Genomic DNA, 72,089 nt, shown 5'->3' on the forward strand with positions numbered 1-72,089 from the left:
CATTTTAATAAGGTGATAATTTAAACCTATAACTAAAATACTTTATATGCATTTTTAATATTTTATATAATAACTTACATATAATTAAATTGCTTTGTGTATTTTAATATCTTATATAATAACTAACCATATTATCCATATTATAACTCAATTACTTTATATAATAACTAACCATATATCCATATTATAACTCAATTACTTTATATACATTTTGGTATTTTATATAATAGCAAACCATATTATTTCCTTTAACACTTATATAATATTTTTAAAAATTTTAATAAAAAAATTGCATTTAGTTTATTCTAAATATATTTTTATTGTATATTAATTTCATAATATGTAAGATATTATTATTTTCAAAATTATATTATATTATAAAATAATAAATATTTAACTTTTTAAAAATAAAAACAAAATAATCATTTTAATATTTTTTAAAATTTATTAAATTAAAATATTTGAATAAACAATTAACCAAAAATATATAATTTTCATTAAAATAATCTAATAAATCCTGTCAATTTTATCATGGCAAAAATCACTATTAAAACTCTAACTCTAATTTTAAAAGAATAAATTTGATCAATTTTAAGCATCATAAAAATTACTATAAAATTCTTCTATTACCCTAAATACATATAAAAATAAAATGGCATTTTTCTATAATTTGGTAAAATCTGTTGAGATATTCTATTAAAAAAAAATAACATTTCTCATAATTTACTAAAATTTATAGAGATATTTCTGAAAATATCTATCAAAATTTTATAAAATGGCATTTTTCCATGATTTAATTTCCACAGGCACATTGGTAGAACTTAGCGAAACTACGTCCACAAACACTTGCACAAATTCTCTTATTCTCAATCCCGCAACTTATTTAACCTAGGGTCCTATGGCCATACGCATTTGCGAAACCATAAAACATTCAAAACACACTTAATACACACAGCTAGTAACGGTAACCCAGTCGTAATTGTTCCTCAATAGGCACTCGGTCGACGATAATTTTCAATATCTGGTCCTTTACGTCCTTGTTCGATACGGATAAGCCATCTCCGTATCTAAAGAGAAATTGAAGTCCTCGTGCTGTATTGAAAGTATAATTACCCATATTTACGTTTGAATTCGAATTCCATATGATATGATAAAAAATTAAATGGAAATTTTTTAATTAGCTTAAAAAATTGATATTATACATCTTAAAAATTTGAAAATATAATTTTATTTTTTCTAACAATGAAATATTATATATATATTTTTCTACTTCATTTTAGGTTTTGAACACTTTCTAATAACTTATTTTCCAATATCCGGATAATATAACAATTTTAAAGAGGCAATTCACCTCTAAAAAAAATATACTTACTTTTTGCTTGAGAACTTAAATCTAAAATCTAAAGAATCTAAAAGCTTTCTATCTATTATCTAATAAATAAAAAGATAATTAAAAAATCACCATTCTAAACTTATTTATATAGTATTTGTCAAATTAGAAATAGATTTTAAAAATTAGTAATAATCTATTTTCAATTATTTCTTATTTTTCTTGTTTTCTTGACTTTACTATCTTCACTACTTTCCAAAGTAAGAGCTAATTTGAAAAATATAAATTTTCCAATTTCAAAATTGTTTCTATTTTTCTTCCTTTTCTATATGTATTTTTTCTAAATTCCCATCCTTATTATTATCATTCTATATATGTTAAGACTTTAACATTATATACCCACAAATCGTGATCAAAAGAGATAAGTATATGTATGTGTTTCATCTTCTAATAAAAAAATCGAAGCGATGTAAGTATATTGATAGTTTCATCTTCTCATCAGAAAACCCAAGCGAACAACCATCAATGGGTGGCGAGAGAAGTCACTTCAAGCCCAATTTCTGTCTGGGATGGCACAGTCCACCAGCACAAGATCTAGACTCATTGCAGCAATATAACCAGTAACAAAGTAAGCAATTTAACTAGTTAAATAGTCAAATTTTGATAGTAGGTAAAGAAAATAAATAGATATATCCCAGAAAAAGGTGAAAATCCTGTTGTTATATTTATAAAACATTCTCTCTCATAATTGGCTGATAACTTCAACAAAATATATAACTATAAATAATGTTCAACATTAAATTTATGTCTCAATTTTGTCCACTGGTAGCTAGGATTGAAAGTGAACTTCCACTAAAATCTTTAGTGGTATTTCTGAAAATATGTCAAAATTATTTTGAAAAAAAACAATTTTATAATAATTAATTAAACTACACTAAAAACAAATATAAATTATAAAATTGATACCATTGTTAAAAATAAAAAGGAAAAAAGAAAACGAAAAATGACCAATTGTAGACACATAATACGTTACATCGTACAAATCCAACCAACTCAACATCTTACAAATTCAACCAACTATAAGGAAAATATAATATTTCTTTCAGGATGATAAAACATATAAGAATACACTAGAAAAATGGAAAATGGTGCAGCGGTGATTGCGTGATGATTGTAATTACAGTACACAATACTTGGAATTTGTCAGGGAACAATTTCCACAGGCACTTTGGCGGAACTTGGCTAAACTACGTCCATAAAGATTTGCACTAAAACTCTTATTCTTAATCGCCCCACTTATTAAAAACATACTTAATACACACACCTAGTAACAGTAACCGGGTCGCCATTATTCCTTGATAGGCACTTGATCGACGAGAATTTTGAATATTTGGTCCTTCACTTCCTTGTTAGATACGGATAAGCCGTCTCCGTATCTGAACAAAAATTGAAGTCCTCGTGTTATATTGAAAGTGAACTTCTTGCAACATAATGGTACACTGTCCTCCTTAAGATACTCCCGATTCAATTCCTCAAGGGAGAGATGAAGGATGCCCTTGATATGGTTTATCGCATTTTCCACGGTAGAATCAGGATTGTCTTTAATATAACAAGCTATACTTGAAGCCATCTGCCCGTGTTCCTTCTCGTCCTTCATTGCAAATAGTGAAGACGAATCAGTATTTTGCATAGAATTGTATAATACCTCGAAATCTCGATTTAGATGCTAAATAACTCGAAATCTTTCAAGTCGTCGATGAGTCTGACCGTAAATTCTGAGAGCTCCTGCATCTTAGACGGAGAATATATTTGCTCCAGAACGTTGTTTGGGAGAAGTTGACCCATCAAGAGAAGGGGAAACAAATTTAAAATACACATCCCTGAGCTAGTGCGCGCATTCTTTATGTACTCATTAAACGTGGGCACATGAGCAGTCGCTATCCATTCTCCTTCCTGCAAATAAGACCCAAGATAGCGCTGCCACTGAAAATACAACCAGGGAAAGTACATTAATGGTTAATCGTTAATGTGTTAATCTTCTTCCCCTTTCAATTAAAAAATCTCAAAAGGTCTTTTCCACCGTCAATTGGCTTCTTTGTAGGTCGGTGGAAGTAAAATTAAAAACTAATAACATCCCATTAAGCTAATCCCACTACAGAATCACATATCTTCCTAAACACATACGCTACTGCACTTTAGTGTGGCTGCCATATCCCGCTTTTGCACTTTGACGACTTGATCAGCCAATTCATTCGCTGTTTTGAAGAAAAACCGGAATGCAATTTTTATGTGGTCTGGAAGGTCATCTATCAGTGAAAGATCCCATCTGAAAATGGCACAAAAAATTTTCAAGGTATATAACAGGCGCAGAAAATATATGATTGGAATATTCTGAGAAACTAGAAATAACTCAATTGGCAATTTGCACAAAGTCTGTATAATTTGAATTCACCGTCTGACTGCCTCTGTGGTGGTTTTCAGTTCGTCCAAGAGACCGTGAGTGTCATAGAAGTCATCTAGAACAGCTGCCAACACACAAACTTGTGCGAAGGCAATTCTGCTTTGAGAGAATTCGGGCTCGAAAATGCATGTAGCCGCCCAGAAAACAAATTCCACGTGACGGATCCTATAGAAATTCAGCTGTGCAATTTCTGACTCTCGCCACAACCTACGCAGCACAAAAAAGTATTGCACAGGGTGAACTCTTATCATGATATGCCAAAATTCACAATGAGTATATATTTATTCTGCGTAATATTAACGAGTTTTATTTAATTACAACCACATTTAGGTATGGAGACTAATTTTTCCAGTAATATTAGGAAAATGTTTACACTGTGATGAATTTATTTGCAGATTGTTATTATGAATGATATTTATTTTTTAATGTTAATAATAATATGAAAAAAAATACCTGTGGTTCAGTTTTTGACCGGTCACAGATTCAAATTTTATGGGACATGTTGAGGATGGAGGTTATTTTTGGAGTTAAACTTATTAAGAAATCTAAAAATTTAATTTAATTTAATACAACGTAAATTGTGATAATAAATATCCTATTATGGATGAATAAGTCTTCTTCCATACCCAGAATTAGATTAAAAAGAATTACTAAAAAAACATTATGAATTATCAATAATAATTTTGAAATTTACCGAAGTGATTGGTCGGCTTTAAACTTACACTAACGGACTATTACCGAGATGAGAAATTGCAATATACTTACACCAATGTTAACTGCCAAAGCTCAGCACATTCAATGATCGATTATATTTTTAAAATAAGCTTATAAATATCTTTATTTTTTAAAATTCAACCTGTATTGAACTGTTAAAAAAACGCTCTCGACGCTATAAACTATGAAAATGGCAAGTACCGATCACTACCTTGTAATAAACTGTAACTCTTTCTGATGTATGCATTGCAGGATATTGAAGTCCAATTTGGCTAACTCCAGAACTTTTTGGTTGAAATTCGACCTAAATAAAAATTTGGAAAGAAGATTTAGCATGGCATTACAATTTTCGTAATTCGAAGATAAGTCTAATATATATAATTAAGAGGGCAAGTACTTGAGCCACGAGCTGTTTTGTCCATATATTTCAACTACAGCTAGGCCATCCTCTTTTTTTTTTTTTTTTTTCTTTATGCAAATATGTATACCTGCTGTTCGTTATCGAGGAGATTCATTAAGTAGGTTATTTGAGTTTGGAACTTGTCTAAAGTTCAATGTTTATTAATAAACGTTTTCACTTTCACCATTCAACTTAGGCTAGCCCAATATAGTGCGCTCTTTCACTTATACTGCCTAACAATATTAGAAAATATCTTGAAGCTTTACATCAAATTAATTGCAGTTGATACCACCTGAAGACACGTTATATCGATGCAGTCGGAGAGCACGAAATCCTAACGCTGTCGCATTAAGATCTTTGCAGGAATCGCTCGATCCCACTCCGATGCCCTTTTCGTTCCAACATCTACTCAGCTTATCAGTCAGCGTGGGAATCGAAAATAGCCCCAAAATCGGAGTGCACATAAATGTAAACGCTAAATTAAATTTATTTATCTGTCCAGATTCACATACCTGTAAACGTAATCTAGGGCACCTGTTTTTATTTCATGTTGAAAATGTCGATCAATTCCAAGGCATTCCAATGTGTCAACTATGTGAAGACGTTTGATTAGATCATAATTGCTATCTTCCATTTCGCTCAAAAGTAATTGCTTTATCTCCTCAACAAGCATTCCAACGCGTTCATAATATGCCGGTGCCTAATTATAGTTCAGTGCAATTAAAAAAAAACATAGAGAATGAGATAGATGCCATGATAGGCTCACAGGTAACAACCAAAAAAAACACTAAAAAGCAGATGACAGAGCTAGAGATAGGTGCCATGTGAGAGAGAGAGATTGAAAGTATACCCCATAGGGCGAGTTGAGGGATTGTATGAACTCATCGTCCCACACGTTTCCGTGGCGATTGGCCGTGCGTCGAGGGATGGAAAATTCATTGCTCATTTTGGTGGAAGCAGATTCAGAAATCTCAGCCATAACAGCACGCTTTGCTATGCGATTTACTTAATGAGTGGACCATAGCGGCTCGCTTATATATATACACGCCTAACACTACAATTTCCTGGTTGACATAAAAAAATACGAAGCCTCAGATGACATCGATGCTAAAAGAAAAATCGCACAGAATATTTGAGAGAGTTCGGAGTATCAGACAAAAAATTTGAGATAATTTCTATGCCCTCCCACTGATAATATTATAGTGTGAAATCGTCGGAATATTGGTGCTTTCAAGGAAATATGGATTATGCGCACGAGAAAAGCTTGAACGTAGCTAATTAAACTATGTCATATATTTTTGCAACATTCAGTCAGAGTAAAGTTAAAATTAAACTATATTTTATATATATTTGCGAAAGGTCGGCCAGAGTTAAGTTAATATTAAACTATATTTGTTGTAGTTTAGTGGAACGTCGTTATTTTCACTTTACCAAACAGGAGTAAGTCATCTCACATGAGGTGTGCTATGCCCTTACTAAGATGGAGATTAGGACCATGTGTCAAGGAGAGTTATGCAAATACTATCATTCCCATCTACTCTAAAAACCATAACATTTGACATATATCATCGCAAAGCATAACGAGCAAAACATCCAAGAGATTGAAGACATACATTCATTCATATGAAAAAAATTGAAGAGGCACATCCAACTAACACATTTAGAACCATAATGAAATCCTGCAACACTTCCCATTAACATAAAGCATCATTACATTCTGGCTCTATCACCATTCAAATAGGAAAAGGAGAGCGAGCATATAAAGTATCTGAGAGTCAGATAAACACAGAACCATGCTAAGTCTCATAGACTTAGTGGTAGCATCTCAACATATGAGATTTTTCTTCTCATTTCCTTTTCCTTTAGTTTTTATAAACTTCACTAGCCTGAACTGCCACTCACTTCCTCAGATGCCACACCCTTTCCTTCATGGTTTCTTCTGTGGCTCAGAAATCTCTCATTGATGACTGTTGCGGCTCAGCTGCACTTCCATGTCCCCATATTTTCCACTTACCAATCTTCAGTGTTGAATGGATCCTGGCAAATTTTCTTTCTTTCCTCAGTTGTTTCCTCCACCACTACCCTTTCGTCACACTCGTCAAAATGTGTCAAAAACTTTGCCCCGCAAAACAAAGTACCCAACAGGCCCCGACCACAATCAATTGACTCATTGCCGATTCAATCCTTTGTTTATGTTAATGTTTCTTCTTGCTACTACAGGGTTCCGACTTTTCCTACATATTCTTGAATCGTTTCTTCATGTGTTGTAGGTTCTCCTTCAAATGAAGGACCCAACTATGGGACAGATTGCTTGGCTACAATCTTGAATTGTGTATAAACAACAAGGGTTGACCACCAGGGATCCCTGAGGGTGCTATCTTGCTCAATAAATTTTGCGGTAACTTCAGTCGTTGATTGGCTCGGTCTTGCATTCAGTAGAGCATTCCACTAAGTATATTCTTTTGTGCAAAGTTGTTGTAGTTTCTAGAAATGGATCCTTGTTGATTGCTTGAGGTCACGAAGTAGAGCATTGGTTGCGTGCAAGTCATCCTTAATCTGCTAGATCTGCTTCTCAAGAAATCCACTCTTTGCAAGAATATCTTGTCACTGGTTGAGGTCGGGTGTGGTCAAGGCTTCATTGAAGAACTAGTGAGCATGTTGTCACAGAGTATATACCGATTGATTTTTCTTGGCCAAGAACCCTGACCAATCATGAATCTGAGTGAAGATTTCTTTCTGATGAAGGGATGCCTTCAAATAAGCCACATCAGTGATCTTCTGCTCAATGTCTCTGGCATACTGGGTGGCAAGATCATGAAGTGCGCTTTGGCTTGCTGCGATAGTCTTCTAAAGCTTCTTGTTTTCCCTAGTGTCCACCTGAAGGTAATGATGAAGTGGTGTCCACCTGAAGGTAATCGATTGGAAATTTGCACAAAGTATCTATAATTGGAGTTCACCTTCTTAGTCTCTCTATGATGGTTCTGAGTATTTCCAACGAAACATGAGTGTTATAGAGTTTATCTACAATCATTGAATGGTATGGATTTAACTTTCACACATTATTTTAAGATATTTTTTTACAAGTCACATATCAAAGGGTTGATATTTATGTGAAAATGGTTGATATTTATGTCAAAAATTGTTATGTCATTTTTGTATTTTTAATTAAATTGATTAATTTTTAAAAGATGTAAAAAAAATATGGGTTATGGTTTGTTTGGCATGTAGTAGGAAACTATGGTATTGACCCATGATATTTTAACAAAGCCTATATACATTTCAGTGATCTTCATAATAATATCAAAATAAATCTCCATCGTTCAAAATATTGTCGTATATTTAACCCATATACTAATAATATTGTTATTTAAAATAAAATTATACTGCAAAAAATTTTTATAATTTTTTTGATTTTGACAATATAAAATATATTATCAAATGCTTTTATCTCTATCAATATTTATCAACTATTTAATTTATATAATTATATATTCATAATTAACAAAAATAAATTTATTTTTTTTTCCCAATGAAAAATAAATGAAGAAAATTAATAATTAATGTTTTAACTTCCTCAAATTTTCTGTTTACACCTCGAATTCAACTATTTCGTATACATTCTAGAATTTTATATGATAACAAACCGTATTATAGGAAAATTTAGTAATTGCAGAGGAAAAATTATTCATTTAACACTTATATAATACTAAAAACGAAGTGGATAAAAATAATTTCATTTAACATATATTTGTACAGTATTTAAATATTATATGATAAGAAAATTTGGTAAATGAATATGAATGATTTTTTATTTAATAATTATTTATTAAGATAACTACATTAATCAATATGGTTGATATATGTGGATAGAGGTATGAGGTATAGACATATATCAATCACATGCACAATCACATTATCAAATATAGTTAAAAAATGTTGATAAGCATTAATGGTAGTAGTAGTAATAATAATAAAATTTATAGTCTAACTTATAGGCGAAATAATTATTTTTCAATGGAATTCACCAAAATTTGGCAATACAATTTCAACATTTTTTGCTCTTTAAAATACATTTTTAAATGCATAAATGATTTAGAACCCTGGAAAACCATTGGGACACCCAAATTATGCATATTAAACAATTTAAACTCAAGTTTAACCGGAAAAAAAATGTTGTAAAAAAGGTCATTTAGTCTATAAGTTAGACTACGCCATAATAATAATAATAATAAATAACTATTATAATAAAACTATTAATTTTATTATTATAACTAATAATAATTATTAATTTATATTAATTATTGCTAATTAGTTATTATTATAATTATTTTAAATTAATTATTGTTATTATTAAGCAATTATTATTATTATGATTATTGTTATTAATTAATATTAGTCATATTTTTAATAAATATTATTATTTTTATTTTCGATTTAGTTTTCGGAGAAATCCCAACTGGGATCCATATCAGGACAACTTGAATGCTTGATAGAAGAGCTCAGCTCAGAGATTAAATAGTAATGAGGAGACTAAAATGAGATGAGGGTCGGCTCTCAATATCTGATGATGACAGTTGGCTGCTACAAATTATTTTAATTAATTAATTAATTTTTTTATTTTATTTTACTTTTTTAATAATAAAGATTGATCATTGTAATTAAAATTTTATAAATATCTAGATTAATTAATAATAATCTTTTAGTAATTAGTTACTTTTAATATAATATGATAGTTATTATTAATATTACCTATATTATTAATTATTATTATTATAAATGATAATAATAGTTATTAATAATATTACTTATATTATTAATATTACTTATATTATTATTTTTTTTCTCTGTAAGACTAGGCTAATTAGACCTTTCAGAGTAGCATCATTACAAAATTGGGACATCTGAATCGACATAGCCAGCGTTTGAATCGACACAATAAACATGTAAACCGCCATAATGGATATGTGAACCGACACGATGGACAGACAAACCGAGACGATGGACACATAGACTGACACGGCGGACATATAATCCGACATCGATGACACATAGACAGACCGACAGAGAGAGCAGTAAGTTGAAAAAGAGCATGAAAGACAAACAGAGAGTTGCTTTCCTGGCAGTGGAAGACAGAGTGACGGAAGTGCTAGTCCTCATCGGTTGTATGGGGCTCATCCTTCGCCGGTCCTTTGAGCTTCTGTGAGACCTCCATATCCGAGCGCAGCGACCTCTGAACCGGCTCACTGGGGCCAACTTCCTCAGCTTGAGTGGCTTGGGGAGAGTCTGCTTTGGTTGGCCTCCGCATATCGACCGTGGGAACTTGCATATCAGCCACTGGCACACCCAGGTTGTTCATAGGCCCTCTGAGAGTGCTACAGTGTTCCACCATGACGGAGACGATAAGAGTGTTGTTCTCCAGAGTGCAGGCGATCCGGTAGCGAACAGCTGGATGCTCCAAATGACCACAATCCGGAATTTCTCCCCACCCACGCACAGTGCCGCATCCGACAAGTCTGTTCGAGCCTCTGTTATGCTCAGAAGTAATTTCCACCGAGGAGGAAGGCGAATTGACTGGTCGCTGAGTGGCAGAGCGGCCCCTGGAACCTCCCCGGCGACTGCTCATCCTGAGCCTCTCCCTTTGCATTGTCAAATTACCCTTCGGACAAGAATTCCTCTGAGTAATTGTGAACTGAGCCAGAGAATGTTCCGCCTCTGCCAACGTCTGCTCGGATTTCTTGCAGGAATGAATCCAGGCGACCTGGGGAGCGAAGATATTGAGCGCCATTTGCCTCGATCGCAGCTGCACAATGAATGCCCTCTGAACCAGCAATAAAACCAAATTAACTGAGCCTCCCATCGCATTTAATTCCTTAGTGTTCTGGTGTGTCGTGGCTCGTCCGGGCTTACACCTGCCCACGTGATGAGCCACACCCAACACCTGCCCATCACGCCACTTCATCACCCCCATCCGGGAAATATTACTTATATTATTAATTATTATTATTATTTTTATTAATATAATAAATAATAATAATAATAATTAGAATTATAATTTAATAATAATTAGAATTAATGATATTAATGTTAAAAATATTAATCTTAGAATATTGTATTAATATTTAATTTTAATAATAAAGTTTGATCATTAATATTTACTGTTATATATTATTAATATTAATTGTAATTATTATAATTATTATCATTAATTATTATTATTAATAATAATTAGAAATAATAATAATAATAATAATTATTATAATATTATTATTATTATATTATTATTATTAATCTTATTAATCTTATTAGTAATATTATTATTAATATTATTAATAATAATAATATTATTATAATTATTATTATTTTTATAATAATCTTGTAATTATAATATTATTATCATTATATTATTATTATTATTATTATTATTATTATTATTATTATATTTAAATTAATAAAATGAGTTAGATTTTTCTGATTAGGGGAAGCTAGCTTCCACTAATCTCAATACCATTGTCTCTGTTCAGATTATGCGGGTGCTTGATAATTTCAAGGGCTTCTCTGATCTTTCATCTATGGTGTTGTTCTTCCCTGGCGATAATCGAGGCGCTCTCCAAGCAGACATGGTGCTTAGTCTTTGAGGAGTGCTCTGCAAGGGCGGAAGTACGAGATCTTTCATTCCTAATATCATCTCCATGTTCTTTGAGTCTGGTCTGCAGAGAGCGACCTGTTTCACCAATTTAGCTTTTTCCACATGAGCAATCAATTTTATAGACCCCTTTAAGTTGATGTCTATCAATATCATCCTTGACAGATCTCATACCTTGTCTAATAATTCCAGGAGCAGAGAATTGCGTGCTTATGTTTTTCCTTCTTAGGATTTTCGCAATCTTATCTGTAACCCCATGAATGTAAGGTAGAAAAACCTTACCACTCTGACATTGATCTTGGGCCTTAGGTTCATGAGATAACATCCTTTTCTCGGCTTTCTGAATTGCTCTTTTAATCTCATTTTCTTTGTAGCCTATACTCTTGAAGGTTGAGCTTAAATGCTTCTTTTCTTCATTCAGATGATCGGCGTCAGAAATTCGAAGGGCTCTGATAGCAAGAGTGTTAAGAACACCAAATTTTTGCGTTGGATGATGGTGGAAATCAACATGGAGGTAGTTTTCTGTATGGGTTGATTTCCTGAAAACTTTATGCCCTATGGAGCCATCCCCTTTTCTCATGATGAGAATGTCTAAAAAAGGAATGCTCATGTTTTCTTCAAGCTCCATAGTGAATTTTATTTCAAAAGTGATGGAATTTAAGTGAATAAAAAACTTGTCAAACTCTGATTTACCATGTGTCCATTTTATATTGGTATCATTGACGAATCGTTTCCACCATGCTGGCTTCAAAGGGTAATATTCTAGGGCTTTCTTTTCAAAATATTCCATGTATAAGTTGGCCACAATTGGCGAAAGGGGGGATCCCATTGCTACTCCAGAGGTCTTCTCATAATATGTTCCTTGGAAGGTGAAAGCTGTTGATCGCAAGCAGATTTCGGCCAATCTTGCAGTCCTAGGATCAGTAACATCTTTTATAACCTGAATGGCTTCTTCAAGAGGAATCTTGGTGAATAAACACACCACATCAAAGCTAACAAGGATGTCATCACGTTCTATTCTCTTATTCTTAATAAGATTCACAAAGTCAAGGGAGTCTTTGATGTAAGAATCAGTGTTTCCAACAAGGGGCTTGAGGATTTTAGCAACATACTTAGCGAGCTCATAGGTTGGGGATCCAATGGTATTGACTATTGGTCTAAGAGGGACTCCATCTTTATGGATCTTGGGAAGCCCATAAATCCTTGGGATGCATTCGCAAGAGGGAATTAATTTCTTTTTTAATTTATCATCAAGATTGGATTCCAAACTTGCCCTTTTCACCTCTTTCATAATCTTGGGGATGGGGTTGCTGCTAAGTTTCTTATAACTACCACATTTTAGGTGTTCATTCATTTTGTGAATATGATCTTCTTTACCCAAGATTACGGCTGCTCCTCCCTTATCTGCCTTGAGAACCACAATTTTATCATTGTTACGTAGGGATTTGAAGGCTCTTTGTTCTGCTTTACTCAAATTACTTTTGGGAGCTTTGGCCTTTCTCATAATAAGGGAGCACTCTTGTCTTAATATCATTATTAATAATATTAATAAATTAATAATAATAATAATAATAAATAATGTAATCTAACTTATAGACAAAATGACCTTTTTCATGATGGTTTTTTTCATTAATTTTAATGGAAATCTCGTAGAGATTTTTAAAAATTTAAATTTAAGTTGTTTAATTTGTAGAATTTGAGTGCACAAGGGGGTTTTTTAAGGTGTTGAATCCATTTATATTTTCAACAATTCATTTTAAACAATAAAAAAATCACATGTTTTCTTGAATTTTTTACCGAATTTCATTGAAAAAGTTGATTTTATCTTTAAATTGGACTATGCCATAATAAATTAATACTAAAAAATATTTTTAATAAATAGTAATATTAATTAATATACATATCAATATTAATATTAATAATTAATATTACTAATAATCAATATTAATATTAATTTAAAAATATTACTATTACCATTAATAAATATTAATATTACTATTACCATTATTATTGGTTTTATTAATTAATATTATTATTTTTAATAATAATTATAAACTTAAGGAATAAATTCTAAAACCCTTATATATTATAAACTCAAGGGATCAATATTAAACTCAAAGGGATTAATATTATAAACTCAATGTATAACATCCCTAAGATAAATATTTTAAACCCTAAAATAAACATGGTTCACTACGGTTCATTTTCATATTGTAAATGTCATTTTATTTTTGGGCTTCCTCGGAAGGTTTTAATAGCGGACTAAACTGTATTTCTAAGTGCTTGACTCTGGTGCTTTATGGACTTGTCACTCTGAATTAGTTAATGCGATTTATATTATCATCACAGTTGCTTGTATGTGCTCTCATGGTTTTATGCTACGGCGGAAGTGCCATTGTCTTTAGAGAAAAACTAATGTATGTTGTTTGTTCTGATTCGACTTATTGTTCCTTTTCGAGCTGTTAAGGAAGTCTGTTCTGTTTTCGACATATGGTTCCTTACTGTCGATATGCATTGTTTATAATGAAAGGGTTATGGTTATTGTTGAGAATATGTGTTTTAGTTGTTTTGAACATTAGATACTCCTTCTGCTGTCGCATTTGCTACTGCGACTATGGTAAATCGTGCGGTTTGCATTTTCATTGTTTTCATTAAATAAAGATACAGTAGAGTCTGGTTCTGGTTCATAACTTTCTCGAACTTTTCACATTCTTACAGTTTAATAGTTACCTCTGTCTATATTTTTTTTTAGTTATATGCAGTGGTTTTACACTTTATGCAGACTGTCTATTTGATATAATCTCATATGGCCTTCTAAATTCTTTTAATGCACATTCACACCGTAGATATTAAGGTGTTTAGTTCCAGCGAGTGTTTCTCACTTCTGTTCTGGTAACCCTAGCTTGAGGCCTATTATCCTACTCTCCTCTAAGATGAACAAACTCATGTCGTCAAAAAAAGTTATCTATTTTCTTTATATATATACATTAATTCCTCGGTACTATATAAAGTGCAATTTGACCTCCGTCTTGTTTTTTTCTTGGAGCTACCAATAAACATATCAGCATCAGGGTTCTTCTCAACAGTCATCTATTAATATTTTTGTAATATTTGTTTGAGCCGGGTAACATTACAGCAAGCATAATAATGATATAAGAATGTATATTTCTTTTTTTTTAAATAATTTTCACAGCCATTCTACTGTATTTAGGCTACTGTAATTTTCAATTAACAATAATATCTATATTCACTGTTGAAATGATTTCTCCAGAAGTTGCTACATACTTGGTCCGCCTGGTTTGTAGTTACGCTTCAGAAGTTCAGGTATATTCTTTGTTTGCTCTTGACCACCCAACCATGAGATCCATTGCCAAGACTGGAATCTCCCCCCAAGCTATCTTGTAGGCCCAAAGCCCTCAACAAGATACATGCAACTTGTGCCAATTTTCCTCTTTTCTTTTTTTTTCTTCTATCTGTCCTTACAGCATAGAATTTTTGTCTCTACCCCCCTTTTCCCTGGAGGCCTCTCCAGTTAGGGAGGGTAGTTTCATGCAGTTTTCATAACTGATTTCCTCTTCCAATCTTCCTTTCAGAAGTTGCCAGAATTTCAAGAAGTATATATTCCTTTTTAATATATATTTTAATTCGCAATAATAAAATAATATGATTAAAGTTTTTAAAAACAGTCTTTCAATTCTATCTTTTACCACAGTAAAATTCCAATATTTACATTTTCCGGGGTCATCACATCTCCCCCTCCTGAGATTGGACATCGTCTCGACGTCTTATTTCCACAAACAATTCCGGGTAAGCATTTTTAACGAGCTCTTCATCTTCCCAAGTGGCCTCATCAAGCCCATAGTGTTGCCACTGCACTTTAACTTGGGTAATAGCTCGCTTCCGCAGCTGCACTTCTCTGCGGTCGAGGATGTTCAGTGGCTCGACCAGAACCTTGCCTTCCGGTTCGACCTGCAATCAACAACATTTCCAGTCATTTCCTTTCTAGAATAAAATTTTTAATTAGATCAACCGGATTAGTTCTTACCCATATATCCTGCCATTTGATCACATGTTTAGGGTCGTAAATGTATTTTTTTAGCATAGAAACATGGAAGACATTGTGGATTCTAATATGGCTTGGCAGGGCGAGTTGGTAAGCTACCGGCCCTACTCTTGCCAAGACCTGAAAAGGTCCAAAATAACGGGGTACAAGTTTGGCATAACCGCTCCATTGCAGGGTACTCTTTCAGGCTTGGATCCTCACATAAACATGGTCACCGACCTGGTATTCTTTGAACCTTCTTTTCTGATCTGCAAAGCTTTTTTGTCTGTCCTGAGCAACCTTTAAATTAGTACGTACCCTTTTTACCATGTCCTCCATTTCTTTGATCATTTCTTGCCCCAATTCTAATTTATCCTCAGGTCCACCCCAGCTTGAGGGTGTACCGCATTTCCGCCCATACAAGACTTCAAAGGGGCTCATTTGTGTTGACGTGTAATATTCGTTATTATATGCGAATTCAACCAAATGTAAATATTCCTCCCACTGGGTTGGTTTCTGCATTACGCATGCTCTTAACATGTCCTCCACCACTTGGTTCACTCGTTCTGTTTGACCGTCGGTCTGGGGATGATAGGCTGTGCTGAAATTCAGCTGTGTTCCCAGTTTGGTAAACAATGCTCTCCAAAAGGTTGACGTGAATTTTACATCACGATCATATATTATTATCTTCGGAAGTCCATGCAGTTTGAACACATTCTGCATAAAAATGTGAGCAATTTGCACAGCCCTGTAAGTGGACTACACGGGTATAAAGTGTGCTGCCTTACTCAGTTTGTCTACCACTACCATAATAAAATCATTGTTCTTCTTTGTCCGAGGCAATCCTGTTATAAAATCCATAGAAATAGTTTCCCATTTGCACTCCAGAATGGGTAAAGGTTGTAATAGCCCCGTTGGGTGCAAATGCTCCGCTTTAATCTACTGACACTCCAAACACCGTGCTAAGTATTCAGTTACATTCTTTTTCATTCCTGGCCAATGGTATTCTTTTCGGAGTGTGGTGATCATCTTTTGGTATCCCGAATGTCCTGCATAATGGCTGATGTGAAACTCATCCAAAATCAGATTTTTAAGACTATCTTTATTAGGTACATACAGCCTCTTATTATAATACAGCATTCCAGCATCATCTAATTCATATCCCTGCTAATTTTTTCGCTGGAAAGTTGTACCTGCTGTTTTATTTGCTGGTATTCAGCATCTTGATTTGCTGTTGTTTTTATCATTTCAATCAAGGGATTCTTCCATTTACTGGACGAAATTTCATACAAGCATTGCACCTTCCGAATTAATGCGTCGGCCACGCGGTTCTCCTTCCCTTTCAAGTGCTTAATTTCAAAGTCAAATCCACTTAAAAAATCTGCCCAGCGGGCTTTCCTCGTATTTGAGGTAGGTTGGCTGAAGTAATTTGTCAGGCTGTGGTGGTTTGTTAGCAACAGAAATTTTCTCCCCATGAGATAATGCTACCACATTTTTAGTGCGTGTATGACAACTGCTAATTCTAAATCGTAGGTAGAATATTTCTACTCATGCTCCTTTTAGCTTTCTTGATTCGTAAGCGATCACTCTTCCTTCTTGCATCAATACACTGCCCACACCCTCCTTACTTGCATCTGTACGTACCACGCAATCCTTATTAGGATCAGCTATACTCAAGATGGGTGCTGTGGTGAGTAAATGTTTAAGTTTCTTAAAGCTCTGCTGACACTCTGAGGTCCATTTGAATACCCTTCCTTTTTACTGTAAGAAGGTGATAGGGTATGCTACCCTTGAAAAACCTTCCACAAATCTTCTATAATAACCAACTAACCCCATAAAGGAACTGATATCTGCCACATCCTTTGGTACGAGCCATTCCATTATGGTCCTTGTCTTTTCAGGGTCCACTGCAATCCCCTCTTTTGTGATTATATCGCCTAAATACTGTATTTCCTCCTTGAAGAAATCACACTTGCTGAACTTAGCATACAACGGGTGCTCTCGGAGAGTTTGTAGCACTAACCTGAGATGCTCCTCATGCTCCTCCTTAGAACGAGAGTATATCAGAATATCATCAATGAATATCAGCACAAATTTATCCAAGAACCCATGAAACACGCTATTCATTAAACACATAAAGGTGGCGGGTGCGTTGGTTAACCCAAAAGGTAGTACTACAAACTCGTAGTGCCCATACCGTGTCCTGAAAGCTGTTTTAGCAATATCTTCCTCTTTAATCCTAATCTAGTGGTAACTTGATCGCAGATCAATCTTAGAGAACATTGTCGCACCCTTCACTTGATCAAAAAGTTCATCAATCTGAGGTAAAGGATATTTATTTTTGATCGTAAGCTTGTTCAGCTGACGATAGTCTATACACATTCAAAGAGTTTCGTCTTTTATCTTGACAAATAACACTGGGGCTCCCCATGGAGATACACTGGGGCGAATATAATTTTTGTCTAGCAGCTCTTGTAGTTCCTTTTTTAATTCTGTCAATTCAGGTACGCTCATTCTATAAGGTACCTGCAACACTGGTGCTGCCTCGGGTGTCAATTCGATGGTAAAGTCTATATCTCTTTTAGGTGCCAGCCCAGGTATCTCCTCTGGAAAAACATCCACAAATTCTGGTATTACGGGAATGTTTTCCAGCGTGGCTATTTTATCCTTTGAATTTACATAGCCTACCTGAATGGCATAAATTTGACATCTTTTTTTGATACATTTAGCTAGTTTGGATGCAGTGATTGGCCGAATCTGCATGGGGCGCTTAATTCCTTGCATTTCCTGCTTCTCTCCAAAGTCATCTTTGTAATAAATGGTTTTCGTTTTGTAGTTTACTAGTGATCAGTGTTTCTCTAACCAATCCATCCCAATGAGAACATCATATGAGCCCAAAGGAAGTACATTCAAATTTGCCACTACTGGCTGTCATGCTATGGTTAAAGCAGTTATTATTTTTTTCCAAAACTCGACTCTTGGCCCCCATAGCTAGCTGTACCAGCCATGGACTCTTGAACTTTTCAGGTTGTAACTTACATTGTTCTACTATCTTTGGGCTAATATAACTTAAAGTAGCTCCTGGATCAATTAGAACAGCTATAAAAAGATCTGAAATTTTACCTTCAAATTCCACCATAGTCGGTTGGTATTCCACTTGACGATCATCGAGGGCTGCGTTAATCCTTGGTACGCTACGTCCCACATCGCCAATGGTTGATGCTTCATGAATATGAGATATCTGATCAGTTCCTTTTTGACGTAGTGTGCTCCTCCACAACCCCAGCATTGAACTGGAGGTCTGGCCATTCCTTCTCCCTCCAGCCTAACAAGCTGTTCACTCACTCTAGATTCACTGATTGGCTTATACCTGAGTGAACCTCTTTGTATAGTTCTGTTGTTCTGCCCTTTACTAACTCCCCTACTTCCACTGCTGCGACTTCCTTTACTGTTCCCAACTGTTTTATTACCTCTCTTTTCATTCCATCTTTTATTTGGAGCATCTCCTTTCTGTTTATTCTACTGGTAGCAGATTCTAGCCTTGCGGATAGCTTCATCCATCGTCCTAGGATTGTCAAACTCAATCCTTTCTCGTATGTATAGGGGTGAACTACTAACAAATCTTTGCACCTTAGCTTTTTCTTCTTTAATATAGGGAACATAGCAAAGTAGAGAGGTGAAACGGTTCATAAACTCGTCCATAGTCTGTTGTCCCAACCGTAAATCGTGGAATTCCCTTGCTTTTTCATCATAGAAGCGCTCGGTCAGATATCTTTCTTTGAAGTATTTCTGAAACTTCTCCCATGTTATGGTCCGTTAGCTTACCCCCTTGACGATCTTAACTTCCTCCCACCACAGGGTTGCTTTACCTTGTAACTGAAAGATGGCCAATCATGCCTTCAGGTTGTGGTCATATTCATACAACTGAAAATATTTGTTCATGTTAATTAACCATGCTTCAGCCGCTTCTTCCTGTTCCCCATCAAAATGTGGGGGTTTAATTTTTCGAAATTCTCCCTGTAGTTCCACTCTCTGACGTTTTGAAGTCTGTTGTTCGGATGCATTATCAGAATGGTCCTCCCTTTCTTCTGATTTTTCAGGTTCTATTTGATAATTTTGTTCTGCTGTCAACCTCTGTTGTTCCGCACTAGGATTAGCTAGTCGTGGGTTCTACCTGTCCGACAAACTCTTCAAAATTCTTTCTTGTTCCACCATCAGTCGTGCATTATCCTCTCGTAATTGTGCCATCTCATACTTCAGTTCCTGAACCGTCTCTAGTATTGCAAGGTTCGTGCTACGTGTCTCTTCGCCAAGCTGTACCCACAGCTCTGGGTTATCCCTAGGATTTACTACAGGTTCCTGACCTGCGATCGATCTATGCGGAGCACTGCCAGCTCTCTGCATATTCATTGTTTCTGTCTATTGTCTATTTTCTATTGTTTTCCTGTGTCTCAACCCTAGAAATGGAGCAAGAGGAGAAGTTAGTTAAATTAGTTGTCCTTCTTACAAATATAATGAGATGGTTATCTGTACATTGCTTGTTTTTTTTTTTTTTTACATGTTGTTCCAGAGGTCACAGTATTGTAACCTTGCTCTGATACCAATTTGTCACGATCCTACCCATGATACATGTAAATAAAATTTTAATTTATTATAATCTTTACATATTTAACCCTACCATAATCTTTATGCCGCACATACTCTGCCATGACACATAGTTTATTCGGGTTAATAACATTGTTGGAAATTTATCGTACCCACGACAATCTATTCAAATGTTTGGTTCATGGTTTTGTTTGTATGCATTGTTTATATATATACATATTTGGCAACTGGGATGTGCGCTGGCATAATGCTATGTGACCGGAGTAATGTTTCTGGCATTGAGTTGTTGGGTTGCAATTAATTTTACAGGCAGCTGTTTAATGCTCCCCAGCACAGCTGGCCTGTCCCTCCTGCTCGGCCATGTGAACACGTTGGTTCCCGTATCCTCGTCCCTCGCGCCTTTGGTTCCCGCTTCTTTTCAACGGCGTGGATCAACCGATCTAGATCCGAGGGTGGAGATATGTTGGCGGGTTTTAGGGTTCTTATTAAACGTTCTGAGTTCCCGCTTGGCTTATTTGGTCCTGATGCCGCTCCCGGGTTCAACTTGCCTCTTCACGCATCGGGTAATACTTCCATTCACAACTCTTCCGAGGTTTCATCTGCAACTCAGAAGTTTCTTGTTCGATTTTCCGGGATTATCCCACACAGGTAATGGCATTTCTCATAGTTTAATCCATGATATTTCTATTACGACATTCTTTCATTACATTATCTCTGTTGGTTTTGCATGCGTATTAACAGCTCTCATTTCTCTGGTGTATGAAGGTGAAGCTATGGTGATGAAACCTTCCAATACGCCGGACGATGGGCCCTCGGCAACACGACCTCCTTCGCTGCGTATCAGGTAAGCATTATCATGCTCATAGATTCCTGAGTGCGATGTTTGGGGTTTTTCCCCTTTTTTCCTGTTGTGGTTATGAGATTTATACATACTCGATTTTTTCACTGGCTTTCAGATTCCCTTAACCTGATCGAAGTTACCCGACAGGGTCCTTGTGGTTTTGCTTCCGAGGCTATTCATGAATTTTCATATTCTCAGATTTTGTGTTCTCGGCTTGCCCTATTGGGTTGTGAGGAACAGTCGGTTCCTTTCGCACGGGAGGTGCCTTAGCAGTCCCAGTAGTTGAATTATCTCGAATGCCTATTTGTTTTTTTATGATTTGTTAACCAGATGTAATTATATGAGTAACAAGTAGTAAAGATTACTAGTGGACTGGGTCGCGGAATATGGACCTCTCTGTTTTTCAATGAATATTTTGTTTATATTTACAATGAATATTTTGTTTATATTTCCAGTTCGTCGTTTCCTGGAATTGATACTTACTCTGTAAATGTCATTTTATTTCTAGGTTTCCTCGGAAGTCTTTAATAGCAGACTAAACTGTATTTCTAAGTGCTTGACTCCGGTGCTTTATGGACTTGTCACTCTGAATTAGTTAATGCGATTTATATTATCTTCACAGTTGCTTATATGTGTTCTCATGGTTTTATGCTACGGCAGAACTGCCATTGTCTTTAAAGAAAAACTAATGTATGTTGTCTGTTTTGATTCGACTTATTGTTCCTTTTCGAGCTGTTAAGGAAGTCTGTTCTGTTTTCGACATATGGTTCCTTACTGTCGATATGCATTGTTTATAATGAAAGAGTTATGGTTATTGCTCAGAATATGTGTTTTAGTTGGTTTGAACATTAGATAGTCCTTCTGCTGTCGCATTTGCTACCGCGACTATGGTAAATCGTGCGGTTTTCATTTTCGTTGTTTTCATTAAATAAAGATACAGTAGAGTCTGGTTCTGGTTCATAACTTTCTCGAACCTTTCACATTCTTACGGTTGAATAGTTACCTCTGTCTGTGTATTTTTTTTAGTTATATGCAGTAGTTTTACAGTTTATACAGACTGTCTCATTTGATATAATCTCATATGGCCTTCTAAATTCTTTTAATGCACATTCACACCGTAGATATTAAGTTGTTTAGTACCAGCGAGTGTTTCTCACTTCCGTTCTGGTAACCCAGTTTGAGGCCTGTTATGCTACTCTCCTCTAAGATGAACAAACTCATGTCGTCAAAAAAGTTATCTATTTTCTTTATATATATACATTAATTCCTCGGTATTCTATACAGTGCAATTTGACCTCCGTCTTGTTTTTTTCTTGGAGCTACCAATAAGCATATCAGCATCAGGGTTCTTCTCAACAGTCATCTATTAATATTTCTGTAATATTTGTCTGAGCCAGGTAACATTACAGCAAGCATAATAATGATATAAGAATGTATATTTCTTTTTTTTTTTTAAATAATTTTCACAGCCATTCTACTGTATTTAGGCTATTGTAATTTTCAGTTAACAATAATATCTATATTCACTGTTGAAATGATTTCTCCAGAAGCTGCTACATACCTGGTCCGCCTGGTTTGTAGTTATGCTTCAGAAGTTCACCTGTATTCTTTGTTTGCTCTTGACCACCCAACCATGAGATCCATTGCCAAGACTGGAATCTCCCCCCAAGCTATCTTGCAGGCCCAAAGCCCTCAACAAGATACATGCAACTTGTGCCTGGTTATCTCGTCCTCACCAGACTTAACCAATTTTCCTCTTTTCTTTTTTTTTCTTCTGTCTGTCCTTACAACACAAAATTTTTGTCTCTACCCCCCCTTTTCCCTGGAGGCCTCTCCAGTTAGGGAGGGTAGTTTCATGCAGTTTTCATAACTAATTTCCTCTTCCAATCTTCCTTTCAGAAGTTCCCAGCATTTCAAGAAGTATATATTCCTTTTTAATATATATTTTAATTTACAATAATAAAATAATATGATTAACCCGGATGTGGGTGACTCTACCAGCATTCAATGATGGACTTCGCCAGACAAACATTTGGCCTGACGGATGGCAGGCGGAAGGATTGTATGGTACATGTCGTAGGTTGGTATATCAGGTTCACGGTAGGGAAATTAAATACCGTGCAGCCTCGAATTTGGTTTGAATTCAATGCAAGCATGGCTGCTCTACATACACTTTGGCTCATTTACATGGATCTGCGTAACGTAGTTAATGACTATGTTTATTATGAAGCTACGCCGCTTCAGATCTGCTGTATAGTCATTCGGGTCTGGATATTAGAAAGGTTCTGGAAATGCCATGAATTTCTCCGCGCTTTCATTACTTCTGGTTTGCTCTGTTTCAATAGTTCTCCCAGTCCTTCAGTCTCTGTAACCATGCCTCGAAGACGAGGAATCCCGCGCAGAGGCAGTCACTCAGGGAATAGAGGAAGCCTTCTTCGACATGCCCCTCAGAATGTTGCACCCATCGCCTTAGCTCCTCCTTCTTCTCTGCCTTCGGACCAAGATAGGCTTCTCCCGAATAATTCTTATCTGACCTCCAGGTTTACCTTCCAAAGTCAGCTCAACAGGCCCATGGTGACAGTAAATTTTACCATATTTGTCCCAGAGGAGGAGAGCAACCAGTTCAGTTCGTCTCCTTCCATTCCCTCACTTTCTCAGGATGATAATGTTCTGCTAGGGGACTTGACGGGGAGAGTGTTTCATGCGGACCACATGGAAGAGGATGCCCTTGTTTCGGAAGCGCCTCAGCAGCCTGATCCAATACAGGAAGATGATTTAGCTTGTAGGACATCTCAACGAGAAGCTGGTATTCTACATTTGGTTACTAATCTTGATGGAGGTGAGGCGGTACTGGACGAAGACGGTCTCGTGACCTGGGTAGCTTCTACTAGCCAAGCAAAGGAGGATACGCCAGCTTCACCAAGTCATGCAGACTAATCACAGCTCCTTTCTGCCGGGTCGCTTTCTCGCTTATATGCTATGCAATCTTGGTCTTGTGTTTTTGAGTCTGAAGTTAGAGGTCTATGTATGGTTTATTCTCATGCTACAGGCAGTAACAACAGCCAATACAGGCTTAATTTTTGTCTTAAAAATGCCTATGCTAGTTGCTACTTTCTTTTTTTGGTCAATGTAGGTAATGAAGATGGTAGGTCTGGTAAGTTGGGTCAGTATGTCAGGAACCAAAGCAAAATTTTTGAAGTCTGTACTGTAAATCTGGTTGAAGGGCTGAACTGTAATGTCCCTGATTTTTGGCTGAGGAAAGGCGTCGGCCTCCTCTGAGGCCTTGACCTCATTGTATATATTTTTTCACTTTTTTAATAGAATTAGTATTTACGGAGAAAAATAAAATAAAATAATATGATTAAAGTTTTTTAAAACAGTCTTTCAATTCTATCTTTTACCACAGTAAAATTCCAATATTTACATTTTCCAGGGTCATCACAGTTAGCATTAAGCAAAATAAATTTATATAAAATGTTAGAGTTTTACTAAGTAAATTTTTTTGTACTATTCAATTTTGTGTCATTATTCTTGTGCTTAAATTCTTGCATAGATCTTGAAATATCAACAATATCAACCATAAATAAAATATTTTTGTGTTATCATTAAGCAAAATAAATTTATATCAAGTTTATATATAGAGACATAGTAATTGAAAGTAAGAAAATTCGTTAAAAAATAATTTCAATTTGGATCGGAAATTGAACAAAATCATTGTCCACTTGATATATACATATACATTTGGTTAGAAATACTCTCATATATATATATATATATATATATATGCTTTCATAGTTAACGTGGAGTTGACAAGTTCTCTCTCTCTCTCTCTATATATATATATATATGTCCAAACTAGTATAGATTTCTCTTTACTATATATTTATCATGTGTATATATATATGAACTAATATAGATTTATCTTAACTCTATATATATCATGTGTCAAGAAAGATAAAACCCTTTATGGTGTAAACTATTTAGAGAAAAAAATGTGAGGAAATATTTGCTTCTCTATAAATTTGATCCCTCTAAAATTATAATGGATTGCAAGATAAGATGAATCTAATTTGAAATTTTATTTTCCCAACCATAAATTCTATCAAAGCTAAATTTTTAATATTTATAAAAATATTATTAGTAATTTTCTCGACACATAATGACACATACTTTAATTTTTATTCTTATTTGGTTGTTAAACATTTTTGTAGCGAATTACAATCGGTTTTAGAAACTCTTCTATATGTATTATTTCAAGTCATTGGAACATTGCGACAGATACTTAATTTTTGTATTCTTATTTCGTTGTTAAACGTTTTTCTAAAACATTTTTGTAGAGAATTACGATGGGTTTTACAAACACCTCTTAAAATCTCAATTATTTTAAGTCATTGGAACATTTCTCATACAATTTCTGCTATAACCAAGAGAAGTTAAAGGGACTCTACAAAGCATTAGATATGTAACATAGAATTAAAATTTTCAAAATAGAAAGCATAATTATAACAATAATATGTTGATAGGTTTGTCTATTTTAGAATAGTGATTTTATAATTTTAATTAATTATCAATAATTATGAGGTGGCTCTTAGAGACTTAATCTCTATCAAATATTCTAGAATATACTATTTACCTCAAAATAGTTATGCCCTTGGTTCCACTTTAATTATATCGATTAATTTAAAAAATGTCTTAGAAACATGAGCTTTAACAATCTTTATAATAAAAAAGAGGCCAATCTTCTTGGTTATATATATATATATATATATATATATATATATATATATATATATAATATAACTTAAATATAGTTACAAATTTAATTCCCCATTCACCAAAAAAATAATTAAATATATTAAAATAAATATCTTTATCCTTACAATTATTCTCACACATATTTATTTTATAATTTTAAAAATATAAAACAAATATTTTAATAAACCATTTAAATTATATAAATATAATAATGAAATAATAAACCAAAACCATACTTAGCGTTCTCACTTGTATTGTGAAAATCTTACACCAACAACTATATTACTATATATGCATTTTTAATATTTTATCTAATAATTAATCATATTATGTGCATTTTAATACTTATCGTTCTATTCTTAAATGATTATTGTACGGTAAAAATTTAAACCTATAACTAAAATACTTTATATGCATTTCTAATATTTTATATAATAACTTACATATTAAAGGTCTTATAATTAAATTGCTTTGTGTATTTTAATATTTTATACAATAACTAACCATATTATCCATATTATTATAACTCAATTACTTTATATACATTTTGGTATTTTATATAATAGCAAACCATATTATTTCATTTAACACTTATATAATATTTTTAAAAATTTTAATAAAAAAATTGCATTTACTTTATTTTAAATATATTTTTATTATATATTAATCTCTTAATATTTAAGATATTATTATTTTCAGTATTATATTATATTATAAAATATTAAATATCTAATTTTTTTAAATAAAAACAAAATAATCATTTTAATATTTTTTAAAATTTACTAAATTAAAATATTTCAATAAACAATTACCAAAAAAGATATAATTTTCATTAAAACAATCTAATAAATCCTATCAATTTTATCATGGCAAAAATCACTATTAAAACTCTAATTCTTTTAAAGCCTCATAAAAATTACTATAAAATTATAACCTTAAATACATATAAGAATAAAATGGCATTTTCCTACAATATGGTAAAATTTGTTGAGATATTCTATAAAAATCGCATTTCTCATAATCTACTAAAATTTATAGAGATATTTCTGAAAATCTCTATCAAAATTTTATAAAATGGCATTTTTCCATTATCTAATAAAATCTTTAGCGATATTTCTGAAATCTAGAAAAAAAAATAAAATTAGTTCATAATTAAACTACAGAAAAATTATAAAATTGATACCATTATTTAAGGAAAAAAAAAAAACCTAGAAATTGTACCCATGATAGGTAACACCTTACAAATCCAACCAACTATAAATCAAATATAATATATTCTCCAGATGATAAAACATATAAGATTACAGTAGAAAAATGGAAAATGGTGGCAGCGGTGATTGGGTGATGATAGTAATTGGGGTACACGATATTTAAAATATGTCGGGGAACAATTTCCACAGGCACTTTAGCAGAACTTAGCGAAACTACGTCCACAAACACTTGCACAAATTCTCTTATTCTCAATCCCGCAACTTATTTAACCTATGGCCCTATTGCCATACGCATTTACCAAACTATAAAACATTCAAAACATACTTAATACACAGCTAGTAAGGGTAACCCAGTAGTCATTGTTCCTCAATAGGCATATCTGGTACTTTACTTTCTTGTTCCACTCCGTATCTAAAGAGAAATTGAAGTCCTCGTGCTGTTTGAAAGTATAATTACCCATTTTTATGTTTGAATTCGAATTCCATGTGATATGATAAAAAATTGAATGGAAACTTTTTAATTAGCTAAAAATTGATATTATCCATCTTAAAAATTTGAAAATATAATTTTATTTTTTCTAACTGAAATATTATAATCTTTTTTTTCTAATTCATTTTAGGTTTTGAACACTTTCTAATAACTTATTTTCCAATATCTCTATAATATAATAATTTTAAAGATGCAATTTACCTCTTAAAAAAAATATACCTACTTTTTGCTAGAGAACTTAAATCTAAAATCTAAGGAATCTAACAGCTCTCTATTCATTATTTAATAAATAGAAAGATATTTAAAAAATCATCATTCTAAACTTATTTATATAGTATTTGTCAAAATAGAAATATATTTAAAAAAATAGTAATAATCTATTTTCAATCATTTTTTATTTTTCTTGTTTTCTTTACTTTAATATCTTCACTACCTCCCAAAGCAAGAGCTAATTTGAAAAATATAAATTTTCCAATTTCACAATTGTTTCTATTTTTCTTCCTTTTCTATATGTAATTTTTCTAAATACCCATCCTTATCCTTATCATTATCATTATATATATGTAGACTTTAACATTATATACCCACAAATCGTGATCAAAAGAGATAAGTATATTTATCCATTCATTTTCTAATCAAAAGATCGAAGCGATGTAAGTATATTCATAGTTTCATCTTCTCATCAGAAAACCCAAGCGAACAACCATCATTGGGTGGGCGAGAGAACTCACTTCAAGCCCAATTTCTGTCTGGGATGGCACACTGCCCGCACAAGATCTAGACTCATAGCAACAATATAACCAGTAACAAAGTAAGCAATTTAACTAGTTAAATAGCCAAATTTTCATAGTAGGTAAGAAAAATAAATAGATATACCAAATCCAAGAAAAAAGTGAAAATCCTGTTGTTATATTTATAAAACATTTTCTCTCATAATTGGCTCATAACTTAATGTTCAACATTAAATTTATGACTCAATTTTGTCCACTGGTAGCTATGATTGAAAGTGAACTTCCACTAAAATCTTGAGTGGTATTTCCGAAAAAATGTGAAAATTATTTTGGAAAAAAAGAATTTTAATAATAATTAATTAAACTACACTAAAAACAAATATAAATTATAAAATTGATACCATTGTTAAAAGATAAGAAGGAAAAAGGAAAAAGAAAAATAACCTAGAAATTGTAGACAGATAATACGGAACATCGTACAAATCCAACCAAGTAAACATCTTACAAATTCAAGAAAATATAATATATTTTTCAGTATGATAAAACATATAAGAATACAGTAGAAAAATGGAAAATGGTGCAGCGGTGATTGCGTGATGATTGTAATTACGGTACACGATACTTGGAATTTGTCGGGGAACAATTTCCACAGGCACTTTGGCAGAACTTGGCTAAACTACGTCCATAAACATTTGCACTAAAACTCTTATTCTTACTCGCCTCAGTTATTCAAAACATACTTAATACACACACCTAGTAACAGTAACATACTTAATACGCAGACCTAGTAACAGCAACCCGGTCGCCATTATTCCTTGATAGGCACTTGATCGACGAGAATTTTGAATATTTGGTCCTTCACTTCCTTGTTAGATACGGAGAAGCCGTCTCCGTATCTGTACAGAAGTTGAACTCCTCGTGTTATATTGAAATTGAACTTCTTGCAACATAATGGTACACTGTCGTCCTTAAGATACTCCAGATTCAATTCCTCAAGGGAGAGATGAAGGATGCCCTTGATGTGATTTATCGCATTTTCGACGGTAGAATCAGGATTGTCTTTAATATAACAAGCTATACTTGAAGCCATCTCCCCGTGTTCCTTCTCGTCCTTCATTGCAAATAGTGAAGACGAATCAGTATTTTGCATAGAATTGTATGCATGCAAATAAATCTCGATTTAGATGCCAAATACCTCGAAATCTCTCAAGTCGTCCATGAGTCTGGCCGTAAGTTCTGAGAGCTCCTGCATCTTAGATGGAGAATATATTTGCTCCAGAACGTTGTTTGGGAGAAGTTGACCCATCAAGAGAAGGGGAAACAAATTTAGAATGTTGGGGATTTTTCTGTCAAAATCCCAAAAACAACATAAACTGGACACAGAACAGAGAACAATGCTCTGTTTTTCACACACGGGATCTTTAATCTTAGCACAGGGAAGCTTAAAAAAATATTTATTTGCAGCTGACAGAGTTTTCATACACACCACAAATTTCTATTCATTAATAAAATAAACTGCTGTTACAAACTATGGTTCTTCCTCTCTCAGAGGGATTTACAAAAACAACAAAAGACACAGACTACTCTGTCTGCTATATATTCTATTTTGCTGATGCTGCCTTTCTTTTTCATTCACGCTGTTGCGTTCTATATTTTCACTTCTTCGCACTGCTGTGCATTACAATACTATTATATGGGTGCTGCTGCGTCTTCCTTCTTCACACTCATCAACACAACAAAAAAAACATTACATATATATATGACAACAAAAGGAAATTACTTCACGTTTTCGCTGGCCATGCTTCCGTAAAAAAGAATTAAATGTTTTTACCAGGCTTTACTTGTGCCCATACTAGCTTTTACTTGTGCCCATACTCCCGCTGAAATAAAATTAAAAACTTCACCAAAACTTACCAACCCACAGTAAATTGCATTTACTGTTTTACTGACATTTACTGGCTGTAAAGAAAAATTTTTACTTCACGTAAAATTTCATTTAATGCTGGCCCATACTTCACCCATTGACTTCATTTAAATCGCATCGCATAATCCCATTTGGTCGGAACACAAAATTGGGGCACACACATATGTTGCGATCTGCGATATGCGATAGGATCGCATCGCATCATCATTCGTCATCGCAGCGCATGGGACAAGAAGTGGAGGGGGCAGCGATCTGCGATCTGCGATGGATCGCATCGCAAATAAACTTGCAGTGGAAATTATTATTTTAACACTCCCCTTTAATTTCAACTGCTGGGTTATCAATCATACCCAGACGCTTCCTTAAAAATTCAAAGCTTTTCTGGTCCAATGGCTTTGTCAGAATGTCTGCAACCTGTTCCTGAGTGCTACAATGTTCTAAAACAATTTCTCCGTTGTTCACTAATTCTCTGATGTAGTGAAATCTTGTATCAATGTGTTTCATTCACTTGTGAAACACAGAATTCTTGGACAACGCAATAGCTGAGCTATTGTCACAAAAAATCACTGTTGTTGTTGCCTGCTCTTGACATAGACTTCTTAACAGTCTCCTCATCCAAACCGCTTGACACGCTGCTGCTGTAGCTGCCACGTACTCTGCTTCTACTGTAGACAACGCCACAATGGGCTGTTTCTTGGAAGCCCATTAAATTTCTCCTGAACCCATGTGAAAAACGTAACCGGATGTGCTTTTCCGATCATCCACACTTCCAGCCCAATCGCTATCAATGTAGCCAACTAAATCTGAATTTTCTGAAAAAGTATACAAAATGCCAAATCTTTTTGTACCTTTGACATGCCTCAGAATTCTTTTTGCTGCCTGCCAATGGGCCTCTTTTGGCCTCTCCATGAATCTGGAAATAAAACTAACAACAAACATTATGTCAGGCCTAGTTGTAGTTAAATACATAAGGCTACCAACTATGCTCTTGTACAAGCTAGGATCAAAATCCTTGCTGCTGTCCTCTTTGCTGAGTTTTAATCCCATTACCGTGGGAGTGATTGCTGCCTTGCACTCTTACATGTGGAATCTTTCCAACACTTCATTTACATATCTTGCTTGAGAGATAAAAATCCCATTTTCATTTTGATCTACTTCTATTCCTAAGAAGTATCTTAGCAAACCCATGTCAGTCATTTCAAATTCTTCTTTCATGACTCATTTGAAGTTTTCAATGAGGTAGTCATCATTACCTGTAAAAATCACATCATCAACATACAAGACAACAATTAAAATCTTGTCATCCTTTTCTTTGATGTAGACGGTGGGTTCTCCCTCATATTTGTCAAATTCATTTTCCAGTAGATAGGAATCTATCCTACTGTACCACGCTCTTGGTGCTTGCTTCAGCCCATAAAGAGCTTTCTTCAATCGGCACACTTTGTGCTCTTGGCTTTTCTTCTCATAGCCTAGAGGTTGTTCAATGTAAACCTCCTCCTTTAACACTCCATTTAGGAATGCCGATCCATTTGGTAGACTTTCCATTTGTTTTGTGCTGCTATGGACAACACTGCTCTCACGGTTTCCATTCTTGCAACCGGTGCAAAAGTCTCCTCATAATCTCTCCCATATTGCTGCTTGTATCCCTTGACAACAAGTCTTGCCTTGTGTCTTTCTATCTTGCCTTCAACATTGCATTTGGTCTTATAAACCCATTTGACTCCAATAACTTCTTTACCTTTTGGTAGCTCAACCAAATCCCATGTCTTGTTTATTTCTATGGCATTCATCTCCTCATCCATAGCTTCTATCCATTTCTTATCTTTAATAGCATCTTCGAAATGAATAGGATCATCAACATGACAATACAAGGCAAATAAGGAATTCACTCCTTCATTATAAATGTCACTCAAGTTTCTGAACTTCTTACCTCTTTCACTTGGTGTACAAGTGCTTGAAGACGCACTTGAATTTCCTCCTTGTAGTGTGCTTGGAGAAGCACTCTCATTTCTCCTCAAGGGTGTTCCTTTCTGTCCTTGTGTTGGCGCTACTGTTTGGGGATGTATTTATACTATTTCCTCATCATCTTCATCATGAGACAAACATTTTTTAACATTCATTGTTTTCTCTATGCTTCCATCCCAAGCTTCCTCCTGAATAAACTGAAGATCTCTGCTCACAAAGAATTTCTTGGTGGATCGGATATACAACCTGTAAGCCTTTGATTCCTCATTGTATCCGATGAAGATACATTTCTCCCCTTTTCTGTCCAACTTCCTCGTTAGCTGATCAGGAATGTGTGCATAGGCCACACATCCAAAAACTTTCATGTGGGCGACTCCTTGCTTTCTCCCTCTCCATGCTTCTTCCAACATTTTGTTCATTACAGCTTTTGTAGGACACCTATTCAAGATATATACAGCACAGTTTACGGCTTCAGCCCAATAATCATTTGGCAAATGCTTTGCCTTCAACATGCTCCTCGCCATATCCATAATGATTCTGTTCTTCCTTTCAGCAACTCCATTTTGTTGTGGGGTGTACCTTGCTGTAAATTTCTTGTGTATTCCATTTTCTCTACAAAAACATAAAAATTCTTTGGAAATATACTCACCTCCTCTGTCTGTTCTCTAAACTTTGATGCGCAGCCCACTTTTATTTTCTACAAGTGCCTTGAAATTTCGAAATTTTTCAAACACTTCACCTTTATTCTTAAGGAAATAGACCCAAGTTTTTCTGGTGAAATCATCAATAAATGTTAGAAAATATTGGCTGCCTGCTAGTGATGGGGTTTGCATCGGTCCACATAAATATGAGTGGACAATTTCTAAGGGTGCTTTTTCCCTTATGCTTTTCCCTGATGGAAAACTTTCTCTGTGTTGTTTTCCCAATATACAGCCTTCACAAAGGCTGTCCGGTTTCTCTATCAATGGTAATCCTCTTACCATTCCTTTTCTGTTCAACAAGTTAAGACCTCCAAAGTTGAGATGTCCAAATCTCAAGTGCCACAACCAATTTTCATCCTTTGGTTGGCTTTGGAAAGCCTCTTGGGTAACCGCTGCCATTGCATCTTTGTTTTTCAAATCTGCCCTTATTCTGAGAGGGAACATTCTGTTCCTCGTCATCCTCACTTCAGCAATACATCTTTTGCTGGGTGGAATATCCATGATGGTGCATACGTCATTCTCAAAGAAAACATTGTAACCCTTTTGAATAAGCTGTCCAAAACTCAAGAGATTACATCTCATTCCAGGAACATAATAGACATCTGCTATGGTTTTCCTTTCACCTTGCTTTGTAAATTTTTTAACTTCTCCTTTACCCATAACAGAAATTTTGTTATCAGTCCCAAGTGTGACTTGTGACTTCACACTTTGATCTAAAGCAGAAAACAAAGCTATGTTTCCTGTCATATGGTTGCTACAGCCGGAGTCTAGAAACCATATATCTTCACTATTTGTTTCAGCCATATTACAAGCTAACAATACATTATCTTGGCTGACATTTTCTCTAGTAATATTTGCACTAGAGCTATTATTCACATCATGCTGCTTCTTTCTACATTCACTAGCATAATGCCCATATTTTTTACAATAATAACATTGGACATTGGATTTTTCATACCTTTGTCCTTGAGCATGATGGTGTCCACTTTTTTGGCTGTTGCCTTGGCCTTGGTTCTGATTTGGATTTTTGCCTCTTCCTTGAGCATTCGCTGGACTGTTCCTTCCACCTCTGTTCTGGCTTCTGCCTCTTCCTCTCTTGTTTCCTCTGCCTTGACTTCTTCCTCTTCCAAAGGACAGCTGGGTCTTGAAGGCTTGCTCTAGAGATGAGATTTCATTTCTACTCAACCTCTGCTCATGTGTTATCAGTGATGCATGAAGTTCATCAACTGAAAAGTTTGAGAGATCCTTTGTCTCTTCTATGGTGGTGACAATCACATGAAACCTTGAGGGTAGGCACCTCAATAGTTTCTCCACAATCCTCCTTTCTTCAAGTATCTCTACATGAGATCTTATTTGTGTGACCAGGCCAATTACTTGAGTGAAGAATGAGTCAATATTGTCTGACTCCTTCATGCACAGATTCTCAAAATCTTTTCTCAGCAACAGTAGCTTTGCTGTCTTCACTTTCTCCATGCCTTGATAGGCTGTTTTAAGAGTTTGCCATGCTTCTTTGGATGTCTTAGCTGCTGCTAACCTTGGAAACACGCTTCCATGCACTGCCTGATACAAGAAGAAGAGGGCTTTTGAGTCCTTCTTCTTGTGGCTCTTTAAAAAATCTTTCTCTCCCTGAGTTAGTGCATTAAACTCATTTCCATCTGCTGGTTGTTCAAAACCATCTTCAACTATTTCCCATAAGTCTTGGGAAGCAAACAAGGCTTTCATTGTTATTGCCCAATAGTCATAGTTTTTGCCATCAAATAGTTTGAGATGCATACCCATGCTATTGCTCGTGCTGGTGCCAGCCATTTTTGCACTCCTTGACTATACTTCAAATACTTAAAATAGCAGATTGTCTTCAACAGCAACACACAGAAAAAACTTGAGAAATACCTTGGATTCTTTTGCTTGAGTCTTCACTCTGCTGGAGAAGTTGTTGCAGTAAGAATCCTTCCTTCAGCTTCTTTGAACCCTTCAAAGAGCCTGGATTAGCTCTGATACCAGTGTTGGAGATTTTTCTGTCAAAATCCCAAAAACAACATAAACTGGACACAGAACAGAGAACAATGCTCTGTTTTTCACACACATGATCTTTAATCTTAGCAGAGGGAAGCTTAAAAAAATATTTATTTGCCACTGAGAGAATTTTCACACACACCACAAATTTCTATTCATTAATAAAATAAACTGCTATTACAAACTATGGTTCTTCCTCTCTCATAGGGATTTACAAAAACAACAAAAGACTCCAGAACTTTTTGGTTGAAATTAGACGTAAATAAAAATTTGGAAAGAGGATTTAGTATGGCATTATAATTTTCGTAATTTGAAGATAAGTCTAATATATATAGTTAAGAGGGCTAGTACTTGAGCCACGAGCTGTTTTGTCCATATATTTCAATAAAGCTCCTTGCCTCCCATTTGGGCGCACTGCAATACCAGGGAAACTCCAATGCGTACTTTACCTAAACAACAGTATGAAGTTAAATACTTTATAAACCATGGACACCATCCTTCATTTAATTTTAATTAAGACTTTGATCTACCTCTTCCAAAAGACTTTGATCTACGTCGGTCAGATCCCCGCGTCCAGCTAAAACTTGATTTAGATATTCTCTTGTAAAAGCGTTTGCCTCTTGCATCACTTTTTCTCCGGGAAATGAAATGTCTGAAGCTCGAAGTAACGACAACATGCTTCTCACTCGTTTCTCTCCAGTAAAATTGCAGAAGAACTTCGCGTTTTCGCCCCTGAAATTCTCCAACACACCTGTTTGGAAACTTTCGAAGATAAGTACAGAATTGAATTAAAAATAATAAAAATAAGCATGTGTTTTGATAGTAAAAAATTAAACACCTACATCTATTCTCTTATTTTTTTTAAACAACTACACCTATTACATTAAAAATTTCCAACACATTCGTTCAATGTTTAGTAATATAAAAAGAACTTTTGATGAATGCGTCAGCGGATAACACCTTTAATGAGCTCATTTAATACGCGTCAGCTACGAGATTCGAATCCCGGACGGAATTAACAAAATCCCTACAAGATCAACTACAGCTAGGCCATCCTCTTTTTTTTTTTCTTTATGCAAATATGTATACCTGCTGTTTGTTATCGAGGAGATTCATTAAGTAGGTTATTAAGTAGGTTAGTTGAGATTCTAAAGTTCAATGTTTATTAATAAACGTTTTCACTTTCACCATTCAACTTAGGCTAGCCCAATATAGTGCGCTCTTTCACTTATACTGCCTAACAATATTAGAAAATATCTTAGCTTTACATCAAATTAATTGCAGTTGATACCACGTGAAGACACCTTATATGGATGCAGTCGGAGAGCACGAAATCCTAACGCTGTCGCATTAAGATCTTTGCAGGAATCGCTCGATCCCAGCCCGATGCCCTTTTCGTTCCAACATCTACTCAGCTTATCAGTCAGCGTGGGAATCAAAAATAGCCCCAAAATCGGAGTGCACATATATGTAAACGCTAAAGTAAATTTATTTATCTGTCCAGATTCACATACCTGTAAACGTAATCTAGGGCACCTGTTTTTATTTCATGTTGAAAATGTCGATCAATTCCGAGGCATTCCAATGTGTCAACTAAGTGAAGACGTTTGATTAGATCATAATTGCTATCTTCCATTTCGCTCAAAAGTAATTGCTTGATCTCCTCAACAAGCATTCCAACGCGTTCATAATATGCCGGTGCCTAATTACAGTTCAGTGCAATTAAAAAAAAACATAGAGAATGAGATAGATGCCAACCAAACAACCAAACAAAACACTAAAAAGCAGATGACAGAGCTAGAGATAGGTGCCATGTGAGAGAGAGACTGAAAGTATACCCCATAGGGCGAGTTGAGGGATTGTATGAACTCATCGTCCCACACGTTTCCGTGGCGATTGGCCATGCGTCGAGGGATGGAAAATTCATTGCTCATTTTGGTGGAAGCAGATTCAGAAATCTCAGCCATATACACGCCTAACACTACAATTTCCTGCTTGACATAAAAAAATACGAAGCCTCAGATGACATCGATGCTAAAAGACAAATCGCACAGAATATTTGAGAGAGTTCGGAGCATCAGACAAAAAATTTGGGATAATTTCTATGCCCTCCCACTGATAATATTATACTGTGAAACCGTCTGAATATTGGTGCTTTCATGGAAATATGGATTATGCGCACGATAAAAGCTTGAACGTAGCTAATTAAACTATGTCATATATTTTTGCAACATTCAGTCAGAGTAAAGTTAAAATTAAACTATATTTTATATATATTTGCGAAAGGTCGGCGAGAGTAAAGTTAATATTAAACTATATTTTATATATATTTGCGAACGTTAAGTCATAAAGTTAATATGAAACTATATTTTATATATACATATGCGAACGTTAAGTCGTAAAGTTAATATTGAACTATATACAATATATTTTTGCGAATGTTAGGTCAAAGTTAATTCCATGATGTTAGGTGAATGTTGGGTGTGTTTGAAGGGAGTGAAATTGAACTTTAGTGCATCTCAATTCCTATATTTTATTAAACTATTATATTAATAATGTTAATTATATTATTAATATTGACATGTGTTTGATGTTTTTAAATTTACAATATTTTTAATATTTTAAATATATATCTGTTAATTATAATTTTTTAATTTTTAAAATATTATAAATTAATATAAATAAAAAGATTTATATATAATTAACTAATAGTTAGCATTTTTGTTTTTTTTTCATATAAAATTATACAGGACAGAGATCTTTGGTTTAAGCACAGGAGTCAACAAAAGATTTGTTGTAGTTTAGTGGAACGTCGATATTTTCACTTTACCAAACAGGAGTAAGTCATATCACATGAGGTGTGCTATGCCCTTATTAAGATGGAGATTAGGACCATGTGTCAAGGAGAGTTATGCAAATACTATCATTCCCATCTACTCTAAAAACCATAACATTTGACATATATCATCGCAAATCATAACGAGCAAAACATCCAAGAGATAGAAGACATACGTTCATTCATATGAAAAAATTTGAAGAGGCACATCCAACTAACACATTTAGAACCATAATGAAATCCCACAACTCTTCCCATTAACTTAAAGCATCATTACATTCTGGCTCTATCACCATTCTAATAGGAAAAGGAGAGCGAGCATATAAAGTATCTGAGAATCAGATAAACACAGAACCATGCTAAGTCTCATAGACTTAGTGGTAGCATCTCAACATATGAGATTTTTCTTCTCATTTCCTTTTCCTTTAGTTTTTATAAACTTCACTAGCCTGAACTGCCAGTCACTTCCTCAGATGCCACACCCTTTCCTTCATGGTTTCTTCTGTGGCTCAGAAGTGACTGCTCCATCTCTCATTGATGACTGTTGCGGCTCAGCTGCACTTCCATGTCCCCATATTTTCCACTTACCAATCTTCAGTGTCTAATGGATCTTGGCAAATTTTCTTTCTTTCCTCAGTTGTTTCCTCCACAACTACCCTTTGGTCACACTCATCAAAATGTGTCAAAAACTTTGTCCCGCAAAACAAAGGACCCAACAGGCCCCGACCACAATCAATTGACTCATCCCCGATTCAATCCTTTGTTTATGTTAATGTTTCTTCTTGCTACTACAGGGCTCCGGCTTGTCCTACATATTCTTGAATCGTTTCTTCATGTGTTGTAGGTTCTCCTTCAAATGAAGGACCCAACTATGGGACAGGTTGCTTGGCTACAATCTTGAATTGTGTATAGACAACAAGGGTTGACCACCAGGGATCCCTGAGGGTGCTATCTTGCTCAATAAATTTTGCGGTAACTTCAGTTGGTGATTGGCTCGGTCTTGCATTCAGTAGAGCATTCCACTAAGTATATTCTTTTGTGCAAAGTTGTTCTAGTTTCTAGAAATGGATCCTTGTTGATCGCTTGAGGTCACGAAGTAGAGCATTGGTTGCGTGCAAGTCATCCTTAATCTGCTGGATCTGCTTCTCAAGAAATCCACTCTATGCAAGAATATCTTGTCACTGGTTGAGGTTGGGTGTGGTCAAGGCTTCATTGAACAATTAGTGAGCATGTTGTCACAGAGTATATAACGATTGATTTTTCTTGGCAAAGAACCCTGACCAATCATGAACCTGAGTGAAGATTTCTTTCTCCTCTCTCATAGCCTGATGAAGGGATGCCTTCAAATAAGCCACATCAGTGATCTTCTGCTCAATGTCTCTGGCATACTAGGTGGCAGGATCATGGAGTGCGCTTTGGCTTGCTGCAATAGTCTTCTGAAGCTTCTTGTTTGCCCTAGTGTCCACCTGAAGGTAATGATGAAGTGGTGTCCACCTGAAGGTAATCGATTGGAAATTTGCACAAAGTATCTATAATTGGAGTTCACCTTCTTAGTCTCTCTATGATGGTTCTGAGTATTTCCAACGAAACATGAGTGTTATAGAGTTTATCTAGAATCATTGAATGGTATGGATTTAACTTTCACACATTATTTTAAGATATTTTTTTACAAGTCACATATCAAAGGGTTGATATTTATGTGAAAATGGTTGATATTTATGTCAAAAATTGTTATGTCATTTTTGTATTTTTAATTAAATTGATTAATTTTTAAAAGATGTCAAAAAAAATATGGGTTATGGTTTGTTTGGCATGTAGTAGGAAACTATGGTATTGACCCATGATATTTTAACAAAGCCTATACAAATAATTTTTATAAATTTTTTAATTTTGACAATATAAAATATATTATCAAATGCTTTTATCTCTATCCATATTTATCAACTATTTAATTTATATAATTATATATTCATAATTAACAAAAATAGATTTAATTTTTTTTTCCAATGAAAAATAAACGAAGAAAATTAATAATTAATGTTTTAACTTCCTCAAATTTTCTGTTTACACCTCGAATTCAACTATTTCGTATACATTCTATAATTTTATAGGATAACAAACCGTATTATAGGAAAACTTAGTAATTGCAGAGGAAAAATTATTCATTTGACACTTATATAATACTCAAAACGAAGTGGATAAAAATAATTTCATTTAGCATTTATTGGTATACAATTTAGTATTTTATTTAATAAAAAATTATATGATAAAAATAATTTCATTTAACATATATTTGTACAGTATTTAAATATTATATGATAAGAAAATTAGGTAAATGAATATGTGTGATGACCCCAGGAGAATGTAAATATTTAAATTTCACTACGGTAAAAGACTGAAGTAAAAATGACATTGCAAGACTATCTTATTATTTTGTTTTAAAAGAAAAGGATCTTATGAGTATTTCTTTTATTTTTCAAATGCATTGAAAAGGTTTAATAAAGAATACTCATGATTGTGTTGGCAACTCCTGGGAGGGAGTTGGCAAGAAAAGTCGGTTATTGGAACTGACTTTAACCACCCTCCCTAACTGGAAAAGTTCCCAGGGAAAAGGGAGGGGGGGTTGGCAAAAATCTGTGCTGTAGAGACAGGCAGAAAATGGAGAAAAAACGAGGAAGTGATTGAAAGACTAAGTCTGGTAAGGACCAGATAGTCAAGCACACAGTGCAACCTTGCTGAGGATAGAGATCCGGCAAGAGGGAGCTAGGGGGGAGACTCTGGTCTCGAAAGACGAGTCTCATGGATGGGCGGTAAATCGATATGCATGAATTTGCAGGTGACCTACTAAGGACTTAAGGCTGGCAGAGACCAGGTAAGTAGGACTGAACTCTTAAATTACTTTCTGCAAATACCTGTAAATCATTTGTGTTAAACCACGTAAGTACTTGTATGACTCATATGTATCTCTTATTTGTTTTGGGGAATTACCACTGCTACTGTCTGATGATGCTAGAGTGGGACAGAAACCCAAGCATATAAGCCTAGGAATTGGCGTCCTGCTTCCGGACAGAACCTAAGCGTGTAAACTTAGGAACCCGTATCCTGGGTTTGGACAGGGACCAAACAGAGTAGTTTGAGGGTCTCGCTGTCAGGGTAACCCGAGCAAGGGTAAATGAAAGTCGGTGGTAACAGAGAGGCTAGCGACCCTAACTTCCCAAACAGATAAACAAGGAAGAGAGTCGGCCAAATAAAGAGATTAAGGGTTATATGTATATCTATGCAAAGCAATAAAACCATAACCTCGGCATATTGCCGGCCGACATAATACCTCTTTCGAGCTTAGCTTATAAACTTGGAAAACGAACATGTAAATATATATAGCAGATAAAAGAAAGCATAAACATTTGCATCGGGTAACCCCTGTGATGCGGGCTGACCCTGTCTCATAAATCTCACTTTGAATCCATGAACAGAATATGTTACAGAATATATATCGCAGGAAGAAAAGAATGTAATATAACTAAAGAAACATAACCCCTGTGGTGCGGGTTAGCCCTGCGGCCAAGAATATTCTTAAAAGAAATATTTAACACTGCAAACCACTTGAGAACCTCAGAGCACATGTAAATCTGCTAACTCAGAGCGAGAGAACCAGAATCTAAGCATGTTAACAAACAGAACTGTGAAATTAAAGCCAAGCCGTGTTCGGCTATCAACTCGGTTTGATGCACAATAATAGCAGAAAACCGAGTTATGAAACAAGAAACCATTATGGCTCTTGGCAAGAGCAAATCTCGGGCTGGTTCCTTTCCAGAGTAAACACAGGGCCGGGTAACCGAGCCATTTACTCCGCCCAAGGACAGCCGTGGAACAAAACTAAACAATAACGGAAGATTCCGAATATCTGCGACAATATGAATATGTATAAAACCTCTACCATAATCAAATAACCATAACGCAAATATTAACCGAGTTGTGTTGCAAGATTAATCAGCATCGGGTCGACAGAACCCATGCCACCCTTAATATAAAAAGAGAACTCGTAGCTGAACATAACACAGAACCAGATATATATATATATATATATATATATATATATATATATATATATATATATATATATATATATATATATATATATATATATATATATATATATATATATATATATATAGATCTCATGCTCAATGTAAAATAAGTTTTCCAGCTTGTCATAAAGGCTTTTCCCTAAAGAGAATTGGTGTTACAGCGCGCAGAGGTGAGTGCTCCTAGGGTTCCTTCCCTGCACCGTTTGATTCTCCCATCAGCACTGGCAGCACACCAACCTCGATTCGAGGTTCTCATACACAGAGGCCGGGCTCTGGCCCGACAGATGACAGAAGGGGGGTCCATGGGGACCCCATCTTACAGAAACGCAGTCATGCAAAAGAACAAAATAGCTGAAGGTTTCAAGATCTCAGGTTATGAAGCCCGGTCAGAAAGTCCTGGTACTAGCATTGGAATGGCAGCCCAGGGGCAGAAAGATCCAAATCATGGATCAGAAACGCCAGAACAGGACAGCAACAAAAAGAAAAAGCACGTGAACAAATCTGTAGCAGGAAAGAGCAGCTCGGTTCCAATCCTTGAACCGTCAGACGAAGATAAGGACCACAGAGAAGGAAAACGAACTGCAGAAAAGGAGGATAATGCGGAAGCCCCCAACCTCAGTTCCAAAAACAACCTGCAAGGTAACTGCAAACCAAAAAAGAAGGAAGCTCTCCGAGTGGTCTTCTCAGACCCAGATATCCAGGTCTACAGAGACCACATGATGGAGCATGCAATCATATGCAAGTTTATGGGCCTGTGGCCAACAGAACGAGCTCTTTGCATCTGGATCAAGCAACACTGGAGACCAAAAGGTGATGTCAAACTCCATCTTGGAGCTAAAGGCTTTTTCACTGTTGTTTTTGCTAACCTAGAAGATAAGGATAGGATCTTTGATGGAGGTCCGTACTTTCTCTCCTCCGCAGGCCTCTACATGAGGCCCTGGAAAGCAAACTTTGCTCCTGAAAAAGAAACTTTCACCCGGGTCCCCGTTTGGATCCGGCTTTTCTCCTTACCTATAGACTACTGGGGTCTAGCAACCCTCAAGAGCATCGGAGACCGCCTCGGCACCTTCATAAAAGCCTCAGAGGCAACCATGCAAAGGAAGTACACCTCCTGTGCCAGGATCTGCATTGAAATAGATGTCTCAGGCGCCTTGCATGAAGGGCTGTGGCTAGAGTTCAGATCCCTTTCCGATGCAGAAAATGTCATGAACACGGCCACCTGATCAGGGAATGTCCATTAAACAAACCAGTAGAAGAGGCCAAAACTGAGCAGCCAGCAAAGGACCAAGAGGTCTTTAAAAAGCCAAAACCTCGCCAAAGGGCATACAGGAAAAGAAATAATAAAGCAGCAACGGATCCTAGCAGAACCCTCAATCCGTTCATCATTTTAGATTCAGAAGCAGACTCAGAAGGCAACCAAAAAGAAACTACGCTTCCGGAAGCTCCCCAACAAAATAATACCGACCATGGAACCACGGATGCTGAGGAGTTCACTGAAAACACAGAAACTCAAACTCAGGAAGCAACAGAGGACAGAGACGAAGACATAGACATGCTAACAAGCGATGGGGGAAGTGAAGACCTGGAACTCAACGAAGTTCTAGAAAAAGAAGGAGTAAATTTACCAGCTATGGAAAAGCAATGGAAAACCCACGGGCTGGACAACATCCCCGAGGAAGAAATCAGGAAAATCAGAGATCTCTTCATTGCAAAACAACAAGCTGCATTGGACAAGCAAAAGAAAAGATTGGGAATCATGAAAGGCACAGGTAACCATCCTAAAACCCTGTTTATTCACTCATTAGGACGCAAGCAGAATAAAAGAAGAGGAAGAAGGACAAACGGAGAGGTCCTCCATGACTTGGGTATTTTCTTGATCAATTCAGGGAAAATGAAGGACTTGCACTCCTTCCTATCCCCCCAATAACCTCCTTGTTTCCAATGAAAATCACCTCCTGGAATGTAAGAGGGCTCAACAGCCTCAACAAGCAACGACTCCTCAAAAGGAAGTTACAACAGGAAAAGCCAGACATCATGTTCATTCAAGAAACAAAATGCACCTCTGCTCAGCTAGAGAACATATCCAGGAAGCTAGGAAACTCTGTCAAATACATAGACATTGCAAGCCAAGGATGGGAAGGAGGCATCGCAACTCTTTGGGATTCCAGAACCATCGAAATCACCTCTATGGAAGCTACCAGATCATACATTGCTACAGAATTCCAACTAACAGGTAACTCTGAAACTTACCTCTGTATAAATGTATATGGACCTCAACGCTTAGAAGATAAAGTATTATTTCTGAGCATGTTAACAAAATTAAAGCAGAGATACCAGCATTCCAAGATAATTATGGGAGGGGATTTCAATATGATTACTTCCCTTCTGGAAAAAAAAGGAGGTCTCAGACGCCTCAATAAAGATTCAGAGCTCTTTGTCGACTTCATGGATTCGGCCAAGCTCGTTGACATCCCCCTAACAATGGGCTATACACTTGGAACAACCGAAGAGGAGGAGAGCACAGGATAGCCTCTCGCCTGGACCGTTTTTTGATTTCAGAAAACATTCTACTGGAAGGAACAACAGTCGCCACTGACATTCTCCCCAGTGGGGGATCAGACCACTGGCCCATTGCCCTGGAAGCTGCGTTCCTTGAGACCCCCAAAAACAGACCCTTTAGGTTTGAGAAATTCTGGCTCACTCACCCAAATTTCCAGGAATTGATAAAAAAATGGTGGGACGAGCCCAGGGCTATCAGAGGGACCAAAATGTTTAAACTTCAGTCCAAACTGAAGTTCATCAAACTCAAAATAAAGGAATGGAATACAACCGAATTTGGCAATATCTTCAAGGATAAACATAATATAGAGGACCAACTAAGTGAAATTCACAAGGATTGGGCCTCAGGGATTAACAAAGAAAGCTCCATCGAACAGGAAAGGACTCTAATGCAGAAATGGCATCTCCGTTGCCAACAGGAAGAAATCCTTTGGAAGCAAAAATCCCGCATCCAATGGTTAAAGGAGGGAGAGCGAAACACAAAATTCTTTCATAGATCGACAATGGATTATAGGGGAGCAAACAAAATCCTCAAGCTCACCAACGCTGCTGGCGAAGTCACTCAGAATCACAATGAGATCTCTTCTCTCCTTACCACCCACTTCAAGCAAATTGCTCAGGAATCTCAAGAAGATCGAGTGGCAGCATGTGAGGAAATAGCGCAGGCCATTCCCCAACTCATTACTCCAGAACAGAATGCCTCTCTGTTAAGAAAGATCTCACTGGAGGAGGTAGAGGAAGCAGTTCAAGACATGCCAAATGATAAAGCCCCTGGCCCAGATGGATTTACAATAAATTTCTACAAAGCATGTTGGCAAACTGTCAAAACTGAGATTTGGGAAGTTGTTGAAGACTCGAGGCGCTCTGGCTCAATTCTCAAAAGCCTGAACTCCACCTTCCTAGCCCTGATCCCCAAAGAGGAGGATGCCCGAACTCCTGAAAAGTTCCGCCCCATAGCTCTGTGCAATGTGATTTATAAAATCATCTCTAAGGTCATCGCCAACAGACTTAAATCTATCCTCCCTAATATCATCTCGGAGGAACAGTCGGGCTTCGTGGAAGGTAGACAGATCCTGGACAACATCCTCCTGGCTCAGGAGATGATTCACACTCTTCAGTAAAAAAAAATCCCTGGAATGATGATTCAATTAGATCTTTCAAAAGCTTTTGATAAAGTTAATTGGAATTATCTGGAGGCCACATTAAAGGCCTTTGGTTTTGACAACAGGTGGACCAACTGGATCCTCGCTCTCATCAAGTCAACAAATTTCTCTATTCTGGTTAATGGATCCCCCTCAGCAACCTTCTCGCCATCTCGCGGCATAAGGCAAGGTGACCCCTTATCCCCCTTCCTCTTCGTGATTCTCATGGAAGGGCTTAGCAGATATATTCACAAAGCCAAAACAGAAGGAAGCATTAAAGGTTTGCGCCCTTTCCCTTCCACCCCTGCAACTACTCATCAGCAGTTTGCCGATGATACTATGCTGCATTGCTCTCCCACAGTCAAAGAGGCCAAGGCTGTCAAAGCTATTCTCTCTCTTTTCAGCAGAGCGTCAGGTATGGAAGTCAACCATTCTAAATCAACTATCTTTTTCTTTAACACCCATGTTTCCATTCAGAACCATCTCACGGGCATCCTAGGATTTCGCAAAGGCTCTCTCCCCTCGAAGTATCTGGGAGCTCCGCTCACCACCAAGCCGTGGCAAAAGACCCACTGGGAAAAGCTCATAGCAAACCTGGAAAAAAGGAGCAAACATTGGACCCACAGGGCCCTAAACTTTGCGAGGCGCTTAGTTTTAACTAAAGCTATCCTCCAGGCTATCCCTCAGTACATGCTCTCTATCCTCCCGGCACCCAAAGCCATCCTTCAGCAAATCAAATCCATTCAAAGATCCTTCCTCTGGAGTGGCAGCACAGAAAAAAGGAAATGGGCCCTCGTAGCATGGGATAAGCTCTGTCAATCGAAAAGGGCAGGAGTGTTACACTAAAAAATGTCACCTTGACTACTTACAGTTAGTATGGCTCCAATCAACAAGTCATGCTACCCTCTTAGGCAAGTCTCATGCCTCTGTTATCCATCTCAAACTCAAAGAAGAGAGAAAGTCTTGTAAAAATCATGTTTATCTCTGGGGTCGCAGGTTCTCTCTAGCCTTACCTGCGGGGACGCTGACCATGTTCACAAAATATGCGTCCATGGACGCTCTGTATGTTAAGGGACAGGTGCGTCCCTCTGTAAAAGGCAAAATGCGCGAGTTTTATCTTGAAAAAGTTACTTGTGGTTACTTCTAGAACATTCTAGAGGTCGGTTTGATGAAATGGATGCGCCTCCAGTTGGTTCATGTATCTCTATTAAGGGGGAACTTATCCCATCAATAAGGGAGCTATCCCACCCATAGAGGGGGATGATCCCATTGATAGTGGACCTGAATAACCTCTTTACAGCACTATAAATGAAGGCATTGAGCCAGAAGGAGAGGAGGTTGGAGCTATACATTTTCTTTGGGTAAATGCTGCAGGATTTAGGTCTTCCATTAGAGCCTTTGTGAGGAGAGATTGTCTTCACTTGATTCTACTTGGGAGAGGGTGAGCTTTGTCAAAGTAGAGGAAAACCCTTGATGGACCCTGGGAGGAATTTGCACAACACCAAGGCCAGGTTGTAAGAGTTTCTTTGTTTCGTTATTAATACAAACTGGTTTATTTTTCTCAATAGCTTGTGTTAATGAGTTATTTCATGTGTTCCTTGGTCTGCATGTTGAATATATGTTTTATTATATGAAATGCAAGTGCTTGGTAATTGTTTGATTGTTTGTGGTTGCAGGAATTGACTTGAAGGAGGAGCTCATCCGGATCGTCAAGAACGGACTTCAACAACAGCGTTTTGGAATAAGGTAAGCCTAAACACTTGTAGTTTTCATGTTGTAAAAGGTGTATTTAGAGAAAGATCACTCCATTTTGTCTTGTTTGTCATTAGAATGTCTTAGACTTCTAGGAAGGTCAGTCGTGTCCGCACCCTTGACAGATTCCGTGTGACAAATTGGCGACTCCGCTGGGGAATCCATTAATGAGAGAGTCTTTTCCTTTATATGAACTTTGCTTTGAGAAAATCATTTTTATTTTCTGGTTTTTGACTGTGAGAATTAGTATTTGGGTGGCTTAGCTGTAGCTTTAGTTGGTTTTAGTTTTTCTTCCTTTTTCCAGAAAGACGCAGTCTCTGTGTGCTGCACAGTGCGTCCTTGGACGCGCTGTTGTCGACTGCACAGTGCGGGGCCGCACCTGTGACAACGGCTGGCCTGCGTCTTCCTGTAAAAGTTAAGAAAATTCCATTTTTGCCTTAAATTACTTTTAGATTTTGTTTTTTCTTAGTGTTTTCTGCCCAGATCCTTTAGTACCCTGTCAAGAATTCTCACCTGAACTCGTTTTGTGAGCTTTGAGTGTTTTAGTGGTTTTCAACGAAGTTTAGACCTAGGGTTTGATTTTTGGAAAGGCTTTGTAGTGACTTTGAGCTTAGAAAGTTGTCCAGCCTTAGATATCTCTGGTTAGTCAACCTTCTTAGAAGTTGAGCCTGCCGTAAAGTCTCCTTGTTTGAGCAACTTGTCATTTGAGTTGTTTTGGGTCAAATTTCGAATTGCTTGTTTTTAAAGTATTGATTTCCATTTTCAAAAAGGACAAAAAGATTAGAATTTTGTTTTGACTAGTTTTTGGTTCTGCAATAAGCTAGTCCTTGATTTGATTGTGATCAAGTAAAACACCTTAGAAATAATCATTGTTAGTTTTGGCCTCGTTAAGATTGCTTAGAGTAAATTTGCCTTTAGTTTGCTTATGAGTGCATTTTCATAGATTTTAAGAGTTTTTAAGATTGATTTTTGGTTATATTAGATTTATTTGCTTTATTAAAAGAAAAATACAAAAACATCTTCTTAAAAGTCTTGTTTCAAGTAGCTTTTTGTTTTCAAAAGAAGAAAAGAGTTTTTTCGTGCATGTAAAGAGAAGTTATGTTTTTATGCTTGGAAAAGAAAAACGAATTGTTTCTTTGATTGTCTTCAATTAAGAAGTTGCTTTTATAAGGATTGCATTCTCTCAACTTTTTAGTTAAGCAATTCATCGAAAAAGTAAAGTAGTGGATAAATCATTTTAGGTGCATTTTGTAGTGGTTTCGAGTCGAGTCAACACACCACTAGTTTCACTTCCATCACCTTTTGACTTAAGAAACAACCTTAAAAGTAACGCTTAAATTAAAATCAATCTAGTAATCTTTATTTTTCTAGGGCTCTGAAGCACCAACATAGCTTAGGCTAGGGTCTTGGAGTAGGTGAGTACTTAACTCTCCAAGACTACAAAACCAAACAGATAGTCTATCTTGAGTAGAACAAATCCAATTGTTTCAGTTACATTCTGGGAAAGCTCCTCTTAAAGGAGAAACACGAGCTCGTGTCCGAACCAGTGAGGGGATCATTCCTCCCTCGTTGGGAACGACGCCAGGCAGTACGTATTACAAACGGTAAACCTCGGATTAACCATTGTCGAGGAGCCAGGGGTCACTTATCGGTAAACCTTGGATTGTTGTCAAGGAGCCGGTAAGGGGATTGGAGCTTGCTACTCTGCCCTTGCGTGCTGTCGGAGTTTAGACTGTTCCCCCAGGTGTAATTGTTGTGATTGGTAACCTTAGTGGCCATAATATCTAGGATTCTACCCAAGGTGACGGTGGAGGGAAGGTCCCACTGTACCTGGAGCAGACGTCGGTTATACTCACTTGGATTTTCTGGGGGGTTCGCTTCACTTCGAGACGGTTAAAGTGGAGGAACTTGGTCCAGTCTATTCATTAAGCAGGTTGCCGGGGTAACTGTTCCACCCACTATTTCTGTACTGAATCCTGCGAGGTTGGGCCTAATCACCAACTAGCGCTTTTGGTCCGGAAGACTACTGTTTGTGTGTGGTTTGACGCTCTAGATTATTTAGGCGTGTGCTTCAAATTTGATTGGTTCTTTAGAAGACTTTAGGTGGTTTGATTTGAAATTTTTTACTTTGATTTCGTGTGTTGTAGTTAAAATCTTTAATTGTGGCGGAATTACCGAGACAGTCCCGTAGACTTCGGGGCAAGTCTCCTGAGATTGTTACCGGGATAGATTTGTTAAGAAAACTCCGTAAATCGCGGGGTGAATCTCCTGAAAACATTCCGGGTCATTTAGAAGGGTTAAAGGTCCTTGTAACTCCTCCTAGTGGCAGTAGAGTAGGTTCACCTGAAGAAGGAGAATCTTCTTTGGTAGTCCATCCAGATTACCAAAGATTAGAAACAGGTTACAATCCCGAAGCTGTTACAGTTTCCGAGCTTGCTGGTAGTTTTTCATCTGCCAGTGAAACAGGCGAAGAACCTGAAATTTCAGAACCTGTTACTCCAACTCCTAGTGTTCCTGATTCACCAAGAATAGAAAGAATTATCACCGAAAATCTTCCTGTTGGATTAATTGCTATAGAAGAACTTGTTCCAGAGGAAGAAATAGGCGTTTCTGATTCTGAAGATCTAATTACCCTTGATCTAAGGGAGCGTGAATCCATCTTTTACAGTCCTCCTAGAAGTGAGTCTTGGTACCTTGCATTAACCAATTTTTTAGACAACTCAGTAGGTTTTTCTACACCTCGTACTCCGGTTCCACCTAGAGGAATTCATTCTCCTGTAAATATGTCTGGTCAGTCATCTGTGTTTTCGCAAAGTCCTGAATCATTTTTACATGGCGGTCCTTCTGTTCCTACTGGTTATCAGTCACTTTCTGGTACCTTTGCGGGAGCATCTCCTCAACCTGTTGATCATGGGTTATTAGTTGGAAACAGTGGTAATGTACCATTGAGTATAGGTGAAGTTTATATGATGTCAGGTTCAACTCCCATTAACCAACCTCAAGGTGGCCAATTACCGCCTGGGGGGCAACCTTCGTTAATGCCTGGGGGGCAACCTCAAGGTACTTCATTTGTGACTGGGGGGCAACCTCAAGGGTATCAACCCCAAGGGTATCAACCCCAGCCTCAATATGTACCCCAAAGTCAACCTCAGTATCAGTATCAACCTCAAGGATGGCAACCTCAAGGATGGCAACCCCAAGGGTATCAACCCCAAGGGTATCAACCTCAAGGATACCAACCTCAAGGTCAAGGTCAACCCCAGTATTCGTATTTACCTCAAGGTTATCAACCTACGGGTCAATACCCTGGTCAAGGTTATCAACCACCTCAAGGGCAATCATATGGGACTACACCTTACAGTTATCAACCCTATCCTCAATACGGCTATGGATCTCAGTATCCTCAACCTGTTACGAGTCAATACCCTGGAATGTTAACATGGGATCCGTCACAGGGTCAACAGATGTCGCAACCAAGTATACAGTCGGTACCTCAAGCAGGACAACCTGCAGTTCCTGGTCCACCCCAGCAACCGCAACCTGTCCAGTCAAGTGTTCAGACCCCTGTAACTTCTGTAGTTACTCAGCCGCCAATTGCACCTAGTACTCCACCTCACACGGCTGCAGCAACTACCGCTTCATCTACCATGCTTACTTCTGGAGTATCGGCAGCTCCGGTTTCTACTGTCCCTGTAACCACTCCTCAGACATCTGTACCGTTGTCTGGACCCACGGTTCAAACCACAGTCCAGATGCCTGCAGGCCAACCTGGTACAAGTACGGTTGTTACTACTCAACCTCAATTTGTTCAACCTCCGTACCAGGGACAGTATCAACCTGGGCAAGCTGCCCAACAACCGGTTTACCAGTATCAACCGTATCCTGGGTACAATTATCAACCACCTCAACAACCCCAGTACGGTCCGGTTAATCCTGGTTTTCCAGGAGGATATAATATCCCCAATGCGAATCCTGTTCCTAGTTATCCTGGATATCCTCCTCCTGGGGCTGGTATTGTGACTCAGAGTTTCAGAGATCCTAACCGGCAGTTACCATTTATTGCGACTTTAGATTTACCCGACTTGACGCGCCTAACGAACGATCCAATTCAATATCTTCCGTTCTGGCCGCCAATGCCAAATAAGTTGCCCAGCGATATACCCAAGTTCGAAGGTAAGTCTGGAGAGGATCCGTCTAATCACGTGATGACTTACCACCTCTGGTGTGCATCAAATTCCATCTCAGATGATTCTATCCGCTTACGTCTTTTCCAGCGTACACTCATTGGTCTCGCAGCCAAGTGGTACATTGAGTTGCCACGGGCTTCTTTTTACAACTTTAGCCAGTTAGCTACTTCATTCTTAACTCATTTTCAGTTACCAGTCAGATACGATAATGGTACGGAATTATTAACTTCGCTAAAACAATCGACATCCACGTACATTTCTGATCACATCCATGAGTGGAGACGTCGAAGGAGATTAGTGAAAGTTTTTATCCCGGACCAAATTTTAGCTGAATGGTTTGTAAAATCATTATTACCAAGAATTACTGAAGATGTAGCTAAGGCCGGCGTAGTTACTGAGGAGCAAGTCATTGCTCAGGCACAATACCTTGACTTAGTTTACACTCAGTCGGGTACGTTACACGAGAAAATTCCGGATCTTCCAAAGTCAAACCAAATCGCTGCTGCTCCTTCGGGATCTCATGCCGCTGATGGTATGATCGGTATCGTGACTACGAAGAGTAAGAAGAAGTCTTCCAAGACCTCCAATACTCCAATTATCACTTTGCCTGATTCTCCGACAGGAGAGTCTTCTCCTCCTGAACTTACCGCCGACATTCACGCTGTAGAGTCATCTACGGCCAAATCCAAAAACGGTGGAAAGAAGAAAGGAAAGAAGAAGGCTAAAGCAGACAAGGCTCCAAAGGAGAAAACGGAAAAGTCGGAAACTAATGACGAAAAGCGCAAACCTCGTTATCCTTGTCTCATTTGTGAAGAAGATCATTTTACGAGAGACTGCCCTCATCGGGCCGAGGTAGTGAAAATAGTTAAAGGTTCTCCGACTCCTGCTGTGTTAAAGAATCCATTCCCGAGCAGGAAAATAAGATGATAGGTTCTTCTTCGAATGCCAGTGAAGAACCCATTTTGATGATGTCTCATGTCAGGATTGCGACTCGATCGCAAGATTATGGTAGTAAGGCTCCTGTTGATGGTAAAGAAGCAGAATCTTCTAACTCTAACCCATCAACCTCAGCTCCTGGTTCCGATCCACTACAGATCGAAAAACCTAACCCAGACTTAGTGATTAAGCCGCCCGCCAAGGGTGTACTTCGAAGGTCTGCTTTCAATCCACATGCGAGAGCAGCCCAGAATTACAACATTGTTGAAGACTTAGCTGTTTCACCTTCAGCAATGTCGGCACTCGAAGTGCTGCAATCATGTCCAGCGCAACGAAAATTGCTTTTGTCGGCTATTGGAGCTGTCGATGTTCAGGACCCGAACCTAATGATCTTTGATCTAGAAAGTAGTACACCGCGTCTCCCCCATCAAATGGCTTTCCAAATTCCAGTGATAGTCAAAAACAGGCCTATTCATCGGACTGTGATTGATGAGGGAGCTTCTACGTGTATTATGTCGATTCAATGTTGGAGATCGCTTGGTTCTCCTTCGTTGAACCAATCCCCCACCATCCTTAAGGCCTTTGATGGCCGTGGGTTCCGTCCGTTTGGTATTCTACAAGAATTGCCTATAGGGGTCGAAGGTAAAACCGTTAGTCTGGATGTGGAAGTGGTTGATGCCCCTCTAGACTACAACCTTCTTTTGGGTCGAAGTTGGTCATATGCTATGACAGCGGTCGTTTCATCGGTCTTCAGAGTCATTAAGTTTCCACATAACGGTAAGATCGTGACTATTGATCAGCTGACATACTTTTCATCCGACCCAACCTCTTTAGAAACTATCCAGCATGTTGGTAAAACGACAATCCCTTATAGGGACATTGGTGTAGGTTTAGTTAAGGATTCCGGTTTACTGGGAACTTTTCCTCTCCCTCCACTCAATGCAGACCCTTCGTTCGCAACAATTCATATGATCACGTCAGAAAACATTATTTATGATGATCCTTGGTATGTTCCCTCTGACTCTGAGCTAGACTCACTCGGTGATGTTATGCCGTTGAGTCCGTATGAGATTGCTTATGAAGCTCTTATGTCTTTTACCGACTTTCATTCAACCGACCAAATGAATGTGGTCAGTGAAGAGTCACTTTTCACCTCACCCTTAGAACGGATAACGTTTCCCGAAGAAGTGTCATCTGACGAACAACTTCGCGAAATCCTAAGTGTAGATGATCTACCATGGGACGATCTCCATCACAGATCTTCGTTTTTACCTAAGGATGATGCCTTTGAAAATGATTTTTCATCTATCTTTACCGCTGAATATGTCAAAGACGCTCAGGATCCAACGAAACATTCTGATTCAGAGCTGAATTTAGGGAATATTTCTCGTACTATTCCCATTGATATTTCAGTGAAGCCCGGAATCAAGGAGAACATTCATATAGGTGCCGCATGTACTGACGAAGAAATTGAAACTTACAAGGCCCTATTCCAAGAATTCCGCGACGTGTTTGCCTGGTCCTACGAAGAAATGCCAGGAATCGATCCTGCCATTGTTGTTCATGAAATCAAAACCTACCCGGATGCTAAACCCATTCGGCAACGGTTGCGTCAGATTCACCCTCGAAAAGCAGCTGCAATCAAAGCCGAAGTCGAAAAGCTGTTGAAAGCAGGTTTCATTTATCCGATCCCGTTAACGGATTGGGTATCGAATATTGTTCCCGTCAATAAAAAACAAGGAACAATAAGAATCTGTATCGATTATAGGGATATCAATCGAGCTTGTCCAAAAGACAACTATCCTACGCCTTATATCGATCAAATTATTGATGATTGTGCCGGAAGTGAGATGTTTTCCTTCATGGATGGTTTCTCAGGTATAATCAAATCAATATTCTACCTGCCGATCAACCAAAAACGGCATTCATTTGTCCATGGGGGACATTTGCTTATTGCAAATTACCTTTTGGCCTTAAGAATGCCGGTGCTACTTTTCAACGGGCCATGTCTTATGCATTTCATGACATCAAGCACATTGTGCAACCCTATCTCGATGATTTGCCTGCTCATTCTTTACACCGAGCTGATCACCTTGTCCATTTACGAGCAATCTTTATGAGGTGTAGGCATTATCGAATTCGGTTGAATCCCCACAAGTGTGTTTTCTGTATAGAAACAGGTCGATTGCTGGGATTTGTTGTTTCCAAAACCGGCATTCGCGTCGATCCCTCGAAAGTCGAGGCTATCATCCAATTGCCTCCTCCTTCGAGTTTGCGCCAACTCCAAAGTTTGCAAGGGAAAGCAAACTTTTTACGCCGATTCATCCCTAACTACGCCGAGGTCACTAAAGGTTTTACACGGTTGTTGAAACAGAACGTACAATTCTTTTGGGACGAGATTGCTCAACAATCTTTTGATGCACTGAAACACGCGTTGACCCATGCACCGTTATTGCATCCTCCCAACTACAACCAGGACTACTTCTTATACCTCGCAGCTTCGCATTCCACCATTGGAATGGTGTTAGTTCAAGAAGATGAATTCAAGGCAGAGCATGTGATATATTACCTTAGCAGAACCTTAAATCCAACTGAGTTAAAATATTCGCATGTGGAGAAATTGGCCCTGGCAGCCGTTCAAGCTGTCCAGCGTTTTCGTCACTACATTCTTCTCCGCAAAACTACTGTTATTTCGGATTGCAACCCTATGATTTATATCTTGACAAAACAACTGCTAGGGGGCAAGTACTCTAAATGGATCGTCATCCTGCAAGAGTTCGACTTGGAGTTTGAGAAGTCCAAGTCTAAGAAATCTTTAGTCTTCGCGGAATTGATGTGTGATTTCCCGAGTGCTGACACAGAGACTGTGGCAGAGGAGTCCATTGCGGACGAATCTTTGTTTCTTATTAGCACTGTAGATCCGTGGTATGGGGATATAATCATCTATCTCCAAACCCAAACCTTTCGGCCTGAAGCTTCCAAGGAAAACCGTCGAAAAATTCGGTTTCAATCCCAGCAATACAGAATTATTGGAGATACACTTTATCGCCTGGGGGCAGACTTAGTTTTTCGACGTTGTTTAACTCACGATGAGGCTGAGAGAGTTTTGAATGATTGTCACTCTGGAGCATGTGGCGGTCATATGTCTGGGTATGCCACAGCTCAGAAGGTGTTGCGCGCTGGCTATTTCTGGCCGTCTATGTTTAAAGATTGTATCCTTGCCGTCAGAAAATGCCACAACTGTCAAGTGTTTGATCGCAAGATGCGCGCTCCACCTGCTCCTCTCCACCCTATAATTGCCGCTGGTCCATTCGCCAAATGGGGCATTGACTTTATTACTTGTAACCCTCACTCGGCCGGGGGGCATGCGTATATCATCCTTGCGGTTGATTATTTTACTAAGTGGGCCGAGGCGATGCCTACATTCGACGCAAGCGGCAAGACAGCTGCACTTTTCGTATTCAATCATATCATAACTAGGTTTGGTGTCCCACAAGCAATCATTACGGACCATGGAAGCCATTTTCGAAATGTCATGATGACTGAACTTACAAGCCAGCTTGGTTTGCGCCACGATAGCTCTACACCTTATTATCCGCAAGCCAACGGTTTGGTTGAGTCAATCAACAAAGTTCTAGTCATCATGATTCGACGGATCATTGGTATCCATCGAACGAATTGGCATAACATGTTATTTTCGGCACTATGGGCATATCGAACTTCAGTGAAAAATTCAACAGGTTTCACCCCTTTTCAGCTAGTTTATGGCTTAGAAGCTGTGTTACCTATTGAGTGCGAAATCCCATCACTTCAAATGGCTGTCGAATTACTTCCAGCTACTTCCGAAGAGGAGAAACGGTTGTTATACTTAGCTAAATTAGATGAGACTCGACGTGACGCTACTTTAGCTATCGAGACTCACGCGAAACGAATGAAAGCTCAGTACGATAAAAATGTAACCCCTCGAAGTTTTTCGGAAGGAGACCTAGTACTATTATATGATCAAGCTAACGATAAGCTAGGTGCTGGAAAATTCGTTCCCATGTGGCATGGGCCCTACATTGTAAAGCGAAAGCTAGCAAAAGGGGCTTATGAGTTAGTTGATTTTGATGGGGACTCTTTGGGCAAACCCAGAAATGGACTTTACCTAAAGAGGTATTATGCTTAAAATGATGGATGGAGAAATTTTTAGATAGGTTAGATTTCCTTTCTAGCTAGCAAGTGTGTTAGTTTAGTCAGTGTGCTTAGCTTAGCAAGTGTGGTTTTTCGTCATTATTTTGGCTCATCTTGGTTTTACTCTTGATATTGTAGATGTCGACGCCTCTCCAAACATACATTGGATTTGCTGATGGTGCTTGTCGTAGTACACGGAATATCTCTTCCGCAGCTTGGGTTATCTATTCGCCCTCTGACGAGTTAGTTTCTATGCATGGGGTAAGCCTCGGTCAAACAACGAATAACATTGCAGAATACAGTGCAGTGGTTGAATTATTATCCGAATCTATTTCATTTGGAATTCGACGTTTGATAGTGAGGTTAGATTCTGAACTTGTTGTATTACAGCTTAATAGAGTTTATGCCATTAGAAATCCTGTGTTATTAAGGTTGTTTTTGAGAGTGCGTCTCTTGGAACGTGAATTTGATTACATTGAATATCAACATATTCCAAGGTCTTTGAATACATTAGCAGATGCAATTGCTTCTCAAGTGTTGGACAGACATTTATAATAATCATGCAAGTAAATTTAAAGACATTTCATCATACATGTTAAACAAGATAAGCCGATAATAGTGATATATAGATATAGATAGAAGTGTGTCCAAAAATATATACATCGTCTTCGATCATAGGTTTAACACACCTTATGATCGGCAAAATGATAGTGCAAAAAGTCAAAAATGTCACATGTGACTACAAAAGTGACTAGTCAATCACTGGTGGTGCTCTCTGTACGACACCACTGCGCGGGCTATCTTGCGCAGAAATCTCCTAAACGGTCCAGGGACTGCAACCACGAAGCGCTGAAGCCTCATTGGAATGTCATCCATAGTAGTCTCAGGTATATCTGCCGTGAGACGCTCTAGATCATGCTCCAAATCGGCTAGTACTTCTGCTGTCGCATCCTGTAAGGCCGGTGCCGGTGCAGCTGGATGTCGTCTGTCGTAAGGCCGGAGATTGGCTGGACGCTGTGGTCCAACATCTGCATTTTTAAAATTTTACTGTTACTTTGAGACGATATATATGAAAAATAAAAAATACATAATTAGAAAACTTGTGAAAATGAAAGTACCTCTGTCATCCCATTGTTCTCCCTGTGGAAGAACCATGTCCGGATCACCTCTGAAATCCATTCCGGCATATGGAAAGTCTTGTATCACAAAAAGCTGGCCCTCTAGCCAGTCGAAGTAACTGTCTGAGAATCGAACCACTGCAGCACCCTCGTCAGGATGCCGGGCCATCACCGCAACCCATCGAACAAGCTTTGGCTCCCGAGGACCCAAGTCATCAACAGTGAGTTGCTGAGGGATCAGCATAGGAACTCTCTCCAAGGCAAAGCTCACGACTAGAGGCCCATATCCAAAAGTCTTTAGTCGTCCGTTCTTTGCCTTGGTTAGTTGGCTCTTCATATGAGCCGACACAGCTTCGCACCAGTTGAAGATGGTGCCTTGGTAACAGTCAACTGCCATCCGCATTTGGGATCCGGAAGCAATGTGCAAGGCGGCCGCGCCACAAATCCTAGTGACCGTAAATGCAATAACTCTAAGTTCCGCCAGAGCGATGTGCTTTATCTCCACGCCCTTTTATGGCGAGTCCCTGGTCTGCACCACTCCTCGCGGAGATCATCAAGGGATTGGCCACCCGGCCTGGTCCCCGCAAGGTTGAGTTGCTCACCTCTGTTTGGCAAGCCAGTGAGAAAGTATACATCCGAGGGCTCTATCTCGAGCTGGTGCCCTCCAATGTAAAAGCATTGATCTTGAACGTTCCATCGCTCAACTAGCCATTCCAAAAATCTTACCTGGCCCCTCATGCCCGGTATGGTCCAATATTTGTACAATCCACATGTTCTTAAGGCATCCAGAGAGGGTTGGTGGTTAATCGCAGCTTCATCGTCTTCTACGTGCTCTCTCTCTCTCCAGTCTAACATGTTTTGGGCCCTGCACATCAAAAGAGTCAATTAGAAATTAATTTGAGAAAATTTGGTGGTTTTTTGAGAGAGTTAGGGTTTTGAAATGCGCCCTTTGCGGAAGACGCACCCCGGCTTTTTAGCACAGGGCGTCCGGACGCAGCTCGCCTGAAGGCGGACTGCGTCCCCAGACCTTTTTCCCGTGTGAGAAAAAGTCGGGGGACGCGGCTCACCCGAAGGGCACCTGCGTCCGCCGAGGGGCGCATTTTGAACCCAAAACCCCCCCAAAAAATGAAACAGAGACCAAAAACAAAAAACTAAACGGATAAAAATGAAGAGTGGGATGTGTAAAATACCTCGGTGAAGCGGCGTTCGATTCCGACGGTCAGATTTTCCGCAGCAACCACGGGAAGTTTCTTGTCAAAAGCTCCTTTTTCAACCTCAACAGTGAAACGGTAAAAATGACATGGTAAAAGGTCTTTTTATAGGTTTTTTGGATGAATTAGTTCATTTTTTACCATGAAAAGATGTTTTCAAATGTATTTTTGCCTATTTTAAACAGGTATGAGTAATGTGTCGCTTTTGTGCAGGACGAAGGGATTTCAAGGGAAATTGTAATTTTTCACAAACAAAATTTCAGAGTCATCTTTTAAGCCCTTTTCTGACTCCTAAAACATGAAAAGATCGCCGAGTGTTTCTTTTTCACTCGTTAAAACGGAATTAAAAGACGGTCCCCTTTTAGCTCTTTTCTGACCGTAAAATCAGGAAAAGATTGCCGGGTTTTTGTCGTTTCAAACTCGATAAGGAAATAAAACGACGTGTCTTTGATCGCTTTTTACTTTTCAGGTCAACGATACTATTATGAAAGTACTCCTTGGTCGCAAGATCAAGCGGTTCCCCCAGGTATTATTTTATACTTTTTCGGGCTTGAGGGACACAAATATACGAAAAAGTTCAACGTGGAGTTTCCTTAAGTTTTTCAGACTCTCTAAAATTGAAAAACGCCGAGTTTCTCCTATACTGGGCTCGTTAAACTTTTACAGTAAAGGACCTGTTCAATTACAAACAGGAACGAACCACTCCTTCCTAGGGTTCGCATTTAAACTAGGTTGGACTCGTCCGAAGGATGAGCTTATAATCAAGCATATGTTATCCTCCTCAAGCTTGTTAAAAATAAAGAGGTACTTGCCAGAAATGGTGGGGGAAAAAAGAGAAGAATGAACCTATTTGTCACCTTTTGCCTCAGAAGAAACTTTATTACCGCTCTTGAACACGACACTTTTCATTCACCTGGGTTGGGAAATCTTTTACCTCACAGTTGACTAAATCACTTTGAAAATCTTTAACCGGGTTCAGGGATCAACTTTGAGTTATTCGTCACCAAACCATCTGTTGTGTCGTTATGTGTTCAAGAGGTCTGCAAGCAAAACTTTCATCTGCAAAATACTTGTCATCCATTGACCATCCCTGAGTCAGTCCTTACAGCAACATTTCTTCAACTTGAACAATGATTTCGTGTTGCAGGCTTGCCTGCAACGGGTCGCTTTCTATCGACATCGACACATTATCTAGAAAGATGACTTAGGAATCGACAGTACCTTGAAGTCTGCATGCATCAATGGCAGGTTTCTCGCCTTTGACGTCAGTTTACATCATTGACTTTCGATCAGAGGATTCCGTGAAGTGTTCGACATCAAAACATCTATTCACATTTCACGGGTTGTGCTTGGTACTTTGAGAACCATTGACATTACTGGTGGTTTCTCTCACGCTTGTTAACAGTTTACATCATTGACTGGTAATCAAGTGGTTTCTACCATGTTCGACATCGAATCATTTAATCACATGGCTAGAATCGTACCAATTCGGGAAGTAGAAGTGAAGACCCTGGATCTAGTTTCTACCATCCAGGCTGCGAGGAGTTTTGTATTCATTATCTATGTAGACTAATCATAAACAGATGGCTGCGTCCATACTGTGTCTACAAAAGTCTATAAAAATGATGTACTGCAAGATCATTCCTGTATCAGAATAGTTAGTCCATTAGTTAAAGTTTTGAATCTGAGTATGGGAATGCCTACCTCAGTGATGATATAATCTTATCCATGTATTTTGTGTTGAAAATTGCAGGTTCCAACCAGGCCATCCACAAGGCAATCCTTGAAATGATAAAGCGCTTCACCCTTCCTAGAATTACAAAACCCTATTCTATTCCAGGCTTCGCACTTTAGGGGGCAATCTGTTACACTAAAAAATGTCACCTTGACTACTTACAGTTAGTATGGCTCCAATCAACAAGTCATGCTACCCTCTTAGGCAAGTCTCATGCCTCTGTTATCCATCTCAAACTCAAAGAAGAGAGAAAGTCTTGTAAAAATCATGTTTATCTCTGGGGTCGCAGGTTCTCTCTAGCCTTACCTGCGGGGACGCTGACCATGTTCACAAAATATGCGTCCATGGACGCTCTGTATGTTAAGGGACAGGTGCGTCCCTCTGTAAAAGGCAAAATGCGCGAGTTTTATCTTGAAAAAGTTACTTGTGGTTACTTCTAGAACATTCTAGAGGTCGGTTTGATGAAATGGATGCGCCTCCAGTTGGTTCATGTATCTCTATTAAGGGGGAACTTATCCCATCAATAAGGGAGCTATCCCACCCATAGAGGGGGATGATCCCATTGATAGTGGACCTGAATAACCTCTTTACAGCACTATAAATGAAGGCATTGAGCCAGAAGGAGAGGAGGTTGGAGCTATACATTTTCTTTGGGTAAATGCTGCAGGATTTAGGTCTTCCATTAGAGCCTTTGTGAGGAGAGATTGTCTTCACTTGATTCTACTTGGGAGAGGGTGAGCTTTGTCAAAGTAGAGGAAAACCCTTGATGGACCCTGGGAGGAATTTGCACAACACCAAGGCCAGGTTGTAAGAGTTTCTTTGTTTCGTTATTAATACAAACTGGTTTATTTTTCTCAATAGCTTGTGTTAATGAGTTATTTCATGTGTTCCTTGGTCTGCATGTTGAATATATGTTTTATTATATGAAATGCAAGTGCTTGGTAATTGTTTGATTGTTTGTGGTTGCAGGAATTGACTTGAAGGAGGAGCTCATCCGGATCGTCAAGAACGGACTTCAACAACGGCGTTTTGGAATAAGGTAAGCCTAAACACTTGTAGTTTTCATGTTGTAAAAGGTGTATTTAGAGAAAGATCACTCCATTTTGTCTTGTTTGTCATTAGAATGTCTTAGACTTCTAGGAAGGTCAGTCGTGTCCGCACCCTTGACAGATTCCGTGTGATACTATGCTGCATTGCTCTCCCACAGTCAAAGAGGCCAAGGCTGTCAAAGCTATTCTCTCTCTTTTCAGCAAAGCGTCAGGTATGGAAGTTAACCATTCTAAATCAACTATCTTTTTCTTTAACACCCATGTTTCCATTCAGAACCATCTCACGGGCATCCTAGGATTTCGCAAAGGCTCTCTCCCCTCGAAGTATCTGGGAGCTCCGCTCACCACCAAGCCGTGGCAAAAGACCCACTGGGAAAAGCTCATAGCAAACCTGGAAAAAAGGAGCAAACATTGGACCCACAGGGCCCTAAACTTTGCGGGGCGCTTAGTTTTAACTAAAGCTATCCTCCAGGCTATCCCTCAGTACATGCTCTCTATCCTCCCGGCACCCAAAGCCATCCTTCAGCAAATCCGATCCATTCAAAGATCCTTCCTCTGGAGTGGCAGCACAGAAAAAAGGAAATGGGCCCTCGTAGCATGGGATAAGCTCTGTCAATCGAAAAGGGCAGGAGGATTAAACCTAATAGATCCTGATATCAGCAACAAAACAGGAGGTGCCAAGCTGTGGTGGCGATGGCTCAAAGAGACCAGCCTCCCCTGGGCCCGACACTGGAAGGAAAAATACACCCCCAATTGCAGGGACCAGGACCTCATCAGACTCCAGGAGTTGCCCGAAGGATCTCCAATCTGGAACCTCGCTAAAAGAAACCGAAACATCATTCAGGATCACAGTTTCTGGGAGATCCGTAATGGGGAATCAGCCCTCTTTTGGGAAGATGCATGGCAACAACACCCAAAGCTTGAAAATCCAAATCTTGAAAATTACAAATTACACTGTCAAAACAGGGGACTTTTTACAGTACATCAATATTGGATCCCCAATGGTCTCGACCCAACCTGGCGTGAATGGACTCTTCCAGACTCAGGAAACCCCAACGAGGAAGACAACAGTATTCAGGATCTGCTCCGAGTTATACATCAAAGAAAAATCAGGAAAACTATAGAGACAGACAAGCTGAGATGGGGTATGAAGGGCAATGGAAACTTCACTCTAAAAGAAGCAAGAGAACAATTAGAACACACAGCGCAGGGGGAGCCAGTCCCGTGGCTCAACAAGGTCTGGGATCCCCTATTCTGGCCAAAAATCCAAACCTTCCTCTGGCTCCTCATGCGGCGAAAGACTCTCACCTGGGAGAACCTGAGGAAAAAAGGCTTTGAGGGCCCCTCCTTCTGTCCAATGTGTAAGCAAGCTGAAGAAACAATGAATCATTTATTCAATACATGTGAATGGGCAAATCATATTTGGCTAGAGTTTGAGGCCATCATGCAGCAACAGAACAGGGATTTAGAATCAATACAAAGCACCATCACCAATTGGCCAAGCAACTTCTCAGAAAACCCTCAAATCAATAGTATTTGGAAAATCTTGCCTGGTTTCATCACATGGACAATCTGGAAAGAAAGGAACAGGAGAATATTTCAAAATGATCATAGGGATCTCGAGCATTCGAAAATTACCCTAATTGAGAACATTCGTCAATTGATTCTAGTTAAGAGTCATTTCGACCCATCCAACAAACCCTCTGAGGAAGATCAAAGAATTCTGACCGCTTTCAACATTCGCTCCGAGCAAAGTCATCAAATCCCTGCCAATCAGCCGCACTCCAGAAACACGCCTAATAGATGGTCTCGCCCTCCTGATGGATTCCTGAAACTGAACTTCGATGGGGCCTCACGAGGCAACCCGGGACCAGCGGGCATCGGAGGCCTCATTCGTAACCAGAGAGGAGAAATTCTCCACATTTTCAGCCAAGCGTTGGGAGAAGCCACCAACAACGAAATGGAATTTGCCGCAATGGAGAAAGGTCTAAAAATATTGCAAAGGAAACAGGCAGACAACGCAATCATCGAAGGCGACTCTGAAATTGCAATTCTGGTGGCAAGGAAAATCTATGGAGGCACTCCGATTAGCAAAGCAACCAAACACTGGCGTTTGGCCATGGTTACTGAGAGCATAGGAAATTTGCTTGGGAAAATGAAGGGCCTCGTCTTTCAGCCGATAAGAAGGCAAGCAAACTCGGTAGCAGACCACCTGGCAAACCATGGGATTGATAGCCCAAACGGAATGGTGGACAGTTGTTGGCACCAGGTCACGCATAATCAGCTCAAGGAGAGGTGCTCTCACCTCGCACGCTTGGACTTGGTGGCAGATGACGCGGCAGAATGACTGGCCGCCCTTTTCCATCCCTCAAAAATATGGAGAGGACGACGGGACGCGACCTTTCACTACACAGCAAGTCTCAAAGGACCTTGTGGTTGAGGGCAATAATGGAGATTGCAGCTCACACAATTTTGTACAGAATCGGGATCCGGGGTGACATAGGCCACCGCCGTTCCACAGGACAGTGGGACACTTGGCGTGCCCTCAGCCGCGCTGGAAAAGGCCACCGAAATCTTTCTCACTCACCTCACTCGCCTCCCACGACCCTGAATCACAGCATTTATGCCGATCGGACAGGCAATTTGCTTGTAGCGATCCGTTCCTTAGCCCGACATCCTCCCGCCTTCATCTATATAACCCCGCCCGATCTCCATTGGAGCTCCAACTCTTTGAAGACCTTTACTCTGCATCCTTCGAATTTCAATATCTCCCAGAACATTTCCCTCCAGGAGCGTGCTATAATGGCGGGAGACGGGTGTCGAAACAACTCTGCGAATAAGGAGTTGCAGCTTGCTAAAGAAATGTACGAGCGCAGAACCTCTGCGAGAAACAAACGCAAGATCATGGATCTGGAAACTTCGGCCAGAGAGGAAGAAGGAAAGCTCACAGACCAGCAGCTCGGACAGGATGTCGACTGGCTGCAAGACCCTGGGACAGCTAGTACTCGGGCGACCCAGTTCGTCCGCACTCAAGCCGAGGCCTGGCGCACGAAAACCATCCTGGCGAAGGCCATGGATGTGCAAGAAGATCATGCGGAGCAGCTGCGGACTCTTCAGCGTTTTGCTGCCACCATGACTCATGACCATATGGCCGTGGTTGAGAGCAGCGAATTTAAGCTTTCTGCAATTCACCAGGAGCTGGGCACAGTCAGCACCAAGCTCACAGAACTGATTAAGCTCCTCAAGAAAGTCATTCAGTCTGACAGCAAGCCTCCTGCGCCTCAGCAGGGTGGCCCGTCGAAGGCCTAGCAGGAATTTACGCTCCACTGCCAAAAGAGTCTCTCAGCGACCTCGAAGCGTCCTCTGTTTTCGCTTCCTCGTCCTTCTGTCTTGCCTATGTCGGCTCGGAATTATATGCCCACTGTCTTTTATGTTTTCTGTCCCTTTCTGCTTTGCCTATGATGGCTCGGTCTTGTATGCTTGAATCACCCTGCGTGGTGTTCCTTTTGGCAGTTTCTCGTCCTTCTCTCAGTCTATGTCTTTTTTGGGGAGTACCTCTTGGCAGCTTTCTTCTAGTCTTTTGCCCCAATTAGTTTCTGTTGGTAAGGCCTGCTTCATAGCGGCCAGTCATCTGCTTCGGCAGACTTTTTGTACTATATGTTATTACTGTTAATACCAAAGCTTACTTACACAAATATATATATATATATATATATATATATATATATATATATATATATATATATATATATATATATATATGTTGCCAAAACTCAGACAAACCGCACGGCGGTAATCATTCATACAAATGAAGCAAAAGGGTCCGTGCCCATCAATTGTATGCAGTAGGCCATGGCCTGAAATACTGTTAGAATACAAATAGTAAATAGTAAACAATGCAAATCATATTGAACGAAGGATGCGAACACAGTCCCCAAAAGTTCCATCGACTTCCAGCCTCAATATTGAACGCGCAAGGGTTCAGGGAACCCATAGCCAGCACCAGAAGGTCTCAGAATAAGGTAGAGGAGGGCCTTCCGTAGCCAACTGCGACCAACCACAGTAGGGTTAGGTGGGCTACAGTGCGGCGTAAGGGAAACCCTTTGCCAGCAGGCCAAAAAAGAAAGAGAAATAGAACCTCATTCAAATCTGCGCACCTTAGGTCTGTGAAGAACACAACCATCGCGAGACCGGAAGCACCATAGCCTCGAAGAGGAAGGGGCTCCTCATCCACATCGAACCCGAAGTGAGATCCACTGCATGCACACCCACGGTAAGGGCCATTAGTATCGTTCAAGTGGAATACATTGTGCGACTTGAAAACAAAGAAACAACACAATGCATAGCATGAAACCAGGAGAGATGAAGCCGGAGGGATACCACCTGTGTCTTACCTCAACAGTTCGGCAGAATGTATATGGTGAGCAGCTCGGGAGTTCGACGTCCGGATACATGCTCGGCGGAGAAATGTGCGCTCGACGCATTGGGAGTTTCTCAGAGACTGCAGTAAGGTGGCGCGGAGGATGGCGCAGAGTTGCCAAAGCTCACAATAAGTCGAACAGTTGAGAAGATCAACCTTATACCGCCATTACCTGGAGAGGGACACCTGGGGGCATCTCAGCCCTTGGATTTACCTCGAGCCATCGGCACCATTGGAATAAGGCGGCAAAGGGGTAGCCGAAAGGGTTAATGTCAACCCATCTCCCCTTCACGTGAACGGATCAGGCGGAATGAATGCGGAGTACACCTGTTATTGCAGAAACGCCGGCGGCAACACTTGGGTTGCTAAATTGGCAACGCCGAGGCACATACGGAGACTTGCCTCGAATTAATCAAACATTCCAAAAATCATCCAAATAACCTTAGTCCTCATCGGTCATAAGGTGTGCAGCATAAAGGTTCACGCACTATGAATCAATTAGCCTACAGTAAAGATTGCACCATAATATTTATGTGTGCATTCATATATAAACATATGTGTAGCCATACACGAGTCCATGTGTAATTAAGTCAGCGATATATATATATATATATATATATATATATATATATATATATATATATATATATATATATATATATATATATATATATATATATATTCATTGCATAATTATATATGTAAATCATACGCATAATCATGCGAAGTCAAGTCAACAAAGGTAAGGTGTTATTACCAAACCATATATATATGTATGTAAAAGAATTTTTTTTTATGTAGACACGGGTATGTGACAAAATGGTATTAGAGCAGAGGTTCCCATACTGTGACCTCTGGGAACGAGCCTAACCTGCTAAATGGGAGGTGATCATAGTGTTGTATTTTTTGTAGCTAAACTGTGTAAGTAACTTATAGTGCTAATATTTCCTTAATTTTACACCAGGAAAGAAGAAAGAAGAGCAACAGAAGACACTAGATAGTAACAGCCAGTATGCAGAGAGCTAGCGGTGCCCCGCACAGGTCCCCAACAGAACAGGGACCTGCAACCAATCCTAGAGATAATCCAGAGCTGTGGGTACAGCTTGGTGAGGAAACACGGAGCACGAACCTGGATATATTGGAGACAATCCAGGACTTCAAAAATGAGATGGCCCGGTTGCGGGAGGATAATGCGTGATTGACAATGGAGCAAGAAAGAATTTTGAAAAGTCTGTCTGAAAGGCAGAACCCACCGCTGGCCAATCCTAGTGCAGAACAGCAGAGGATGACGGAGGAACAGCACGATCAAGTGGAACCTGAAAGTTCGGCAGAAGGTGAGGATCGATCTGGCAATGCATCCGAGCTGCAGACCTCAAAACGTCAAAGGGTAGAACTGCAAGGAGAATTTCGGAAAATCAAACCCCCACACTTCGATGGAGAACAAGAGGAGGCGGCTGAAGCATGGTTAATTAATATGAACAAATATTTCCAGCTATATGAGTACGACCATAATTTGAAGGAATGATTGGCTATCTTCCAGCTGCAAGGGAAGGCAACCCTATGGTGGGAGGAAGTCAAAATTGTTAAAGGGGTAAGTGAACGAACCATAACGTGGGAAAAGTTTCAGAAGTATTTTAAAGAAAGATACTTGACGGAGCGCTTTTATGATGAAAAGGTGAAGGAGTTCCATGATCCGCGATTAGGACAGCAGACCATGGATGAGTTTATTAATCATTTTACTTCCCTGCTTCGTTATGTGCCTTACCTGAAGGAAGAAAAGGCCAAAGTGCAAAGATTTGTTAGCAGTTTACCCATGTATATGAGAGAAAGGATTGAATTTGACAATCCTAGAACAATGGATGAAGCTATTCACAAGGCCAGAATCTGTTATCAGTAGAACAAACAGAAAGGAGACATTTCCAATAGGAAATGGAGTGAGAAAAAGAATAGGAAAACTGCTGGAAACAGTAAAGGAGGTCGAGGAAGCAGAGTTAAAGGAAGCAGTAAAGGGCAGAATAATAGAGCAGCACCAAGAGGTTCGTTCAGAACTAAGACAATCGGCGAAACCAGAATGGGTGAGCAATCTGCCAAGCTGGACAATGAAGGAATAACCAGACCTCCAATGCATTGCTGGGGTTGTGGCGGACCGAATTACATCAAGAACTGCCCGCAACGGAAGGGAACTGATTAGATATCCCAGATTCATGAGGCGTCAACTATCGGCGATTTGAGACAAAGTGTGCCAAGGATAAATGCAGCCCTGGACGATCGCCAGGCAGAATACCAGCCCACCATGGTCGAATTTGAAGGTAAAATCTCAGACCTTTCAATCATTGTTCTAATAGATCCAGGAGCTACTTTAAGTTATATTAGCCCAAAGATAGTTGAACAGTGTAAAGTACAACCTGAAAATTCAGGAACCCTTGGCTGGTACAACTAGCTACGGGGGCTAAAAGGCGAGTAATGGCAAAGATTAATAACTGTCCCCTAACAATAGCAGGACAGCCGGTGGTAGCAGATCTGAATATGCTTCCACTTGGCTCATATGATGTCCTAATTGGAATGGACTGGCTGGAAAAGCATTAGGCAATAGTGAACTGCAAGACGAAAATCATTCGCTACAAGGATGATTTTGGAAAAGAACAAGAGATGCAAGGGATTAAGCGACCAGTTCAGGTCCGACCAATCACCGCATCCCAGCTAGCAAAGTGCATCAGAAAACGGTGCCAGATATATGCCATTCAGGTGGGATATGCAGAAACCAAGGATAAAACGGCCGCACTGGACAATATTCCGGTGATAAAAGAATTCGCAGATGTGTTCCCGGAAGAAATCCCGGGGTTACCTCCTAAAAGAGATATTGACTTCACCATTGAATTGCTACCGGGGGCTGCCCCAGTTTCGCGGGCACCTTACAAAATGAGTGTACCTGAGTTAACCGAATTGAAAATGCAATTACAAGAATTGCTAGACAAAAATTACATCTGTCCTAGTGTGTCTCCATGGGGAGCTCTGGTGCTATTCGTCCGGAAGAAAGATGGAACGCTCCGTATGTGTATTGATTACCGACAGTTAAACGAACTCACAATCAAAAACAAGTACCCCTTACCCCGGATCGATGAGCTTTTTGATCAAGTCAAAGGGGCAATGGTATTTTCTAAGATTGATTTACGATCTGGTTACCATCAGATCAGAATTAAGGAGGAGGATATCGCAAAAACAGCTTTCAGAACCTGGTATGGACACTACGAATTTGTAGTGTTACCTTTCGGGTTGACTAATGCACCCGCCACCTTCATGTGCTTAATGAACAGTGTGTTCCATCAATTTCTAGACAAATTTGTGCTGATATTTATTGATGATATTTTGATTTATTCTCGTTCAAAGGAGGAGCACGAGGAACACCTCTGATTGGTACTGCAAACTCTTAGAGAGCATCAGTTGTATGCTAAACTCAGCAAGTGCGACTTCTACAAAGAAGAGATTTCGTATTTAGGCCATGTAATTACAAAGAAAGGGATTGCAGTGGACCCTAAGAAAATAAAGACCATAATGGATTGACCTGTACCTAAGGATGTGGCGGATATCAGGTCCTTCATGGGACTAGCTGGCTATTATAGAAGATTCGTGGAAGGCTTCTCAAGGGTAGCATATCCTATCACTTCCTTGCAGAAGAAAGGAAGAACATTCAAATGGACCCCGGAATGTCAGCAAAGCTTTGAACGACTTAAGCATTTGCTCACCTCTGCTCCCATCTTGAGTATAGCCGATCCTGATAAGGATTATGTGGTATGTACCGATGCAAGTCGGGAAGGCGTGGGCGGTGTGTTAATGCAAGAAGGAAAAGTGATCGCCTATGAGTCGAGAAAGTTGAAGGAGCATGAGCAGAAATATTCTGCCTACGACTTAGAATTGGCAGCCGTCATACATGCACTTAAAATGTGGCGGCATTATCTACTAGGAAGGAAATTTCTGTTGTTAACAGACCATCATAGCTTGACAAACTATTTCAGTCAGCCCACCCTGAATGCAAGGCAAGCCCGTTGGGCAGATTTCTTAAGTGGATTTGATTTCGACATTAAACATCTGAAAGGAAAGGAAAACCGCGTGGCTGACGCACTGAGTCGAAAGGTGCAATGCTTATATGAAGTTACGCTCAGTAAATGGAAGAATTCCTTGCAAGAAATGATAAGAACAGCAGCAGACCAAGATGCAGTATATCAGCAAATGAAACAGCAAATACCACTTTCCAGCAAGGAAAGTCAGCAGGGGTATGAAGTAGGTGAGGATGGAATGCTGCTCTATAAAAAGAGGTTGTTTGTACCTAACGACAACAATCTTAAAAATCTGATTTTGGATGAATTTCATACCAGCCACTATGCAGGTCATCCTGGATACCAGAAGATGCTTACTGCGCTTCGAAGGGAATACTATTGGCCTGGTATGAAAAAGCACGTGGCTGAGTATTTAGCGCGGTGTTTGGAATGTCAGCAGATTAAGGCAGAACACCTACATCCAGCAGGGTTATTGCAGCCCTTGCCCATTCCGGAATGGAAATGGGAGATCATATCCATGGATTTCATAACTGGACTGCCTAGAACAACGATGAATAATGACTCTATTATGGTTGTAGTAGACAAGCTAGGTAAGGCAGCACACTTTATACCCATGCAGTCTACCTACAAAGCAGTACAGATTGCACACATTTTTATGCAAAACGTGTTCAAACTGCATGGGCTTCCAAAGACGATAATATCAGACCGAGATGTAAAATTTACATCTGCCTTTTGGAAAGCATTGTTTACAGAACTGGGTACGCAGCTGAATTTTAGTACAACTTACCATCCCCAGACTGACAGACAGACAGAACAAGTAAATCAGATTGTTGAGGACATGTTGAGAGCAGGTGTCATGCAAAAACCAACGCAATGGGAGGATTATTTACACTTGGTAGAGTTCGCGTACAACAACGGATACCACACCTCAATCCAGATGTCTCCATTTGAAGTTTTGTACGGACGGAAATGTCGTACGCCCTCAAGCTGGAGTGGGCCGGAAGATAAATTAAGGTTGGGGCCAGAAATGCTCAAGGAAATGGAGGACATGGTAAAAAGAGTACGGTCTAATTTAAAGGCTGCCCAGGATCGGCAAAAGAATTTTGCAGATCGGAAGCGAAGGTTCAAAGAGTATCAGGTGGGTGACCATGTTTATGTAAGAATACAAGCCCGGAAAAGTACCTTGCAATGGAGTGGTTGCGCTAAACTCGCACCCCGCTATTTTGGACCTTTTCAGGTCTTAGCAAGGGTTGGGCCGGTAGCCTACCAGCTTGCTTTGCCAAGTCATATTAGAATTCATAATGTATTCCATGTTTCCATGCTTAAAAAATACATTTACGACCCTAAGCATGTGATCAAATGGCAAGACATACGGGTAAGAACTGATTTCAGTTGAACTATTTGGTATGTATTTTTGGAAATGAAAATTGACTGATACGGTTGTTGATTGCAGGTCGAACCGGAAGGAGAGGTCCTGGTCGAACCGCTGAGCATTCTCGACCGGAGAGAAGTGCAGCTGCGGAAACGAATTATTACCCAAGTTAAAGTGCAGTGGCAGCACTATGGGCCTGATGAGGCCACCTGGGAAGATGAAGAGCTTCTTAAGGAAGCTTATCCGGGGCTGTTTTTGAACAGCAGACATCGGGACGATGTCCAATCTTAGGAGGGGGAGATGTGATGACCCCAGGAGAATGTAAATATTTAAATTTCACTACGGTAAAAGACTGAAGTAAAAATGACATTGCAAGACTATCTTATTATTTTGTTTTAAAAGAAAAGGATCTTATGAGTATTTCTTTTATTTTTCAAATGCATTGAAAAGGTTTAATAAAGAATACTCATGATTGTGTTGGCAACTCCTGGGAGGGAGTTGGCAAGAAAAGTCGGTTATTGGAACTGACTTTAACCATCCTCCCTAACTGGAAACGTTCAAAGGGAAAAGGGAGGGGGGTTGGCAAAAATCTGTGCTGTAGAGACAGGCAGAAAATGGAGAAAAAATGAG

At 38.6% G+C, this 72,089-nt stretch overlaps 2 protein-coding genes across 2 annotated transcripts; both read right to left on the reverse strand.

Annotated features, from left to right (window-relative positions):
* Window positions 1-2,419: 2,419 nt before the first annotated feature.
* Window positions 2,420-36,793, reverse strand: LOC149192864 (delta-selinene-like synthase, chloroplastic). Its single transcript, XM_089406480.1, has 10 exons — window positions 36,665-36,793; window positions 36,341-36,528; window positions 36,121-36,233; window positions 35,357-35,577; window positions 35,178-35,275; window positions 4,717-4,809; window positions 3,783-3,998; window positions 3,515-3,656; window positions 3,062-3,313; window positions 2,420-2,978 (listed from the first exon to the last, which is right to left on the reverse strand). The coding sequence occupies exons 1-10, from the start codon at window positions 36,791-36,793 to the stop codon at window positions 2,679-2,681; spliced, it is 1,752 nt and encodes a 583-aa protein (XP_089262606.1). The 3' UTR covers window positions 2,420-2,678.
* LOC149192865 (delta-selinene-like synthase, chloroplastic) lies at window positions 5,033-5,894 on the reverse strand. The gene is made up of 3 exons (XM_089406481.1): window positions 5,756-5,894; window positions 5,418-5,605; window positions 5,033-5,310 (listed from the first exon to the last, which is right to left on the reverse strand). The coding sequence occupies exons 1-3, from the start codon at window positions 5,882-5,884 to the stop codon at window positions 5,178-5,180; spliced, it is 450 nt and encodes a 149-aa protein (XP_089262607.1). The 5' UTR covers window positions 5,885-5,894; the 3' UTR covers window positions 5,033-5,177.
* Window positions 36,794-72,089: the final 35,296 nt, after the last annotated feature.

This window comes from Pinus tabuliformis, chromosome 2_2 (assembly GCF_031772625.1).
Source record: "Pinus tabuliformis cultivar Carrire ecotype Pingquan chromosome 2_2, CPIR1, whole genome shotgun sequence".
Classification (NCBI taxonomy): domain Eukaryota; kingdom Viridiplantae; phylum Streptophyta; class Pinopsida; order Pinales; family Pinaceae; genus Pinus; species Pinus tabuliformis.

Bases quoted from the DNA above. Each gene is read 5' to 3' on its own strand.
- LOC149192865 (XM_089406481.1), bottom strand. From the start codon at position 5,884: ATGGCTGAGATTTCTGAATCTGCTTCCACCAAAATGAGCAATGAATTT. The intron at 5,606-5,755 runs GTATACTTTCAA...AACTATAATTAG, and splicing joins CCCTCAACTCGCCCTATGGG to GCACCGGCATATTATGAACG. The intron at 5,311-5,417 runs GTATGTGAATCT...TAAGCTGAGTAG, and splicing joins GCCCTAGATTACGTTTACAG to ATGTTGGAACGAAAAGGGCA.
- LOC149192864 (XM_089406480.1), bottom strand. From the start codon at position 36,793: ATGGCTGAGATTTCTGAATCTGCTTCCACCAAAATGAGCAATGAATTT. The intron at 35,578-36,120 runs GTGGTATCAACT...GTTTCCAAACAG, and splicing joins TCCATATAAGGTGTCTTCAC to GTGTGTTGGAGAATTTCAGG. The intron at 2,979-3,061 runs TTTAGCATCTAA...GCAATGAAGGAC, and splicing joins ACTTGAAAGATTTCGAGTTA to GAGAAGGAACACGGGCAGAT.